Here is a 72,089-nt window from a genome sequence, read left to right on the forward strand (position 1 = left end):
GCAATTTACATACTTATCAGTTAAGTAAGCAAATTCATCTAAAATATCCCCCTTTTGTCAGGGCAAAGCATTAGTTCTTAAAAGAATACAGATGGTGTTCCTTTACTCATCATCATGGGCTTTAATAGAGGTGGTCATTTCTTTTATAAGTGTATTAATAATATCCATATCAAAGAATCCAGTGGATGTCTTTCAGCCCTTATTCTATTTTGTTTTTTCATTTTTGGTTTCAGTTTTAGCCCTTATTCTTGCTAGACTTCACTGCAGCAAGATTGAACAGCCCCTCCTTCTCAAAACTTTGTTCTTCTGGCTTTAATGATAATACATTTTCTCGGCTGTGCCCTTGCCCCTCTGCCTGTTTTTCTGCCTGATATTGAATTACTTTCTTATTAAATGTCAGATTTCCTCAGGACTTTGTTCTGGACCTTCCTATCTCATTCTCTTCACTCTCTCCTGAGGTTATGTCATCTGGCCTCACGTATTTAAATACTATAGCCTGAGAACTTCCTGAATCATGAATGTAAGTGTTAACTTGGTAACCTTCCCTACAAGCCTCAGAAACACCTCAAACTTAAAAGTGCCCAAACTAATTATCTTGTTATTCTCCCCTAAATATTTTCTTCTCAATCTTCCCCATCTTAATGATGACCCTCACCTCCATTTAGTTGCTTAATCCAGAAGTCTGAGGCTGATGCTTGACATCTCCCTCTCACATCTTCATAGGTTTACATGTGCAAGTGTACAGTTTATTTCTGCATTTTCTAATTAGATTAAATAATTAGGATGATATAAATACAGTGGTACATCTAAACCAGAGAGTGCTTGAATAGAAGAAACTATGATTAAATGAATGGAGACCGTTTCAAACTAGAAGCACACACAAATGGAGAGATCAAACAGAGGTCCGAAGGATGTTGAAAACACACAGATTAAGAGAGAATCTTGAGTGGAGACAGATCCAGGGACAGGCCCTTCCGGACTATTGGCACTCAGGAGTTTTATAAGGGCAGGAATACATAGATGCAGAGCTGAAAAAAAGATGCATCACAGTAAAAAATGGGAAGAGTGGTGGGTGGGAAAAAGTGGAGTGGTGGGAAAAGAGGTTTCCTTCTGTTGGGTAGGAGCCAGTTTCTGCTGCTCCAGGGAGTGGAGTCCAATCCATGGTGTATTGTTGTCTCACTAAGAAAGGCAAGGCCTGCCTGGGCACAGTGGCTCATGCTTGTAATCCTAGCTATTTGGGAGGCTGAGGTAGATGGATCACTTGAGCTCAGGAGTTTGAGACAAGCCTGGGAAACATAGAGAAACCCCATATCTACAAAAAATAAAAATTAAATTAAATTCAAATAGCAGGGTATGGTGGTACATGCCTGTAGTCCCAGCTACTAGCGGGGCTGAGGTGGGAAGATTGTTTGAGCCCAGGAGGTCGAGGCTGCAGTGAGCCGAGATTGCACCAGTGCACTTCAGCCTGGGTGACAAAAGTGAGAACCTGTCTCAAAACAAACAAACAAACAAAAAATAAGGTGGGTCCTCATTTAGGAATAAATTGTAAATTGAGAGTGATTCTTATAGGTGCAAGGAATGGGAAATAATTCTTATTGGATGAGTCTGCATCTGATAATGTCTTGACTTGTGATTCAGTGCCCTCAGCAGAATAGACACCAGATGCCCAAGTCCAAATGGTAGTCCAGCGGAATAAGCAGATGGGTGAATGAATGAATCATTTACCACATAACTTCTAGAAGGAGCAATGGGTCATAAAACATGGCAGTGAAACCTTGATGTCTCTATTACTTTGCTTATGTTTATCAGAGGTTTGGGTTTATTTTCACCAGTAAGTGGACCCCTATAAATGGCTATTTAAGAGACTTATATTTGTTGTGCAGTGATTCTCTTTTTACACATTGTTGGACAGAAAATGAGGACAGGGTAATGATTAACTTTTATCCCTATAATTTACAAAACCCAAAAGTGTTGAATGTTGTTACCTTTCTTGATTTCTTCAATGGTGTGTTTTAATTTTTTCTAATTATTTTGTGTCCATTAGACAAGTGTCTTTGAAGAGCTGAAAAAGGTTGACACGCATTCTTTTACAGAATATCATAAACACATTTAGTGAGGTGCCATTAGATACATATAATGTCTCTAACTTGATAAGCTGGGACAAGTAATATAAGCAACCCATATTTTCTACAGATAACTGAAGTGGTTTCTTTCTTCATTTGTTCTTCAGGAATCTCTCACAAGTCCTTAAAGAGAATCCTGTTTTTGTGTTTTAGACATTTAATAGTAATTTATTTTGGCTAAAGGATTTTGATGGCTAATGATTGACAGGCCTTTTTATAAAAGTGAATGGAGCAAACTAATTATTGACTTTGTAAGTCAATGTCTTGAACATACATGAAGTGCATAACACTTATTTGCTTTACCAGTGTCCCTATTTCCAAATGGATTCACTAGAAATTAAAAAAAATTAAATTATTAAACTTCTTTACTGTGTTGAAATTATAAACTAATTTGAAAATTAAGATAATGTTTAGATTTTTGGAGTCGGTCACTAATTCTTCAAAAATTCCAGTCAAATATAATAGTACATGCAATCACACATGTGTTTTCAATCCTAGTGACTTACTTGCATCTGAAAAAAAGGTAGCATCTTTCTAGAACTTATAATATCAACTTCTGCGTATATAAAAAACAAATCTAATTGATTAACAATATTTATTTCTTTCCATAATTATTTTATTTCCTCTCATACTTAGCAAAGAGAATAGCTGGTAACATCTGCATTTACTAGGAATTAAGATTTGGTGTCCTTAACTAACTTGGACCCGAAAGCAAGAGTCCATGCACTGAAAAGTGTAAGCAATTAAAGCACTACCAAGGAAAGTGTTTTTCTACCACCAGAGAGAAGGCATTTACTCTCAGACCTTGAAAGTTATCATCATTTATGGTCATCAGGGGAAGCAGAGTTTTTCACACCCCAGGCACAAAATTGAAAGTGTCTGTTTCATTCTCTTCTCACATACTGAGCTCTGGGTGATTTTGTTAAAGGAAGCATTAAACAACCTGTCAGCACATACACATTGGATTAGGGACTCTTATCATGTGGAGGGGCTCTGGCCAGTTCAGAAAGACATTATTGGAAACTTAGGGGTGAGAGCATAAATGTAACTTAACACTTTTTGGCTCGAGGAATCAACTATAGTTCTTTTCCTTAGTGTTTTATATTACAAACCTGTTGTTTTTAATTTTCTGAGCACTAACAGCCTACTGTGCTTAAACAGCTTTTAATCAGAACACAATGATTAGATAGAGCCTGCATGATACTTAGATATTCAGAGGAGTTGCATTGCCCAGAAACACATTCAGAAGGCTGAATTTCCTATCTTTCTTTTTCTGATTCATCATACGAGTTCTCTTTAAGAATTATCATCTAGATACATTTTACAGTTTGTATCAGTCATCTGGTATATAGCAATATAAGTGTATGTCTCACATACATATTCTAGCACACACACATACACACATAGTTACTGTGACACTGTAACAGTATAAAAAAAATAAAAAATCAATGAGGGGCTGACATAAAATCTTTCAACTACAGCATATTTAACAAGGAGGGAAAACCTGCTTAGCTGGCTGCCTTTTTAATTTCAAGGTAACTTTATTGGTCCCAATACTGAATGTTCCTCCAAATTTGATTATAACAAATGTCCAGTTCCCTTACATCACAGGATGAATGTCGAGTTTTTTAGTGAGATAATCCTTTAGTAAAGGCCAATGTTTCAGACAAGGTTTTAGGAGAAAAAGTCTTTCGAAATATAGTCAATTATTATCATCATCTTTCTGCAATTTCAAAACTCTGTCTTCCCCTACATAACAACCTCTCTGACTTATTAACAAGCTTCTAGAAAAATAACCTAAAACCACTCTGTTGCTTCTTCCAGTTCATTTATTCTTCCTCAGAATATTACAATTTGATTTTTGTTAACATTTTTCTCCAGAAACTGGTGGGTGAACTTTTGTAACACTGGTGCTCAACAGATGCTTCTTTTTCCATCTTTGGTTCTTGTGACATTTTTTTCCTTTGTCTACGGCCAGCCTCTCTATTCCTTAACTAATTTGGCATGTACCTCTTTCTTAGCCTAGTTCTTGATTGCTGATTCCCAATTCTCAGCCTTCTTTTATTTTAATCCTCAAAATCAATTCAATCAGTTATTATGGCTTCCACCATCTCCTGTGCAGACTCCCACAACCATATGTTAATGATCTTTTGTGAACCGAAGGCCCGTATTTCAAATGACTTGTGCCTCACAACATTCCACTAATAGGAATGATATTCAGCAAGAACACACACAAAGGACTGATGGATTAGTGGTGATGGCAAGCCAGTTGTTAAATATTTGAAAATCATTTCTGCCCAAAAGCAACTGTATTAGTCTGTTCTCACATTGCTAATAAAGACATACTTGAGACTGGGTAATTGATAAAGGAAAGAGGTTTAATTGACTCACAGTTCCACACAGCTGGTGAGGCCTCACAATCACAGTGGAAGGCAAATGTGGAGCAAAGTCACGTCTTATATGGCATCAGGCAAGAGCTTGTGCAGGGGAGCCCCCATTTACAAAACCATCACATCTCCTGAGACTTATTCACTACCAGGAGAACAGTATGGGGAACAGAACTACCCTCATGATTCAATTATCTCCACCTGGCCCCACCCTTGACACATGGAGATTATTACAACTCAAGGTGAGATTTAGGTAGGGACACAGCCAAACCATATCAGCAACTCAAATGCAATGATAAACCTGCCGTTTTCCCTATAAATAATCCTAGATTCATCCCCCATTTTGAGAATGGGACTATAAATTCTATGGTTACATAAGCCAACCTGGTCATTAAAATTCCAAATTTTCTATATATTTTTGCCAATAATTATTTTTAAGTTCAATAGCATTCATAATTATTCTCCCACCCTTACTGCCAAAATACCTTTTTTGTTTAATTATTCTGAATAAACCTGACTTTGCCATTTCTTACGATGTAGTCCTAACCCCTCCAGTTGTACACTTTGGTTGCTATCAGAGAGAACATAGCATGATGACAATTCCTACTCAAACTTTTTAAATGGCTCCCCCATTTAAGAAGTATGTAATGTATAGTATATATATATGGCAGCAATATGTAAATATATACTATTTTGCATTTTACATAGGATTAATTATTCTCTGGCTCCCACTCACCTATCCAAAATCAAGTCTTCTTTCTGCTCACTTCATATCAAACCCCATGTCTCCATAATAATAAATTATGTCTACTCCACCTCCCCATCCCTCAGACCTTTCCATTACCTAAGCCTGTGTATATGTAATATTGTCTCTGTCTACAATGACAGCCTACATATTATTTACAAGGAAGACACTTGATCTTTCTTCAAATTTCTAATTACAACTCCTCTACTTCTTCAGAGAGGTCAGAAGACATCTTTTTCTATTTTTCCATATTGCTTCTGCATGTTTATATTTATAATAAAGTAAATGCTCAGCTATATTTATATTCAGGGGTAGCTAATTGAGTTGAGAAATTACACTCAATTAATGTATACTCAATTAAATTTAGTTTTATATTAAAATTTATATTTTATTTGGGAAAAATATAGTTATGAAATAAGAGGACAAATGTAAATTATGAAAGGTTTTATTTATGTTTCATCCTTTCTTTAACTGAGGCCTCTATTTAAAAGCTGTTCATTGAGCTCCAACAATGTGACAGGAACTGTCCTTGCCTTGTTGTATAAAAAAATAAACAAAACATATTTTTTACTATCATGGAACTTTTAGAATGGTTTCATTTACGAAAAAGTCAATGAAGCACATTAATGTTATAGAAAAAGTCACAAATATCTGTTTAATGATCAATAAACATACTGCTAATGGAGTAAATCTGAATCTAAATCTCTGCATGCTTACAGATACAGAATTATCTTATTTCCTTAAAGGCATATGTATCACATCAAATATGCTCGTCAATTTTGTTTTTATGTCTATTTTTGTTTTATTTTATCTTGTATACTATGGAGTCATGATATTTACAGTATGTAGATGTATGTATATCAATTTGCATTATTTGTGGGACTGTGAAACAATAGCATTTTATATTTCCAATAATATAAAAATAGTATGTTCAAATAGGTAAAATGCAATGGTAAATATAATAAGGGAAAAGATTAATAAATGTAATAAGCTACTGGTATACTTAACAACCTTCAATTTTTAAAGCAATTTGCTGCAACAACATAAAATGGAACCAAATAATAGCATTTAAGTCAGCTTTCAAACTATTTTCCTTAAATATAGCTTAATAATGAAGACAATAAGCTAATTATCTAAATAGAAATTTAGAGAGTGGGCTGGCATGTGGGCAAAACTCTGTAATAAATGTTCTCACATTTTGGTAATCTCATACAAAACAGAGACTGGGGATGGTCTTCCAATTCCTTTTCTCAAACTATATTTTTGGTGTGTTATTAAGTGAATCCTTTGAAATATCCAGTGAAAATCACTATCTTAGTGGACAAATCACACATGCTAAATAGTATTGAGAAATGTAATACACATACTATAGCCATAAGATGGAAAAACAGACTGACATTGGAGCAATTTTTTAACGAGAACAGTAAACTTCTATTATACTTTGGTATGATAGATAAAAATATATATGTTAGTAGAGTCACTCAAAAACTTTTTTGAAACCATGCAGATGGCCCCACTAGCCAGAAAATATTTCTAAAGTTTTTCTTTTTCATTTATCAATATGATGATTTTCAATAATTATTTTCAATAATTAATATTTCAAAACATCTATAGAAATACCTGGATTTTCCCATGAAGGTCTGGAAATCCACCAATGAAGACAGATCCTGATTTTGGCAGGGGTTTTCCGAGTACCTGATTGATAGATTCGCATATTTGTGTATTCCTCCCTAAAATAGTCAGCTCAGCTTTACATGGATCCAATTCTTGCCTGTAACCATTTAAGAAAGAAATGAATGGTTTTAGTATGAGTCATATAAACATTTATCTGACAAATTAATTAAACTATTATCAAAAGAATAATTTAAGTAAATAGATTATTTCACAATAAAACAAAGCCAGAAGCAGATTAATCTGTTATAAATTAGAATCCTTAATGCTTTAAGTACATAAACACAAAGTTACAGTTTGACAAAACAACAAATTATAGCAATCAACCAATGAAATAAATAAATCCTGATAAACAGATCTTTCTCAATTGTAACTGAAACAATGATGGATTACAGTATTCCATTTTAGCTTTTTACATTATTAAATTTTCTGTATGAGTGAAAAATATTAAAAAGAATCAAATTTCAATGCAGTCATACAGTGTACAATATATACTTAGGTGGAAAACAGATATTTGCAGACAGTAATTAGTTGTAGAAATATAAATTATACCAATAAGCAAAGCACAGAAAAATGAACAAATGAATAAATCAAATATAACTTAATTAGGAAGATCAGAGTAATAATTTCCATATGCCCATTCTTTTAGAAAGATGAAAAAGACAAAATACTTTGTCAATACTTTAACATGTAGATATGCATGTGTCATTTACTCTAGCCATATGTTTAACTAACTGTTTAATCCAGAGATTGGCAAACTATACCCTAGGCCAAATCTTGCCTGCCATCTCTAAGTAAATATAGTTTAATTGGCACACAGCCATATGTTTCTTTACATATAGTCTATGGGTTTTTTCATAACAGAATTGAATAATTGAAACAAGACTTTAAGTCCCAAAAGCCCAAAAATATTTACTATCTAACCCTTATAGAAAAAGTTGGTAGATGCACTATTCAATTTATCTATTAACCAAGCAAGTAAGCTTTATCATAATCCTTTTCAAAATAATAGTACACATTCTTGGGAGGAGCCAAGATGGCTGAATAGGAACAGCTCCGGTCTACAGCTCCCAGCGTGAGCGACGCAGAAGACGGGTGATTTCTGCCATTTCCATCTGAGGTACCGGGTTCATCTCACTAGGGAGTGCCAGACAGTGGGCGCAGGTCAGTGGGTGCGCACACCGTGCGCCAGCCGAAGCAGGGCGAGGCATTGCCTCACTTGGGAAGCGCAAGGGGTCAGGGAGTTCCCTTTCCGAGTCAAAGAAAGGGGTGATGGATGGCACCTGGAAAATCGGGTCACTCCCACCCGAATACTGCGCTTTTCCGACGGGCTTAAAAAACGGCACATCACGAGATTATATCCCGCACCTGGCTCGGAGGGTCCTATGCCCACGGAGTCTCGCTGATTGCTAGCACAGCAGTCTGAGATCAAACTGCAAGGCGGCAGCGAGACTGGGGGAGGGGCGCCCGCCATTGCCCAGGCTTGATTAGGTAAACAAAGCAGCCAGGAAGCTCCAACTGGGTGGAGCCCACCACAGCTCAAGGAGGCCGGTCTGCCTCTGTAGGCTCCACCTCTGGGGGCAGGGCACGGACAAACAAAAAGACAGCAGTAACCTCTGCAGACTTAAATGTCCCTGTCTGACAGCTTTGAAGAGAGCAGTGGTTCTCCCAGCACGCAGCTGGAGATCTCAGAACGGGCAGACTGCCTCCTCAAGTGGGTCCCTGACCCCTGACCCCCGAGCAGCCTAACTGGGAGGCACCCCCCAGCAGGGGCACACTGACACCTCACAGGGCAGGGTATTCCAACAGACCTGCAGCTGAGGGTCCTGTCTGTTAGAAGGAAAACTAACAAACAGAAAGGACATCCATACCAAAAACCCATCTGTACATCACCATCATCAAAGACCAAAAGTAGATAAAACCACAAAGATGGGGAAAAAACAGAACAGAAAAACTGGAAACTCTAAAAAGCAGAGCGCCTCTCCTCCTCCAAAGGAACGCAGTTCCTCACCAGCAACAGAACAAAGCTGGATGGAGAATGACTTTGACGAGCTGAGAGAAGAAGGCTTCAGACGATCAAATTACACTGAGCTACGGGAGGACATTCAAACCAAAGGCAAAGAAGGTGAAAACTTTGAAAAAAATTTAGAAGAATGTGTAACTAGAATAACCAATACAGAGAAGTGCTTAAAGGAGCTGATGGAGCTGAAAACCAAGGCTCGAGAACTACGTGAAGAATGCAGAAGCCTCAGGAGCCGATGCGATCAACTGAAAGAAAGGGTATCAGTGATGGAAGATAAAATGAATGAAATGAAGCGAGAAGGGAAGTTTAGAGAAAAAAGAATAAAAAGAAAGGAGCAAAGCCTCCAAGAAATATGCGACTATGTGAAAAGACCAAATCTACTTCTGATTGGTGTACCTGAAAGTGATGCGGAGAATGGAACCAAGTTGGAAAACACTCTGCAGGATATTATCCAGGAGAACTTCCCCAATCTAGCAAGGCAGGCCAACGTTAAGATTCAGGAAATACAGAGAACGCCACAAAGATACTCCTCGAGAAGAGCAACTCCAAGACACATAATTGTCAGATTCACCAAAGTTGAAATGAAGGAAAAAATGTTAAGGGCAGCCAGAGAGAAAGGTCGGTTTACCCTCCAAGGGAAGCCCATCAGACTAACAGCAGATCTCTCGGCAGAAACCCTACAAGCCAGAAGAGAGTGGGGGCCAATATTCAACATTCTTAAAGAAAAGAATTTTCAACCCAGAATTTCATATCCAGCCAAACTAAGCTTCATAAGCGAAGGAGAAATAAAATACTTTACAAACAAGCAAATGCTGAGAGATTTTGTCACCACCAGGCCTGCCCTAAAAGAGCTCCTGAAGGAAGCGCTAAACATGGAAAGGAACAACCGGTACCAGCTGCTGCAAAATCATGCCAAAATGTAAAGACCATCAAGACTAGGAAGAAACTGCATCAACTATTGAGCAAAATAACCAGCTAACATCATAATGACAGGATCAAATTCACACATAACAATATTAACTTTAAATGTAAATGAACTAAATGCTCCAATTAAAAGACAAAGACTGGCAAATTGGATAAAGAGTCAAGTCCCATCAGTGTGCTGTATTCAGGAAACCCATCTCATGTGCAGAGACACATATAGGCTCAAAATAAAAGGATGGAGGAAGATCTACCAAGCAAATGGAAAACAAAAAAAGGCAGGGGTTGCAATCCTAGTCTATGATAAAACAGACTTTAAACCAACAAAGATCAAAAGAGACAAAGAAGGCCATTACATAATGGTAAAGGGATCAACTCAACAAGAAGAGCTAACTATCCTAAATATATATGCACCCAATACAGGAGCACCAAGATCCATAAAGCAAGTCCTGAGTGACCTACAAAGAGACTTAGACTCCCACACATTAATAATGGGAGACTTTAACACCCCACTGTCAACATTAGACAGATCAACGAGACAGAAAGTCAACAAGGATACCCAGGAATTGAACTTAGCTCTGCACCAAGTGGACCTAATAGACATCTACAGAACTCTCCACCCCAAATCAACAGAATATAGATTTTTTTCAGCACCACACCACACCTATTCCAAAATTGACCACATACTTAGAAGTAAAGCTCTCCTCAGCAAATGTAAAAGAACAGAAATTATAACAAACTATCTCTCAGACCACAGTGCAATCAAACTAGAACTCAGGACTAAGAAACTCACTCAAAACCGCTCAACTACATGGAAACTGAACAACCTGCTCCTGAATGACTACTGGGTACATAACGAAATGAAGACAGAAATAAAGATGTTCTTTGAAACCAATGAGAACAAAGACACAACATACCGGAATCTCTGGGACGCATTCAAAGCAGTGTGTAGAGGGAAATTTATACCACTAAATGCCCACAAGAGAAAGCAGGAAAGATGCAAAATTGACACCCTAACATCACAATTAAAAGAACTAGAAAAGCAAGAGCAAACACATTCAAAAGCTAGCAGAAGGCAAGAAATAACTAAAATCAGAGCAGAACTGAAGGAAATACAGACACAAAAAACCCTTCAAAAAATTAATGAATCCAGGAGCTGGATTTTTGAAAGGATCAACAAAATTGATAGACCGCTAGCAAGACTAATAAAGAAAAAATGAGAAAAGAATCAAATAGACGCAATAAAAAATGATAAAGGGGATATCACCACCAATCCCACAGAAAAACAAGCTACCATCAGAGAATACTACAAACACCTCTACACAAATAGTAAAGTAGAAAATCTAGAAGAAATGGATAAATTCCTCGACACATACACTCTCCCAAGACTAAACCAGGAAGAAGTTGAATCTCTGAATAGACCAATAACAGGATCTGAAATTGTGGCAATAATCAATAGCTTACCAACCAAAAAGAGTCCAGGACCAGATGGATTCATAGCCGAATTCTACCAGAGGTACAAGGAGGAGATGGTACCATTCCTTCTGAAACTATTCCAATCAACAGAAAAAGAGGGAATCCTCCCTAACTCATTTTATAAGGCCAGCATCATTCTGATACCAAAGCCAGGAAGAGACACAACAAAAAAAGAGAATTTTAGACCAATATCCTTGATGAACATTGATGCAAAAATCCTCAATAAAATACTGGCAAAACGAATCCAGCAACACATCAAAAAGCTTATCCACCATGATCAAGTGGGCTTCATCCCTGGGATGCAAGGCTGGTTCCACATATGCAAATCAATAAATGTAATCCAGCATATAAACAGAGCCAAAGACAAAAACCACATGATTATCTCAATAGATGCAGAAAAGGCCTTTGACAAAATTCAACAACCCTTCATGCTAAAAACTCTCAATAAATTAGGTATTGATGGGACGTATTTCAAAATAATAAGAGCTATCTATGACAAACCCACAGCCAATATCATACTGAATGGACAAAAACTGGAAGCATTCCCTTTGAAAACTGGCACAAGACAGGCATGCCCTCTCTCACCACTCCTATTCAACATAGTGTTGGAAGTTCTGGCCAGGGCAATTAGGCAGGAGAAGGAAATAAATGGTATTCATTTAGGAAAAGAGGAAGTCAAATTGTCCCTGTTTGCAGACGACATGATTATATATCTAGAAAACCCCATTGTCTCAGCCCAAAATCTCCTTAAGCTGATAAGCAACTTCAGCAAAGTCTCAGGATACAAAATCAATGTACAAAAATCACAAGCATTCTTATACACCAATAACAGACAAACAGAGAGCCAAATCATGAGTGAACTCCCATTCACAATTGCTTCAAAGAGAATAAAATACCTAGGAATCCAACTTACAAGGGATGTGAAGGACCTCTTCAAGGAGAACTACAAACCACTGCTCAATTAAATAAAAGAGGACAGAAACAAATGGAAGAACATTCCATGCTCATGGGTAGGAAGAATCAATATTGTGAAAATGGCCATACTGCCCAAGGTAATTTACAGATTCATTGCCATCCCCATCAAGCTACCAATGCCTTTCTTCACAGAATTGGAAAAAACTACTTTAAAATTCATATGGAACCAAAAAAGAGCCCGCATCGCCAAGTCAATCCTAAGCCGAAAGAACAAAGCTGGAGGCATCACGCTACCTGACTTCAAACTATACTACAAGGCTACAGTAACCAAAACAGCATGGCACTGGTACCAAAACAGAGATATAGATCAATGGAACAGAATAGAGCCCTCTGAAATAACGTCGCATATCTACAACTATCTGATCTTTGACAAACCTGACAAAAACAAGAAATAGGGAAATGATTCCCTATTTAATAAATGGTGCTGGGAAAACTGGCTAGCCATATGTAGAAAGCTGAAACTGGATCCCTTCCTTACACCTTATACAAAAATCAATTCAAGATGGATTAAAGACTTAAACGTTAGACCTAAAACCAGAAAAACCCTAGAAGAAAACCTGGGCATTACCATTCAGGACATAGGCATGGGCAAGGACTTCATGTCTAAAATACCAAAAGCAATGGCAACAAAAGCCAAAATTGACAAATGGGATCTAATTAAACTAAAGAGCTTCTGCACAGCAAAAGAAACTACCATCAGAGTGAACAGGCAGCTGACAAAATGGGAGAAAATTTTTGCAACCTACTCATCTGACAAAGGGCTAATATCCAGAATCTACAATGAACTCAAACAAATTTACAAGAAAAAAACAAACAACCCCATCAAAAAGTGGGCGAAGGATATGAACAGACACTTCTCGAAAGAAGACATTTATGCAGCCAACAGACACATGAAAAAATGCTCATCATCACTGGCCATCAGAGAAATGCAAATCAAAACCATGTTGAGATACCATCTCACACCAGTTAGAATGGCAATCATTAAAAAGTCAGGAAACAGGTGCTGGAGAGGATGTAGAGAAATAGGAACACTTTTACACTGTTGGTGGGACTGTAAACTAGTTCAACCATTGTGGAAGTCAGTGTGGCGATTCCTCAGGGATCTAGAACTGGAAATACCATTTGACCCAGCCATCCCATTACTGGGTATATACCCAAAGGACTCTAAATCATACTGCTATAAAGACACATGCACACGTATGTTTATTGCAGCATTATTCACAATAGCAAAGACTTGGAACCAACCCAAATGTCCAACAATGATAGACTGGATTAAGAAAATGTGTCACATATACACCATGGAATACTATGCAGCCATCAAAAATGATGAGTTCGTGTCCTTTGTAGGGACATGGATGAAATTGGAAATCATCATTCTCAGTAAACTATCGCAAGAACAAAAAACCAAACACCGCATATTCTCACTCATAGGTGGGAATTGAACAATGAGATCACATGGACACAGGAAGGGGAATATCACACTCTGGGGACTGTGGTGGGGTGGGGGGAGGGGGGAGGGATGGCATTGGGAAATATACGTAATGCTAGATGACGAGTTAGTGGGTGAAGCGCACCAGCATGGCACATGTATACATATGTAACTAACCTGCACAATGTGCACATGTACCCTAAAACTTAAAGTATAATTAAAAAAAGAAAAAAAAAACAAAAAAACAAAATAATAGTACACATATTATAAAAGACACCTACATAGCATCCAACAATCAATGCCATTCTGTTCCATGAATATGTGACATTCTGGTTTTCATATATTTATATTGAATTATGGCATACATAATAAAGAGGGTAAAGGATAAAGCTCTATGAAATATTATATTGTGAACATAGTCAAGTAACCACTACCCAGGACAAAAGGCACAAAATTACTACCTAGACTACTCCACCACAATATACACAAGCATGCACACACATGCACTGACACACACGCACACGCATACTCTCTCTCACAACTCTTCTATCCTCATTCAACATTATGTTTTTGAGATATATATTTTTGAATTGAATAGTTTATTTATTTTCAAGATATATAGTCAGATACTTCACAAATTATTCTAATGTTGGTATACTGTGAAATTTTAAATTGTTGAGCTATGAATAATGCTGCTATAGACATGCTTGTATGTATTGTTTGATGTACAGAAATGTGCATTTCTGTTGAGCATTTAACAAAAAAGTACTTAGAGTTCTATGTTCAGTATATGTGCTCTACTGATTTTATATTTTGCAAGGATTTTCTTTTTACTTTGGGTATCTTACTGTTTTAGTTTTTTAATGGTGTTGTTTAATAATCAGAAGTTTTTCATCTTAATTTATACCAATTGATCAATCTTTTCCTTAATAATTAGTATTTTGTTGTTGTTCCTGACTTACTCCATTTTTGAAACTATATTTTAGTATTGACATTTAGATCTACAATCCACCTGAGATTGGTTTTTATATAGTCCCAAGTATGTATCAGTTTTTATTTTTTCTCTATGGAAATCCAATCGACTCAGTAACATGAGTGGAAGAAAACTATCCATTCTCCACTGTTCTGTATATCGCTTCTGTCATAAATCATGTCCATATATATGTAGGTCTGTTTCTAGACTCTCTTTTCTGTTCTACTGGTCAATTTTTCTATATTTGTACCAATATATCAATGTCTTAAGACTTACTCTAAAAGTACAGTATTTAATACACAGTATAGTAAGTCCTCCTACTTCATTTTTTCCCCCTTAACATTGTTTTGGCTGTGTGTGTGCACGCATGTGTGTGCACACAAGGGTGTGCGTGTGTGTGTGTTCCTGGGCTCTCTCTCTTTTATTGGTTCATATTTCTACCTTTGTGTCAATATTACACTGCCTGATACTGATACTGCCTAACGCCTTATAAGTATTGATATTTTATATAGTAAATTACCTTACTTTGCTCAGTTTTTTTAATTGAGATAATTAAATATCCCTTTCTTTCTCTCTTATGTGTAATGAATTATGTTTGCTGGTTTTCAAAAGTTTGGGTGTATTCTTGGAGTAAGTTTAACTTGGTTATGATATATGGCTTTCTTATATAACAGTGGATTTACTTTTCCATATATTAAGGAATTTTTACATACAGTTAATAAGGGATAGACCTTTCAATTTCAATCCGTGTACTGCTCTGGTAAAATTTTAGTATCAAGCCTATGCTGTCCTCACATTCAGAAAGATTGTGTTACACTGATGTTATATCTACCTTTTATGTATGATAGAATTCACTAGTATAGCCTACTGGGACTGAAATTTTCTTTGTGTTTTCTTTGTGGAGATGATAAATATGGATTACATGTATTTAGTTGATATAAATTATCTATGATCATGTCTGTTTTGTCACATTGTATTTTTATAGGATTTTTTAATCTAAAATTTCAAAGTTATTGGCAAAAATGTTTCATAATTTCCTTTTGTTATTGGTATTGGTTTTGGAACTCCCACATCTGCCATTTTTTGGTATGGTATTTGGCTAATTGTGTCCTTTCTAATTTTGTTTTGTAAATCAATGTTGGTAGAAAGCAGAAAATTTCAAAGAACACACTTTTGGCACTGTTGATAGTCTCCATTCTCTGTTTTCTACTTCATTGACTTCTACTCTTTATGATTTCCTTCCTTTAACTTTCTCTGTGCTTTATTTACTCTTTTGTTTCTAAGGTTTTTAATCTAACATGTGCTTTCAGGATAGAAAATTTTTTCTAAACATAAATTTAACCATATTCAACAAGTTCTATTTTTCATTATTATCTGTTCAAAATATTTTCTAATTTCCTTTGTGATTGTTTTCTTTGGCCTCAGTGGTATTTAGAATTGCATTGTCAAATTCACAAATACACAGGTATTTTTCTGGTCATTTTTTAATATTCCAATTTTAGCTCAAATTGAGATTGTCCAGAAAATATTATCTTTAAACTTTTAATAATTTTATAGGTATTTAATAATAGGTATTGAAGGTAGATGCCAGGAAAGGCCAAGTAACTGCTGAACACCATAAAGTTGTGGCTGACCTACATTGATATTATTTACATGCTTACCACATTATTACACAGCAAGTTTTAAACTTGAACACGTGTTAGGAGACAGAAGGAGAGGGATTAAATAGGTCAATCCTGTAAATGATTCTCTTTCAGTAAGAAACTTGAACACGCATTAGGAGATGGAAGGAGATGGATTAAATAGGTCAATCCTGTAAATTATTCTCTTTTAATTCTTTGAAATATGTTGACTCAGGCTGCATTGCCCAGCATATGGTCAATTTTAATGATATTTTCATGACACTGGAAAGTCTGTTGTTTGGTGAAGTGTTCTTGATATGTGAATATTGTCAGGTTTTACACACACACACACACAAATATACACACGTTCAAACACATTTATCCACATATACACACATACCACAAATATACAGACATTCAAACACATTTATCCAGGTTTATAATACATTTAGAATAAACATAATAAAACAGTGAAATCATGTCTATGATGTATGCACCTTTTTTCTTCTTGAGAAAATATTTACACATATTCTTCAAATCCTCCTATCTGTATAATGATATAAACCTCATAGACCTAAGACCAGGTATGGTCATGCAGCCAACTTTGGGGCTTTGATAAAGAAAGCTTTGACAATTTTTTGAAAATATCAGTGATATTCCCTATGTTAAGACTATGGGAGAAAAATGGTTCAACATTTTTAGAAACCACTGGATATTCTTGGATTCTGTATTTAGAAGCAAACTAGAAGCTTTCTGGGTTAATTACTTCTTACAATTAAACTGTTAAAAATATCTGAGGGAGAATATAGCTTCCAGGAAGCTATTCATTAAATGATAAAAATAAAAAAGCACAACTGCTTTAATAATTCTCTAAAATTTAATGTTTGGAAAAAGTTTGTACTGTTTTATGATATTAAAATAGCAACAATAATTATTCACTAACACTTTGCTAATGAACTCATTTCTTATAAATGAAACACATTAAGATATCAAATATATTTATTTGATCTTTGATTATGACAACTGAAAGACTAACATAAAACAATATATATGAACTCTATGTTTTCTTTCCTTACTATACAAGCAATATAAGCTCATTATAAAATTTTATAAAAATAAACAAATTTACCCAACATCCACACTTGGCTTTTATAATTATATCAATTGACCTAAAATATAGGTCAATAACTATATATCTGGATTTATTTTCTGGTTTTCACCATTTTCTCTTATATGACTATATCACTATTTAAGTGAATCCCATTATTGTCTGTTTAGTTTATTTTTTGAAATTATAGAATCACACCACAATTATATAGTAATTAATACTTGGGAAGTCATCTCACCCTTGTTTAGTTATTTTCTCATAAGGAAAATTTATTCACTAGAGATGAATTATTGAATCAAATTATAAGCAATTTTAATGATTTGTCATCAAATTGCTGGCCTGCTCTGCAAACTTTGTACCTGTTCATCTAAAACCTACAATTACATAAGCCAATTCCTTGAAATAATTTTTTTAATATAAGTTTTCTGTTAGTTCTGTTTCCCTGGTACGACCCTGACTGAAATTTTGGTACCTGATGTATGGAGAGTATCAAGATGACTGAATTTTTGACTCATTGTACAAAAATATCTCTTATATTTTCTTATTTGGAGCTGTATTAGTGCTGATGGAGTATAAAATTTGACTTTTTAATTGGAGCTGGTCCTGATAATAGTTTCTGTTAAAATCTCAATTCATGTCTCTCTCAAATAGTATTAGCTGCATGGAATTCAGTTCCTTAAGATTTTCTCCCATTTTGTAGGTTGCCTGTTCACTCTGATGGTAGTTTCTTTGGCTGTACAGAAGCTCTTTAGTTTAATTAGATCCCATTTGTCAATTTTGTCTTTTGTTGCCATTGCTTTTGGTGTTTTAGACATGAAGTCCTTGCCCATGCCTATGTCCTGAATGGTATTGCCTAGGTTTTCTTCTAGGGTTTTTATGGTTTTAGGTCTAACGTTTAAGTCTTTAATCCATCTTGAATTGATTTTTGTATAAGGTGTAAGGAAGGGATCCAGTTTCAGCTTTCTACATATGGCTAGCCAGTTTTCCCAGCACCATTTATTAAATAGGGAATCCTTTCCCCATTGCTTGTTTTTGTCAGGTTTGTCAAAGATCAGATAGTTGTAGATATGTGGCGTTATTTCTGAGGGCTCTGTTCTGTTCCATTGATCTATATCTCTGTTTTTGGTACCAGTACCATGCTGTTTTGGTTACTGTAGCCTTGTAGTATAGTCTGACAAAGGGCTAATATCCAGAATCTACAATGAACTCAAACAAATTGACAAGAAAAAAACAAACAACCGCATCAAAAAGTGGGTGAAGGACATGAACAGACACTTCTCAAAAGAAGACATTTATGCAGCCAAAAAACACATGAAAAAATGCTGATCATCACTGGCCATCAGAGAAATGCAAATCAAAACCACAATGAGATATCATCTCACACCAGTTAGAATGGCAATCATTAAAAAGTCAGGAAACAACAGGTGCTGGAGAGGATGTGGGGAAATAGGAACACTTTTACACTGTTGGTGGGACTGTAAACTAGTTCAACCATTGTGGAAGTCAGTGTGGCGATTCCTCATGGATCTAGAACTAGAAATACCATTTGACCCAGCCATCCCATTACTGGGTATATACCCAAAGGACTATAAATCATGCTGCTATAAAGACACATGCACACGTATGTTTATTGCGGCATTATTCACAATAGCAAAGACTTGGAACCAACCCAAATGTCCAACAATGATAGACTGGATTAAGAAAATGTGTCACATATACACCATGGAATACTATGCAGCCATGAAAAATGATGAGTTCATGTCCTTTGTAGGGACATGGATGAAATTGGAAATCATCATTCTCAGTAAACTATCGCAAGAACAAAAAACCAAACACCGCATATTCTCACTCATAGGTGGGAATTGAACAATGAGAACACATGGACACAGGAAGGGGAACATCACACTCTGGGGACTGTTGTGGGGTGGGGGGAGGGGGGAGGGATAGCATTGAGAGATACACCTAATGCTAGATGATGAGTTAGTGGGTGCAGCGCACCAGCGTGGCACATGTATATATATGCAACTAACCTGCACAATGTGCACATGTACCCTAAAACTTAAAGTATAATAATAAAAGAAAAAAAAGATTTTCTGCAGAACAGCAATGGATCAGGTGATTAGCCTTTGACTATCAACTCTAAGCTAGAGAATTGCTATGATTTTTGAAATAAATAAATGAACAGAGAAAAAGGATTTTGGGGAAAAGTGAATATATCATGGGGGAAATTATTTATAGATATATTGCATTTGAGGTTTTTCCTTGAAAGTTAGGATTTTTATTATTTTAGAGAATAATCTATTCATTGTCACAGAAGGTAGTCAGCTTCACCATCGGGAATACTATTATCTATATAATAATTGTGCAGGTTTTCACCTTTGGATAAGTATGGGAATTTTTCTTTCATACTTAAAATTCTTCATGGTTATTCTTGTTTTCAAAGATATTATCTTATCTGAAATAAATTACCCATTGTAAATGAATACAAGGATGGCACATCATCTTTTCTCATACATATATTCAGAGAGCTGGCAGCTATGTTGCAGGAAGATGAAAGATAAGCACGCCTCCATTATAGCTACCTAGGCCATCAGGTTTTCTTTGCCATAGATGCAATTCTAATATTTCATCTAGCAGGTTGTTATTTTATTCAAAAGGCACACTTTTTAACAGCAGTCGTATCTTTCCTCTTAGGCTTATTAGAGCAGAGGCAATCTTGTGCTGATTGTGCTCAATTGAATCTAACATGAATTGACTGAACGTAGAAAAACAGTCCTACAACATTATTGTTTAGCATTTGCTGATGAACAGTTTGCTTAGCTCACCATGCAGTGTAAATTTTTTCCATCAAGGCTTTTTAAATGCTTTCTCTAAAATCAGCACCGAGGGTGCTTTAAAGGTCAAATGAGCAGAATAGTTTTTCTTTTTTGCATACTTGTATGTAAAACTCTCTTGAGGACCACTGGTGTTTGAACTACCTTTAATTGTTCTTCCAAACTTACAGTGATTGCTCAGGTTTGTCATTTGGACTGACATAATAGTAATCACTAACTACTCTCCACTAAATAGAGTATGGAAGAAAAATTTAGTGAGCCATAAATTCTATCCATTAAGTTTATGTATTCAGAGTAGATGCCTGGAAAGGTCAAGTAACTGCTCAACACCACAGAGATGAGGGTGACCTACTGTGATATTACTCACATAGCTACCGTATCATTACACAGCAAGTTCTAAACTTGCACAGGTGTTAGCAAAGACTAAGGAGATAGATGAAATAGGCAAATTCTGTAGGTAAATATTCAAAAAGGCAGAAAATAGCAAAATTCCATCGTGTTGGAAATCAACTCTCTCATCTGATCATTTTTGAGCATTACGATCGTCAACCTTCAGAAATTACTGACTCAAACCTTAAGCTTAACAAAATTGTTCTTAATTGAAAGCAATAAACCTTCCTATAAAACCTGAGTATGTGTGTATCTACTTTGTTGTTTATCATATTTGCATTAAAAAATTGATTCCATCAGTTGTAAAAATATAAAGGAATTAGTATGAAATAAAAGCAAATGTACACTTTTAAGAAAGATTCAGGCCTGTAAGTTGGCTATTCCCACAAATATAAATAAAAATTATAAGCATCAACTTAGATTTTTGATGAAGACACACTTTTTTTATTGATACATGATACTTGTACATATTTATGGGCTACATGTGATTTTTGGGGCAATATTTTTATCTTAACAAATTACCCCATATATCTACAGATATTTTATATTTAAGTAAATATAAAATATATTCATTAGCTTAAAAATGCTTATTAAACTGCAACTACAAATTGATTTTTAAAGGGATTTAAATAGATATAGTGGATATTTCTGTTAGGGAGACTTATTCAATTCTCATATTTATTCAAGTTCCACAGGTGACATGGAACTGTCCCCAGATTCCAGTATATCTTGTCATATCTCTGAAAAACTTAAAATGAATTTCCTCACTTAAAACTTTGAATGGTAGACTATTGCCAAAAGAATTAAGTCTAAACACGTTCATTTGGAATTCAAGCCCCCACGTTTCCTGTTTAGGCTTTTCTTATTTGGTTATCTATATCTATGACAGCTCAACAACAGAAATTTTATGCTGTACTTGTCAGTCTCTTAGTTATCTTACCATGTCCACTCGTCTATGAATTCTTCTGGCCCTTTGCTGAATCCTGTTTCCCCACTTGCCAAGGTTTTTATTTTGCCAACTGATATATTACTTATAATTAAGACTTTATCTAAGATCCACCTATTACCTAAAAAGTTTCTAATATTTTCAGTCTTAGTGATCTCTTTAATGTCTAACACCATTAAAGTGTGCCACTCATTTTTGCACTCAATTACATATTGCTTTCTCCTTTTATGTGATTGTATGATATTTATGTTTTGTTTCTCCAGTAAAAAAAATAACCTCTCAATTGGCAGAGTTGTGATTTATCCATCTTTGATTTCTTAATAAAACTTAGGCTTTTGATTAAAGACTTAGAAAATAAAATTTTGAGTTTTAGTTGATAGGAAAAACTGTGTTCCTAGAAATGTACCAAATATTCCCTTCTATCCTAAATAAATGTGTTTCTAAGGTAGTGACCTTTTCATTTGCAGGAAGCCATCAAGTTGCCAGGTGCTTAAATGGCACCTCCTTCTATCACAGATTGCTTCTGGTCTTTATGTTAGGATCAGATCATTCGTTTGCCCATGGGGCTTCCCACTGGCAAAGTAACTGTTTGCATTCATTGAGCACTAGTCAGATTTTCTAACATTGACGGGCAATTGAACAAAGATTAGCTAAAAATTTTGAATTCAATATTAAAAATACCATGCAATTCAATTGTTCTCTGGCAAATTCTAAAGTAAAGATTATTCTGGTTGATTTTTTTCTTTTAGGGTACATACTCTTAAGAACCATGTAAATAGACCTTCTTTTTCCTTTTGTGTTTGTATGTGGGACAAAAAATATTTCCATATCGTGTTATGATTCTTCTGAAAGGACTGCTAGAACTTCAGATCTTTCCACCGAATAGATTTTAAAATATGTTTTTGCATTTGTGATTGAGATTAATTATCAGTGATATGGTTAACACTCCACATTAATCATTGTGATTCTAATTATATTATATTTCAGGAGCTGTAAAACAATACTCAATAATAAAATAATTGACATTAGATTATTAAATACTAAGATCATTGAAAATTTAATCAAGAACAATATATCCAATTATCGTTATCATTATAAGCAATTAAGCCACATCTAGTAATATTCCCTTGAGATAAAATATAGACTTTATAAAAAGAAAACACCAAGAGAACTAGGTTAATTTAGCATACATTTATATTTTATATTATTTGGCAAAATTGTGTTAAAATATTTAAAAATATGGTACTTGACAATTTATGAATATTCACAAAATATGTCTTTGAAATTTTATTTTTCTTAATCATTAAAAGGATAAAAAGGATAAGATAAAAGTAATTCTTTTTTTCTGAGACGGCGTCTCGCTCTGTCACCCAGGGTGTAGTGCAGTGGTGCAATCTTGGCTCACTGCAACCTCCGCCTCCTGGGTTCAAGCAATTCTCCTGCCTCAGCCTCCCAAGCAGCTGGGATTACAGGCATGTGGCACCACGCCTGGCTAATTTTTTTGTATTTTTAATAGAGATGGGGTTTCACCATATTGGCCAGGCTGGCCTCGAACTCCTGACCTTGTGATCTGCCTGCCTCAGCTTCCCAAAGTGCTGGGATTACAGGCGTGAGCTACTGTGCCCACCCTGAAAGTAACTTTTAAATTTAATTTGCTAGATACTTTTCTTCCTATCATGGGCAATCCTGAAAAGAATATTGGGTCATGTTGTGAACACCTCCAAGCCTTCCTCAGATCAGCAAGAACAATTCAAGAAAACACCAGAAGTAGAGGTGATAAAGCAAGACTGCTTATGTAGAGAAATAAAGGGAAGATCAAAAGACACCTTCAAAATGACTTGTGTAATGCAATTTTCCTCTGAGAAACTGGATTTTTTCAGAGGAAAATCCAGTTTTTTGTTCGTGAATCCAAAAATCAGCCCGCTGGGTGGCTGAGATGTTGGGAGTTTGTGTAGGGCTTACCTTGAAAGTGTATTTCTTATATTCTGTGCTGGGGGTGGTTAGCCTATTACAGTTTCAAGAGTGATGGCTATTTAATTATGTAAAATTGGGGAGTAAATCCCTAGTCAGATTAGTCACATAATTAAGTTTGATAAAGCTCAATATTATAGTTGGGAGTTTTTAGCTCAATCTAGTTGCATATCCACAACAACTCATAAAATCTATTAGCCTTCAACAATGTCACTGGAGCTTTTAGGTTACTTTGCTTTAACACATGAGGGATAAAATAGACAATGAGGCATACTCACTTGAAACCATATATGCTGTTGATTCATCTGAATTTAATTTCAGAAACACACAAATTATTTTTGTTCCCTAGTCCTTTTTCTAAATTGTAATATAGAGTGTGAGTGTGTGTGTGTGTGTGTGCACGCGCGCGTGTGCGCTTTTAAGAGGAAATGGGGAAAGCCTGGTCTTTGGAGTAAGAAAGGCTCCATTTCAAATCCCAGCTTTACCATTTATTATCTAGCAGAATTTTACTTTTTATTTCTCAGATAGGTATTTTAAAATACTACCACATGTCAGGCAAGACAGTCCACGCTGGATGCAAGATTAACAAAACAGCATTAGGGTCCTTCTTTTGTAATTCAAATCTCAAGGGAGAGGACAATATGCATCAAACATCAAGATGCTTAATGGGGTTGGGGACTGATTTAATCTGAAATGTCAGGGAACACACTCCAAAGGAAGTGAGATTTGAGATGGAGTCTAAATAATAAATAAGCATCAGTGGACTGGCAGAATTAGGTAAGAGTGTGCCAGGCAGAGGGAACAGTATATACAAAAGTTCTTGGGGGCAGAACGTAAGAAGGCATGAGTTGAAATAAATCCTGAAGAATTGATGCAGAATCATACCATGTGTGGGAACATTGATGGGGAAAATGGGATTAGAGAAAAAGTCAAGGCCACTTAACTTTTTTTAACACTCTTATTTATTTTATTTTATTTATTTTAAAGTTCTCGGGTACCTGTGCAGGATGTGCAGATTTGTTACATACATAAACGTATGCCATGGTGGTTTGCTGCACCTATCAACACATCACCTAGGTATTAAGCCCAGCATGCATTAGCTATTTTTCCTGATGCTCTCCCCGACTATTCCCCCAACAGGCCCCAGTGTCACATTCAGTTTTCACATCCATGAAGTGACATGTCTAAAGTTATTGCTAAAAATGTATATCTTAATTAACCCATCCTTTCATTGCCAAATAGGAGACTTGGGAAATTAGAACAAAGTTAGGTGTTCAGTGGATGTTAGTTTTCTTCTTAAAGGGAGTTTGTTTTGTTCTGGTTTGGAGCTATTTATGACAAACCCACAGCCAATATCATACTGAATGGGCAAAAACTGGAAGTATTCCCTTTGAAAACCGGCACAGGACAAGGATGCCTTCTCTTACCACTCCTATTCAACATAGTATTAGAAGTTCTGGCCCAGCAATCAAGCAAGAGAAAGAAATAAAGTATATTCAATTAGCAAAAGCAGAAGTCAAATTGTCTCTGTTTGCAGATGACATGATTGTATATTTAGAAAATGCCATCATCTCAGCCCAAAATCTCCTTAAGCTGATAAGCAACTTCAGCAAAATATCAGGATACAAAATCAATGTGCAAAAATCACAAGCATTCCTATACACCAATAACAGACAAACAGAGAGCCAAATCATGGGTGAACTCCCTTTCACAATTGCTACAAAGAGAATAAAATACCTAGGATTCAAACTTACAAGGATGGGAAGGACCTCAAGGAGAACTACAAACCAATGCTGAAGGAAACGAGAGGAAACAAACAAATGGAAAAACATTCCATGCTCATGAATAGGAAGAAGCAATATCGTGAAAAGTAATTTATAATTTCAATGCTATTCCCCATCAAGCTACCATTGACTTTCTTCACAGAATTGGAAAATACTACTTTAAATTTCACATGGAACCAAAAAAAAAATCCCACATAGCCAAGACAATGTGAAGCCAAAAGAATAAAGCTGGAGGCATCACACTACCTGACTTCAAACTGTACTACAAGTTCACAGTAACCAAAACAGCATGGTACTGGTAGCAAAACAGATATGCATAGACCAGTGGAACATAACAGAGGCCTCAGAAATACCACCACACATCTACAACAATTTGATCTTTGACAAACCTGACAAAAACAAGCAATAAGGAAATGATTCCCTATTTAATAAATGGCATTGGGAAAATAGGCTATCCATATGCAGAAAGCTGAAACTGGATCCCTTCCTTACATCTTATACAAAAATTAACTCAAGATGGATTAAAGACTTAAATGTAAAACCTAAAACTATAAAAACCCTAGAGGAAAACCTAGGCAGTATCATTCAGGACATAGGCATGGGCAAAGACTTCATGACTAAAACACCAAAAGCAATGGCAACAAAAGCTAAAATTGACAAATGGGATCTAATTAAACTAAAGAGCTTCTGCACAGCAAAAGAAACTATCATCAGAGTAAACAGGCCTCCTACAGAATGGGAGAAAATTTTTGCAATCTATCCATCTGACAAAGGGCTAATATCCAGAATCTACAAAGAACTTACACACATTTACAAGAAAAAAACAACTCCACCAAAAAGTGAGCGAAGGATATGAACAGACACTTCTCAAAAAAAGACATTTATGCAGCCAACTAACATGAAAAAATGCTCATCACTGGTTATTAAAGAAATGCAAATCAAATCTGCAATGAGATACCATCTCATGCCAGTTAGAATGGCAATCATTAACAAGTCAGGAAACAACAGATGTTGGAGAGGATGTGGAGAAATAGGAATGCTTTTACACTGTTGGTAGGAGTATAAATTAGTTCAACCATTGTGGAAGACAGTGTGGCGATTCCTTAAGGATCTAGAACTAGAAAATTGACCCAGCAGTCCCATTACTGGGTATATACCCGAAGGATAATAAATCATTCTACTATAAAGACACATGCACACATATGTTCATTGCAGCACTGTTCACAGTGCAAACACTTGGAACCAACCCAAATGCCCATCAATGATGGAATGGATAAAGAAAATGTGGCCCATATACACCATGGAATACTATGCAGCCATAAAAAAGGATGAATTCATGTCCTTTGCAGGGACATGGATAGAGCAGGAAACCATCATTCTCAGCAAACTAACACATGAACAGAAAATCAAACACTGCATGTTCTCACTCATAAGTGGGAGTTTAAAAATGAGATCACATGGACACAGGGAGGGGATCATCACACACTGGGGCCTGTCATGGGGTGGGGGGCTGGGTGAGGGATAGCATTAGGAGAAATACCTAGTGTAGATGACGGGTTGATGGGTGCAACAAAGCACCATGGCACATGTATACCTATGTAACAAACCTGCACATTCTACACATGTACCCCAGAACTTAAAGTATAATTTAAAAAAGGAATAAAAAGGGTTCATCAATTAATATGGAAGATAACACCATTTATGGCAAAACAGAGGTGCTGGAATATCTTGGTATACTTGATGCTAATGAAAGAAGTGGGGCTTCTAATTCCTCACAGGCGATATTAAGCCAGATTCAGTACTATACAAATATAAATTGTTTTCAAGGAATGTTTTATATGCTATTTTAAGAATTAGATACATACAATTTAAAATATAACTATATGGTATTAGCATTTATATGTACATATATGTGTATGTATGCACACATTATTATCATTATTATTTTTGAGGTGGAGTTTTGCTCTTGTTGCCCAGGCTGGAGTGCAATGGTGTGATCTTGGCTCACTGCAACCTCCACCTCCTGGGTTCAAGTGATTCTCCTGCCTCAGCCTCCCGAGTAGCTGAGATTACAGATGCCCACCACCACGCCCAGCTAATTTTTTGTATTTTTAGTAGAGATGGGCTTTCACTATGTTGGCCAGGCTGGTCTCAAACTCCTGACCTCAGGTGATTGACCCGCCTCTTCAAGTCCTGGGATTACACGCGTGAGCCACGGCGTCCGGCCGCACACATTATTTTTTTTTTAAAAGGGAATACATAACAGAGGTTTACCATAAATTATCTTTGGAGTATTATTTCTCCTTATTCTGCTCTAAACCTTTGGAGAAGGAATGGTTTAATGGAAGAGCAAATGGAGAATAAATAATGAGTTAATAATAAATAAATAAATAAATAATAAATAATGAGTAATAAGAAATGTTTTCTCATTACTATGTGTTCGAAACATAATGCTTTATAGTTCAAGGCCTGTAAGACCTTTAGATATAAAATATAAATGTGATTGTGAGTGCTACATAAAAGAAAGAAAAACATTAAGTCACACTATGCAACTCAGCCTCCCTCCAATCACCTGAGGAGGGAGAGAGGATGCCTAAGAACAACATGAAGGACAATTCCGTGACCAAATATTTTTAAGTACACCGGTACATATATTTCCACAATTTTAAAAATCTGAATGCTTAAAGGAGATGTATATCTGGGAAAGTAGTGATTCCAAGACTTGAGCCCCAACTGGGGTACAGGGATAGTATGAATCCCAAGACAGGGTATTCTCCTAAAACTGAGTTTGTCTTTCCTAGAAAGCCCTGCATAACGTGTATTTCTGTGAGAAAAAAATACAATATAGAAGGTAGTCATTCTCCTGTGAAAAGAGATACAAAAAGCAAACTTCTGTAGTGTCTGTAGGGTACAGAGAATTGGTAAACTCTGAAATTATACCATAGTCAATATGACTCTTTTGTTTTTTCTTCCAACTTGTATTAGGTTGGTGCAAAAGTAAGTGTGATTTTTGCTATGTTCAGGGCATATATGTGCAGGCTTGTTACATGGGCAAATTGTATGTTGCTGGGGTTTGGTGTACAAATGACTTTGTCACCCAGGTAATAATCATACAAACCAATAGGAAGATTTTCATTCTTCACACCCTCTTCCCATTCTCAACCTTCAAGTAGGCCCTGTGCTTATTGTTCTTTTTGTTTCCAAGTGTACTCATTGTTTAGCTCTCACTTATAAGTGAGAACATGTTGTATTTGGTTTTCTGTTCTTTAATTTGCTTGGGATTATGGCCTCCAGCTGCATCTATGTTACTGAAAAGGATGTGATTTCATTCCCTTTTATGGCTGCATAGTATTCCATGGTGTATATGCACCGCACTTTCTTTATCCAGTCCACTATTAATGGGCATCTAGGTTGATTCCATATCTTTTCTATTGTAAAAAGTACTGCAATGCACATATGACTGCATGTGTTTTTATAGCAGAACAATTTATATTCCATTAGGTATATACCCAGCAATGGGATTGTTGGGTTGAATGGTAGTTCTGTTTTAAGTTCTTTGAGAAGTCACCAGGCATGCCAGACTCCAAAAGCAATTGTAACAAAAACAAAAATTGACAAGTGGGATCAAGTTAAACTAAAGAGCTTCTACATAGAAAAAGGTGATCCTTGAGAGCATAACACAGTTTTGTTTCTTTTTCTTTCCATTCAAAGAGCTAGAAGTTTAATCTAGCAAAATGCGAAGCAACTCTTACCAAGACATGGCCACAAATAGACCATGCCACTGGTCATGAGGCTTTGGTTGAACTAACTTCACCAATTTTATATGTTGATTATTAGAATCTGAAAAAATGCTCTTATTATTTTGGGCGCATTGGCTTGTTTCAGAAAGTAGAAAGCAAAATGAAACCTGAGTAAAGGTAAGAGATACATGGTTTTTGTTCAGGGAAGCTAGTAACACACACTATGGTAATTTGTTGATATATCAATTTATGTTGATAGGTCTATAGGGTCTCAAGTACATTTATGCACATTTTGATAAATCTAAATTTTTTTAAAGACATGTACTATGAAAGTGCTCTTAGTGAGGATTTATTTGGGAGACAAAAGGAGGGAAAACAAATTCATTTATTTAGGGGTAAGTTTATATTTTATATAGCCTGGGTTTAAAAAATCCAGCACTACCTTTAAAAGTAACTAGTGATTCTTATCAGTAGAGGGGAACACAGACGAGTTACTCCTGGGGCATTTATAATTGTAAAAATTAGGGCATTCATGGACTCTTAAGATTTAATAGGACTGTGTTAGTGCAGATAAAAAAAGAGATTCAGGGCATTTAACCAGGCAGGACCCATGAGTCTGTGAATTAACACAACATTTTGGGGTCCTGGCTAACATTTTATCTTTGCATCCAACAGTCAGATTCTGTTCTGCAGCATTCCCTGATGGCTGATGGAAACTCAAGTTAAAAATAAAATCTGATTTATTATATTTTCTTACCATGGAATGAGAGTGAATCCTCAAAATAGTATCTGAGACTGAATATGATTTTTATTATACCTAGTTTCAAGGCTTTACTAATTGAAAATGAGTCTCATTGCTATCTTGTCGCTATTGGGAATCTCCATGTCCAATGAGCCTTTTACTTCCACTGAAGCAAGAATTGAAACTGTCTCTAAGGGGAAAAGATGGCTAATAATCACTGCCATTGAAAGACAATCTTAGTTGGATTTAAATGAAAACTAAATATTTTTTATTATCTGGTTCCAAATGCCATTCTGTCTTTCTTTCACAGTCATATTTAAATCTAAGAAGCCCAATTCATTGTTGTGTGTATGTATTTGTGAGGAAAGCATGTTTATAATATTTTCATAAAACATGAAAAATTCTGTCTTTGTCTTTTAGAGTAATATGACAAATAAAACACATCGACTCTAGCCAGAACATTGGCTTGACTGAAATATTACATGGTCACCCTGATGTGTATATATTGGTTTTTACTGTGTGTCTATGTACTCTCACCTACTATGATGATAAAATTTCTGTGCACTGTTAAAAGACACTTTCTTTCCTCAGACAAAATCTGTAACATTTATGCTGAGTGAAAAACATTAGAATTTTGGATACTCAAAATTTTTAGTTGGGTAGTAATCTTTATTTTAATCTTGGTTTTAACTACCAGCATAAAGTTTAATCAGCTTTTAAGAAAATGTGGACTGTTTTAAGTCTTTAGAAGCTCAAGATGAATGATTTTACACATTACAAAGTGTATGTGTGGGGATAATCAGGAGAGAAACACTGAATCTTCCTTAAAGGGATGTTGAAAAGCCATAGTTCTATTTTTAAGTATGACAGCTATTTAATGATATATTGAAGATTTTATATAAAAATTAACCTGACCATTCACAAATTATAAAATAATGGTTTATATTAGAAGTTAGTGAGAAAATGACTACAATACAGCATCATATAACACCATATAGGAGAAAAATCTTGACAATCCATAAAACATAAAACAGTAACAAGCAGAACACAAATTATTGAAATTAGGTTAAAGTCTCTCAAATTTGAAGAATTAAATAAAAGACACATGTGAGAACCAATGACTCAGAAGTAAGCTGGCAAAGTTAGATCATACAAATGGAATCCAAAAAATCAGGTCAAGCATTAGCAGTCAGTAGCAATCAAAATTCAAAACAGAAAATAAGACAATTAGGCTCATACATTTATAAAAGTCACAAAGCAGTTTAAATATATAAAATAGGCTGAGTGGCATGGCTCAAACTTATAATATCCGCACTTTGTGAGGCTGAGGCAGGATGATCACTTGAGGCCAGGGGTTCCAGACTAGCCTGGACAACATAGTGAGATCCTACTAATATACAAAAGTTTATTTCAAAACTAGCCAGGTGTGGTGGCTTGCACTTGTAGTCCTAGCTATTTGAGAGGCTGATTTAGGAGGCCTCCTTGAGCCTAGGAGTTTGAGGCTGCAGTGAGCTATGATTATGATTGTATATGAATATACACATATATGAGAGACACATATATGTTTGCATATATGTATATTTGTATATATGTATGTAATATATACACATATATAGTATGTATGTTTATATATGCATGCATATATGTATATATGTTTATATATGCATGCATATATGTATATATACACAAGTATATATAAAATGATAAACGTGTATTAGTAAAATCTGTTATGAATTCAAGAGGAATGAATTGATATCCAAATATAGCCTAGAAATTTAATACATCATTACTAGATTATGAAATAAACTGAAAAAATAAATAATATAGAACATTTGAAAAATATGGCCAATAAAATGTAATTAAAATCTATACATCAAAATTTTGCCTATACACAGAATATACATAATTTTCTAATATCCACAGAATATTTTATATTTGTTTTATATTTTGCAATCAATAATATTTTGGTAAATTTTACTAAAAGCACACAAAAATTAATCATTCTTTGACAAACTAGTGTAAGAAGTTTTAAAGAAAAAATGTGAATAGCCTATTTAAAACAATTGTCCCCAAACAAATAATGAAGAATGAGGACTCAGGCAATTGAGACTGAGGAGATCTTGAAAGGTCTTTGTTAGTTTTTATTTATCTAATGCTGTGTCTACCTAATTATATCAGATGAATATTGGGGTTGGTAGAGATATATAGGAGGATGCATAAGTATAGAAGAAAAGGAGAAGGCATTTGAGATGCTGAGGATGTTAATAATGGCAAATTTGTTTTTCAAAAATAGTAAAAGTTGATGTCTAGTAATATACTCATTTAAAAATTTTTTTTTCTCTCTTTTCCTGAGGAACCTCAAGTGTGTCAGCTGTGAAGCATGTACTGTATTCTTCTGGTGGAAATTAGCATGGCCACTACATCACAAATGGATATTATCGCAAAAGTTAATTGGATTACTAGTTCTGTTTAAAGATAAAGAATCAGACATGTGCAATTATCTTCTATCACCTCTGCTTAGTGAGATTCAACTTTCTTTTTCTTTACTATGAATAAAACAAACTAAAAATTCACAAAGATATACAAAATGCACGTGTATAGAAGTGGATGGTAAAGTTAAAAAAAACAGAGACAAAATTTTGGATGGAGAAGTGCTAACTAATTTAGCAGAATTTATGATGCATGCCTGTGGAGGAGGATACTAGTAGAAGAGAGCCAGCTTATTCCACAAAACTGCTAAAAGGCCAAACTCCTATACAGGCTGCAAGGAGCAGGATTAAAACTGTGGATACTAGTTGAAGCTTATGTTCAGGGCAAGTAAATTCCCCTTCCTCACCTTGTGCAGCCATATATTCCCCACTCTCCCTTAAAAGAGATTAGATATTTATCCCCTCTACTCTGCCATAGTTTTGGCAGTGGTTCTTATTCTCCACCCTCCAAACTCCTGTCAGATTGTGCCTTCTACACAGCTCGAAGATCTAGGCTGCGGTCATACTTCCTCCTTCTCAGGCCTGCAGTTGGTAATGGCTTCTCAGCCATCATTAGTCTCCTGATGCTTCCCTTGCCAATGTCCAAACATCTATAAATTATCTTTTCATTAAACTCTGTTTAAGCCCTTTGATTATAAATGTATTTGTCTCCGTCTGGGACCACGATTGATACATCAGAGAACAGACAAAATCTTCAAAAAACTGTAATTGAATAATATCCTCAGGGAGAAAACAGAAGGTTATTCTTGTCCAAACAACAACAACAACAACAACAACAACAACCACCCAAAAAAAAACCTCCCCCCCCCAAAAAAAAAAACAGTATCAGGAAGAACACAAAGTACAGAAAATATTGTAAAGGTTAGGACAAAATATAAAAATATAGAAAATCAATGAAATAATTTAAGGGACTAAGATACTAGTACTGCTGTACCATGCCACAAAGGCTTATGGGAATCCAGCAGAGTGAAAGATAAAGGAAAAACACTAAGTGCATGCTATGGTCTAAATATTTTTGTCTTCCCAAATTCATATGTTGAAATTCTAACGCCCAAGTTGATGGTATTAGGATGTGACATGTTTGAGAGGTGGTTAGGTCACGGAGGCAGATTCCTCATGAATAAGATTAGTGCCTTTAGAGGAAAAGTCTGAGAGAGACCATTCACCTTCTCCACCACATAAGGACACTATGAGAAGGCGTCATCTATGAACCAGGAATTTTGCCCTTACCAATGACTGAATCAGCTGGTTCCTAGATGATGTACTTCCTAGCCTTCAGAACTGTGACAATTCATTTTCTGTTATTTATAAGTTACCCAGTTCATAGTATTTTGTTATAGCAGCCAAAATGAAGTAATATTGTACAACTTTGTGAAATTTCAGGAGCCTAAAAATAGAGAAGAAACCTTAAAAGTTTCCTGAGAAATGAAGAGAAATTAAAAGATATCATATACAAATAAATATCTGAAAGTTATTAGATATTTCATAGGAACACAGGATGCTAGAAATCAATGGAGCCATGCCTTCAAAATTCTGAGGGAAATGGTTCACGTTTTGTGTATAAATTTGTGTAAAATTAAGTTTGAGGGTAGAACAGATATACATAAAGATGTGGCAAGATTGTCACTTTCCAGGCAACCTTGATTCAAAAACCTAATATATACTATGTTCCAGCATTTTATATCAGACAAATGAAACAAAATAAGTAACAGAAAATAAGACATTCAATAACCATTTGGCCAAACATAGAAGAATAGCAAAGTGAAGTTTCATTGCTAGGAGCCATAAAGTAAATCTCATGAAGAGTTAAAAAAAGATAAGCATAATAAAATTATGCAAATAATAAACAAGGACATTATTTACTGGGCAGAAGGTGGTGAGGTTATAAGAAAAGGAAAGCTCACTGTAGTATAATACTTGGCTGTGCCAAACATCAGCATATGCCATTTATAATGGTTTATACTTTGCCCGTTGCTTTTCAAACAATGGACCTAATTTTGGGGATGATCAAGCAAAACAATCAGGGTTGATGTAAGATAGGTAAATCCTCATTCTTCGTAACAAAAAGTCAGTGATAATTTTGGAAATGAATACATAAAAACAGTAAAACACACTTTTTACTTGGAAGTATGAATATTGAAATATAGAAGAAACTCCTGAAAATATATAGGTAATTACCTTTGAAATAAAGTAGGATTTGGAGAGGATGAGTATGTCTCTCTCTAATTTTCTAATAAAATTACAGATGACTTTGATATAAAATCCAGTGCAAAAATGCAACAAACACAATAGTTGTATGAACACAAACACAAGAATAGGCAATATGTGACTAGAAGAACCACACTGGCGAAGAAAAAATTCTGGGTGTTGCCAACCAACAACTACACTAAATGGATTGTAGCACCTTTAGCATCTGGTGGCAACCTTGGTGGTGTTTGAAGTACACTGAGAGCCACACAGGTGTTTTTCATGTAACTATAAGTAAATTCATTTCAAACAACAACATAGGCCTTATGTCTTCGGACACACAAAGCACAAGTTCCACAAGGTCACATGGCACCCCTGTATTTTCAATTCTGCTTTTTCTGATGCTCTAAAAAACAATAAATGTTTTATTCAAACTGCATCTATGTAGCTTCTCAGTCATGGCATCACTGGCCATGTTTATCTGAGACTAAACGTCATCATGGTTTACGTTCTCTCTGTCCTAATAGAGAATTACTCTTGGTGAGAACATCAAGCATGCTCTGCCTGTATCACATTGCTCTTGGATGTGTTATGAATGAGTCTGAGGCCCATTCTGAGGGCACAATGTTCTGTCCATATGCATTAAGAGTAAATGCTTCAGTTACTGGGAGAAGTTCATATGTTCCATTATTTTAAGCTGCAAAGTGTGGGATTTTTTACTGACCTATTTTGAAAGTATGCTTACTCAATAAAAATTGCTAGTGATTTTGCAGTGTTCTTCAAATCATAAGGCATAAAGCTAGATGTTTTTAATTGCACTTTAGCATCTTGTAAGGAAATGCTCTCAAGCCTCAGGCAAATGGTAAGCTGTTGACATTCCCTTTGGAAAAACTTCATTTGATTATAGTAGTATTTCTCTTCTCCTAAATATTAAAATAAAGCAAGCTGAAGTTTCTAAGCTTTATAGAAACTATCACAGAGAGTTTTGTCTTTCCTTTTTAACATATTGGACAAAAACTGAGCTTAATGTATAAAAGGCTACTTTCAGCAAAGCTGCTCATGTGCTATTCCAAAAGAAGTTGGTCTCTCCTTGGAAAGGATCCTAGAAAACTGAATTGGAGGCAGATTTTTTGGCTACCTTCGCACATGAATTTCTTCAGAGTAGTGGCAGAAATCAATGGTTTCCTTAAATAAAGCACTCCAGGGACAGAAGAAATCATAGCCTGGCTCAGTTCCTGGAATTTGTGTTTTTGCTTGTATGATCATTCCTTAGCAAGTACTTTCAAAGTCAAATCCCTTTTTCTACATTTATAATCAAAAGGAATAAGAACCTAAACTCAGATATAAAATTCTGATGCTTAAAGTAATTCTCATCCTGGTGTTATCAAATCTTCATTTTCTAGTCTCTGATCTATGGCAGCTGAACTTATGCCAGATTAACAAAACCAGCAGTAAACCACTCAATTTCTGAGCTTATTAAAATTATTCCATATTTTAGTGTATGTGAATGCATCTCTGCATGAGTTTTATGAGTTCTTTATAAGCCGTTAGGTCTTCTTTTTTTTTTTTTCTTTTCCTCTGGTTTGTTTTGTCTTCCTTATTTTAACTCATTTATTCACACTTAATTCATTCATTTATTCATTAGGCAAAACTTTATAAATACTTAATATTTATCACTCACCATAGCTAAGTGCTAAGAAATTGGAGGTTTAACTTTATTTCTGCATCTTTATTTTGAACTTTTTTGAGACATTAGTGGTACATCTTAGTAAAATTTTCTAAGTTCCATCCAGGCACTTGGGTAAAGTTTCCAAATATTACTCAGCTTAATATGGCTGTCCTTAGGTAAAAGACAATGATACATAACAAAAAATAATCAATGTTGATAACCTAATAATAATCTTATTAGCTAACATTTATTAAGTGATACTAAATGGTTTCACCTATTTTAGCTTTTCTGATCCTCAGTAAACCCAGGAAAACTGAGAAGTTGTGGGACTTGACCCAAATTGCACAGCAAGTGATGGTGGTAGTAGAACTCTGGTTGTCCAACTCAAGAACTCATTCTTTTCAAGACAACATTGTATGGTACTGCAATAATAATGACATAATGTTGACTGAACCATTACTTCATGGTCCTGGACACAGTGGTATGATAATTAGAGCTTTTATACATTACAATGAAAAGCTATACACATATATTTGTAATTTTAAAATGCTCAAGAGTAAAAACAATTACAAACATTTATTGAGCACTTTCTGTATGCAAGGCATATGTAGTACCTTATACTATATGCACAATTACCCTCTGCAGCAGGTATTATTATTACCTGCATTTAACAAATGAGATATTTCAGGTTCTGAGTTCTTTGGTAACAGGTACAGGGGTTTACAATGGGTAGCAGTGCTAGAATTTGCTTTTAATTTGCTTGTTTCCAGAAACTTGTTTTAATTGGTATGCTTTACTTCCTCTCTTAAAAAAAAAAAGTGAAAACCATTTATACCTTATCAAAATAGGCCATTTAGATACATATTGTTGGTGGTGAATTAGATTGCATTGAATAAGGACAAGTTTCTGACAATTATAAAGCAGCGATATTCAGGAAGAATTTTTTTTATTTAGTTGCATACTAGTTATTATTTCAGGAATAATATTTTAAAAATCTAGTTTTTAAACTCTAGCAAATAATGCATATTTTTACCTGTAAGGGTTGGCTTTTTTTTTTTTTTTTTTTTGACAGCATCTCACTGTGTTGCCCAGGCTGGAGTGCAGTGGCACAATCTTGGCTCACTGCAACCTCGGCCTCCTGGGTTCAAGCGATTCTTCTGCCTCAGCCTCCCAAGTAGCTGGCACTACAGGTGTACACCACCAAGCCTGGCTAATTGTTTTGTATCTTTAGTGGAGATGGGTTTCACCATATAGGCCAGGCTAGTCTTGAACTCCAGACCTCAAGGGATCCACCTGCATTGGCCTCCCAAAATGCTGGGATTACAGGCATGAGCCACTGCGCCTGGCCTACGGTCTTGCTATTAATATTATTCAAATTAAAATATTTATAACACAACAATGTTTTTCAAAAATGTTTTCATATGATTGTTTAGATTCCAGAGTGGTGACATAGGAGAAATTTTAGGGGAGACAGGGAAACCACAGGGTGGGGCCAATAGTTCCCTACCCAACTCTTCCTATTATCTCCAATCCAGGTCTCAAACACAAGAGGCTATCCTTTAATTATTTCATACTGTAGCTATCTACATAACACCTTGTTTAAAAAAAAAAAACTCTCTGCAAATTTGTGGTATGGCTATTTAGTTCTTCATGATTGAGTACGCTTGATACATATTAAAGTATGTATCTTAAGAAGCTTCAGAGTAATACTTTGGAAAATCATAACCTTTTTATTTTCTAATAACCAGGTCTATGCTATTTCTTATAGGTCAGAAAGCACTAAAGTGAGTTTTTTCTTGCCTTTAAGTCTAAAGGAGTCTTTCCTGTGTTCTGCCCTCTGTGTGTTCGAATGAGAAAACCAGGCAAAATAGGTCTATTTCACCAGAGACCGGTGTGATCAGATCACATTAATATCTACGTGATTACCTGCACCATCTATGCCTTGGCACTGTGATAAAATCACAGGGAGAGAGAAGGAAACTCTCATTGACTGAAATTGATTTTCTGTTATCTCATCAGAATAGGGGCTAGAAATGTAAATTAAGTTGAGATATAGAAAATAAAATTATATGTCTTGCATACCTGAGTTATTGGCAGAGATTCCTGTATGCTGCAATTGGAATATATGACTATAATTGAGGGAAGGTTCTGTCCCATAGAAAAAAAAGAGTAAGTTTCACCAGAGTCATGCTCCTCCACTCTATTCCCGACTTTGGTTTCAAGTTAGATTTATATTGTGATTTGATCACACAGTCCCTGAGAAAAGGTGAGGTATGCTGTGGTATTAAGGATGCTTTGTGAACAGTGGTTAATGGTCACCAGGTTTCTGCTTCCAGAAATGTCTGGAGTAGTGTGGGGGTGCCAGGGTGTCAGCTGAACTGGAAAAATGCAAGATCAAATAGAACAGCCCTGACTCTGACTACAATTTAAATATTCGCTATGGCTCCCATCTGAGTTCCTCAAAATTTCATCCTGGCTAGTTCCCCACAAATCCTCTCTATAGACAATTATAAGTAGCTATATTAGTCCATTCTCATGCTGCTAATAAAGAGATACCCAAGACTGGGTAATTTATAAAGGAAAAAAGTTTAATTGACTCACAGTTTAGCATGGCTATCACGAGAATAGCATGAGGGAAACCACCTCCATGATTCAATTACCTCCCATGGGGTTCCCTCCACCAAATGAGAATTATGGGAACTACAATTTAAGATGAGATTTGGGTGAGGACACAGCCAAATCATATCATTCTATCCCGGGGCCCTCCCAAATCTCATGTCCTCACATTTCAAAACTCAATTATGCCTTTCCAACAGTCCCTCAAAGTCTTAGCTCATTCCAGCATTAACCTAAAAGTCCAAATCCAAAGTCTCATCTGAGACAAGGCAAGTTGCTTCTGCCTATAAGCCTATAAAATCAAAAGAAAGTTAGTTACTTCCTAGATAAAATGGCGGTAAAGGGACTGGGTAAATACACTTGCTCCAACTGGGAGAAATTGGTCAACCAGAACAAAGTCCAAAATCCAACAGGGCAGTCATTAAACCTTAAAGTTCTGAAATGATCTCCTTTGAAGCCATGTCTCACATCTGAGTCACACTGATGCAAGAGGTGAGCTCCCACAGCCTTGGGCAGCACTGCCCCTGTGGCTTTGCAGGGTACAGCAACCCCTCCTGGCTGCTTTCAGGGGCTGGTGTTGAATGTCTGTGGCTTTTCCAGGCACACAGTGCATGTTGTTGGTGGATCTACCATTCTGGGGTCTGGAGGACAGTGTCTTTCTTCTCACAGCTCCACTAGGCAGTGCACAAGTGGGGATTCTGTGTGGGGTCTTTGACCCCACATTTCCCTTCTGCACTGCCCTAGCAGAGGTTCTCCATGAGGGCTCTGCCCCTGAAGCAAACTTCTGCCTAGACATCCAGGCATTTCCATACCTGGCGGAGGTATGAAAGATTTCACACCTAGATTTCATACCTCTGAAATCTAGGCAGAGCTCCCCAAACCTCAGTTCTCGACTTCTGTGCATCCACAGGCTCAACACTATGTGGAAACTGCCAAGACCTGGGGCTTACACCCTCTGAAGCCACAGCCAGAACTGTACCTTGTGACTTTGAGCCACCGCTACAGTGGCTGGAATGCAAGGCACCAATTCCCTAGGCTGCACATAGCCAGGGGAGCCTGGGCCTGGCCTATGAACCATATTTTCCTCTTAGGTCTCTGGGCCTGTGTTGGGAGGACCTGCCGTGAAGGTCTTTGACATGCCCTGGAGATATTTTCCCCATTGTCTTGGTGATTAGCATTCAGCTCCTTGTTACTTATGCAAATTTCTGTAGCAGGCCTGAATTTCTCCCCAGAAAATGGGTTTTGGTTTTCCATTAACTTCTGTGCATCCACAGGCTCAACACCACATGGAAACTGCCAAGATTTGGAGCTTACACCCTCTGAAGCCACAGCTAGAGCTGTATTTTGTGACTTTGGGCATCAAAGGCTGCATCATCAGGCTGCAAATTTTTCAAACTTTTATGCCCTGCTTCCTCTTGAATGCCTTGCCACTTAGAAATTTCTTCTGCCAGATACCCTAAATCATCTCTCTCATGTTCAAAGTTCCACAGATCTCTTGGGTAGGGACAAAATGCTGCCAGTCTCCTTGATAAAGCATAGCAAGAATCACCTTTATTCCCGTTCCCAATAAGTTCTTCATCTCCATCTGAGACCACCTCAGCCTGGACTTCCTTGTCCATTTCACCATCAGCATTTTGGTCAAAGCTATTCAACAAGTCTCTAGGAAGTTCCAAACTTTCCCACATTTTTCTTTCTTCTTCTGAACCCTCCAAACTATTTCACCCTCTCCCTGTTACTCAGCTTCAAAGTCGCTTCCAAATTTTCAGGTATCTTTACAGCAGCACCTCACTCTCTGTGGTACCAACATACTGTATTAGTCCATTCTCACACTGCTAATAAAGACATACCTGAGACTGGGTATTTATAAATGAAAGAGGTTTAATTAACTCACAGTTCAGCATGGCTGGGGAGGCCACAAGAAACTTAAAATCATGGTGGGAGGGGAAGTAAACATGTCCTTCTTCACATGGCAGCAGGAAGGAGAAGAACGAAAGCAGTGCAAAAGGGGAAGCCCCTTAAAAAAACCCTCAGATCTCATGAGAACTTAATATCATAAAAATAGCTTGGAAGAAACTGTCCCTGTGATTCAATCACCTCCTACTGGCTCCCTCTCATGAACGTGGGGATTATGAGACCTACAATTCAAGATAAGATTTGGGTGGGGACAAAGCCAAATCATATCAGTGGCTATGGTTGAAGGGGAGGGCAATTTAGGATGATGTCATTTCTCATTAGTATAACTCTTAAATTCTCAAGCAGAAATAAATGTTAATTTTGTCTTTCATATCTAGGGAATTTTTTTTAATTAAATACATTCTTCTAGTAAGGTCAGGCTGACAAGTAACAATTTATCTTTGGCTCATGAATCATTTAAAGATAATCCACTTCCTAAATGCTAAACACAATCAGTATGCTATTTACTCTTCTAAAAAATCAAAATGCACAGATTAAGAGCTTGCTCTTTTTCTCTTTCTCAAAACTAGGATACAAAAATAAAAATAATTACCAATCTTTTGTAATAACTTGGAAACTGCTGATTAGTGTTTTCAAATATTTCAGGGAGGGAGGGAAGAAGAGAGAGAGCGCATTTTTTTGTTTGGGGTGTGTGTGTGTGTGTGTGTGTGTGTGTGTGTGTGTGTAGATCAGTGGTTCTCAAACAGGGATTGTGATTTTTGCCCTCTCCATCCTCCCCATCAAGAAACATTTCACAACAACTGGAACGATTTTGGCTCCTCCCAACTGAGGGAAGGGGTAGAATCCAGAGTTGCAGCTAAACATCCTACAATACAAAGGACAGCACCTTACAACAAATAATTATCTAGCCCCAATGTCAATAGTGCTGATCTAGATGATTGACAGATAGATAGATAGATAGATAGATAATAGATAGATAGATAGACAGATAGATAGATAGACGACAGACAGATAGACTTTTTTTTTTCCTAATAAAGACATTTAAAGGGTGCCCATTGAAGGGAAGACTTCATGTTACTCGAAACATATTACCTTCTTTGTTTTGAGAACAGTCACTCAATTGCCCCATTCCATTAGGCAAATAAGTGTGGGGCATCTGTGCAGTGCTGAAAGGGATACAGAAACGCCAAGGGCCTATCCCTCTTGGAATATGGATAAGCATGTATGTTCTACTTTGTAGCAAGAAATAAGGCAATGGTGGACAAGGGTTGTTAGGTCATATTGCTATTTTAAATCTGCTGAGGACCTTCGTACCTTACAACCTTATGGTATTTGGTCAATTGGAATGGCTGGGATGCCTCAGGGAGGAAACATGGAACTTTCTGTTGTGAAGCCTCAATAGGTTGAGTACAAAAATATTTTCTTAGTGTTATCTTTGAATCCTCTTTTGCTTTTTTTATTAGAAGAGTCTCAGAAGTAATCTTCACATGATTATTATTATCACATTAGTGTAATAGACCCTATTAATACATTTGGTCTTAATTGTTCTTAGAACGATGGAGTGAGAGGTTAATTATTATGAGCATAATGTCTATGTTAATCTTGTGCTACCACTTGGTTTAATATTCCTGTCACCTTACAAGTGTATCTGAGAGTATTCATTACTTTCATTTGTAGTGTAGATTTTTCCTTCAGAATAATAATGTGCATAATAAATAGTTCATTTTATGTAGATAACATTTTATAAGTGTCTTTTAAAATGTAATACATGTCTATTAGGACTATAGGCATATAAAATACTTTCTTTTTTATTTTTTGGTTTTTCTTTTAGATAATTTTGTTTTGAAAATGTTGAATGCCTGTTTTGTAAATATTTAATTCATTTATTCATTCATTCAATCAATCACTCAGTAAGGATTTACTGATTTTTCTGCAAAGCATTTTGTTAGATCTTGAGAATATAAAAAAGAATAAGCGAAGTTTTCACTCTCAAAGTACTCAGATTTTAATTTTAGAGTATTTTCTCTTCATGGATTAACAATTATTGATATGAAAACTGATTGCAAAGGAAGTCAATTCAATTGTATAACCACTTTCATTTCAAGTAAGATGTCACATGCTATACAGATTAATTTGAAACCATCAAACCTAGACCATTAAGCAATTTAATTTCCTAGTTGTAAAATCAATGTCCATTTCAAATTCAGCCAGCTAAACATTTTAACTATAAGTTTAGTATATTCAAATTGAAATATACACAATGTTTCTAATTAGTTCTAATTACTGACAGACATGTAGTAGGTAGTGTTTCCTAACATTATAGAATCGTCATGCCTCTTGAGGTGATATAATACCAACAGAGGAATCGCTTTCCTTTCACAGGTATGTTAAGAAACCAAATTCTTGGCCAAAGCAGGCGGATCACAAGGTCAAGAGTTCCAGACCAGCCTAGCTAACATGGTGAAACCCTGACTCTATTAAGAATACAAAAATTAGCCAGGCGTGGTGGCGTGTGCCTGTAATCCCAGCTACTCAGGAGGCGGAGGCAGGAGAATTGCTTGAACTCGGGGAAGGCAGAGGTTGCAGTGAGCCGAGATCATGCCACTGCACTCCAGCCTGGACGACAGAGCAAGACTCCATCATGAGGGAAAAAAAAATTCTTTAGAGTTGCCAATGAGATCACCAATGGCAAGCTTTATATAATTCTGAATGGGTCACGTTACTTAAGTTGCTTGTATATAAACTTAATATGAACACAATCACTTTTGATTATTTTAAATGCTAACATTTCTTGGAAGAAAATGTTTATTTTAGCACTTAACCTTTCATTTTGCATTCCCTTTTAAATGCTATCCTAAAATTTTCAACCATTTGAATAAAATTAAGTTTCCATTTTAGTGAGAAAGTTCTTCAATAATTAACATAACATATTCTTCAACTATAAAATATTATGATATAAAGTTTGACTCAAAAGTTGAGTTAATGATTTTATCTATTTAAAATAACCACAGTAGTGATAACTCAGCTAAATCAACCCCCGTTTTCATATTTTTGACAGTTTACGACCTACATAAAATATGCACACAAATATAAAACATCCAGTAAACTTCATAGGCATCTGTTTAAAAACAGAAAATATTTTAAGATATTTGAGAGAGGAGGACTCATTTAAAACACTGATATTTTATTATCAATATTTTATTCAATACCTATGATGTACCAGATTTTTACCCAGGTTATTGTGAGCATGCAAATAATTTCATGCAACTCTGGAGAAAAAAATATTTGTGACTAAGTCTAAGTAGTTAGACAGCCTAGCGACCCTACTGAAACAGAACTTCTGATTTTTATGGCTGCACCAAACTGCATCTGCTTTATTTCACTGCAAACCCTGCGTGTTTTTAAGACAACAGATGTGGCTCACTCTAAGATTGCATTTCTTCCCGTGCTAATTTTCTCTCCTCTCCAACACCTGCCCACCGTTGAATCTGAAATCAAGTTTCATCCCTGCCTTTCATTCATTATTTAATATTTATTTATTAATCAACAAGTTATGCCCCAGTTACACGCTAGGTGCCAGGTGTGTATTCAACCGGGAAGAAGACAGAGAAATCCCTGAACACATGAAGCTTACAGTCTGGTTAGGAATATAGAAAATCAATGAGTAAAACAAGTAAATATAAAATGAAAGTAGGTGCTATAACAGATAACTTGAGAGGAAAAATTTTAGACAGAACAGTTAAGGAGGATTTACCTCTAGAGATGACTTTTAACCTAAAATTTGAAGAAGGAGGAGGAGGCCACACGGAACCAATGTGGGAACAGAAGAGAAAACTACTGAAAACGACACATTATTCCAGTTGGAAGAAGCAGTGAGATTAAGGGCTCTGGGGTAAAAAGCATTTCAGAGAGTCCTAGAAGTAATGGAATGTCAAAGTGAATGCAGCGTGTGAGAGGGAGGAAGTCAGGTATTGGGTGAGGTCGAGGAACACAGGCAGGAACACAACCATGCAGGGTCTTGTTGGCAATGACAAGAAGTCTGGATTTTATTTTCAGAGTACAAGTAAGCCAATGAAGAACCTTCAAACAGGGAAGTGATTTGACGTAATATGTTTTTTTAAAAAACACCCTGGCCATAGTGGCTACAACGTTGAGAAGCAGGCAAGAGAGAACTGCCAGAGCCCAAATAAAAAAATGATGGAAGCAGCCAGGTGTGGTGGCTCACGCCTGTAATCCCAGCACTTTGGGAGGCCAAAACGGGAGGATCACCCAAGGTCGGGAGTTTGAGACCAGACTGGCCCACATGGCATAACCCCGTCTCTACTAAAAATCCAAAATTAGCCGGGTGTGGTGGTGTCTGCCTGTAATCCCAGCTACTTGAGAGGCTGAGGCAGGAGAATCGCTTGAACCTGGGAGTCGGAAGTTGCAGTTAGCTGAGATCACGCCATTGCACTCCAGCCTGGGCAACAAGAGTAAAACTCCATCCCAGAAAAAAAAAAAAAAAAAAAAAAAAGGAAGCTTTGACCAGAATGGTTTCAGAGGTGACAGAGAAAAAATAAGTAGATGTAAGACGAAATGTTGAAAAGGACTTTCTGAAAAGGCTTGAATATAAAGAGCGAACTGATGAGTAAAAAATGACTTTCATTATATAGGTAGACAATAGTGTTATTTGCTGAGACAGAAAAGGCCATGGAGGGATGTGTGAATGGGGAAGGAAGGAAGGAATGGAAAGTAGAGAAGCGATGTTAGGAGTAGGAGACCAGGAATTGTATTTTGGATATGTTAAATTTAAGATACAGATGAGGCATACAAGAGAAAATATTAGGTAGGTGTTTAGATAGATGAGTCTAGAATTCATAAGAAAGTTCCATGCTGGAACAGGCATAAAAAGAGAAAAAATAATTGGTCACCGAGATAGGAGAAACACCAACAACTTACTCTTTTTGAAGCAGACATAGAAAATTACTTCAAGATGATAGAGTGTATTCACTAAAATGCTTAGTACAATGGAGACAGAAAATTGGCTTTGTCAACATGAAGGTCGTATAGAGTGACCATTGTCTCACACTGCTTAGAATAGTTTCTGTTTGTACATGTTGTCCCAGAGTCATAACTAACAACACTTTTTTATTTTTAAATATTTATCAGTTTGAATGATAAAATTCTCTACTCACAGGTGACAGTAACAAAAGCTGTGTCAGTTGTGGGAACATGGATACCAGATTGGATAGGACTGAATAGTAAAGAACAAGTAACAAAATCAAAATCTCATGTGTGGCAAACTTTTGACATGTTGACTTTGAAGAGGAACAGAATCAAAGTAATATAAGATCTCGAGAGGTGCTGTGTTGCAGCTGAGAAATTTTAAAGCCTTTTTTTTCTTTTTTTTGGAAATGGTTCAGCAGAGAGAAAAAGATGGATAATACAAGAAAATAAAGGTGATCCTGAAGAAGAGAAGTCCTTGAAAATGTGAAAAAGGGTGGAGTCTAGCGGTTGGCAAAGGGGTTGGCTTTGGACAGAATTGGGTCAAGTCCTCCCAGTGGCAAGAGGGATAAACTATTTCTCTTAAACCCTGTCCTTCAGATATGTGACCATTCTGTTCTAAACTTCTTCTATAAGCAACTTATCATGCCATGATTATCCACAGTTTTCAAATGGAAGTCTCCAGCTATGCTGAACTCTGACTTTTTAAGAATTATTCTGTTTCTGGTAATTACAGAATCACTATTTCTAGTTATTTTTTAGTCAATTATATATGAGAACCATTTTGCATAATATTATTGCATTGTTTCAAATGATATGAAAATCTTGCAAAGCCTTTTCTAAAAAAAAACTAGATCATTGTTTCTCAGCTTTTTGTCTATCAAGTGAAAAATAACTAGATCAATTTTTCTTTTAGCTTAAATTTGGGCAAATTTCATTAGCACTGTGTTTTATTGCAGTTAGCATGATAATTAGTCATTAATGGTTAGTTCCCTTAAAAAATAAATACATCTGACAGGATTATCTAGGAATTTACATTTCAGTGGTTCCTAGAAGTATTCTGCTAGAGAATCTGTGGATATGGACTTAATGTATTCATTTTTATTGACATGCAGTGATCAATGAGGCTTTAACAATTAAAGCAACCTACAAGGTCATAACAGAGAGTACACCAAAGCAGCAGGTAACCAACAACTATAGAGAATGTCAACCTGGGGAGAGACTGATGTATATAAGCTAAATGATATACAGACTGCATTATTCCATGTAGGCTCTAGTCAATTAACTGTGAAGACCCTTTTGGAAGTGTTCCATACTTCCTAATTAGAATGCTTTGAAACTTAACTTTCCTATTGTTGTATTGATTTAACTTGAAGCTTGCTACCTTCAATATGCTCTCATTATATATTTAAAAAGGCCATATAACAAAAAGATATTTGAGTATCCTTTTTGAGAAGATTTGATGTAAACAAAAATATATTAGGTATTGTAACCCTGATAATATACAACTGAAGGAAGCAAATATAGGCTTGACTTTTGATTCTGAAGTCATCTAAATGAACATAGAATGAGAAAGCACATGAAAGCAACTATTATGTATACTTCAGAATTCCTTTTCACAAAATAACTTTTCATTAATAGAAAAAACTTAAGTAACACTTAATGAAGTAGGATATGTTCTTTTCAAACTGAAAGGAATTTGATAGTATTTGTAAAATGACTTGAATTAAGTATTAATTTTCTGAAATAATGATTATTCTAAATGTTTCTCAAAAGTGAGTTTACCTCCCATAACACAACTGACTTTCAACCTTTGAATTTTCTGACATCTATTGATTCAGTAAACTAATTACACTGTGGTGATCTACAAGAAACATTTTAAAGACTTAAATTCAAAGTATTATGTATCTAGCATTTCAAAATGCACTCAACTGGATCATAATACAAGTTAATGAGAATTAAAATTTATCATTCAACAATTGCCTTCAATATTGCAAGTTTCTCTTAATAAGATAACCATAATCTTTATTTTTATATTTACACTGAAATATCTCACAGGAAGGTTTTCTAAAAATGTGGTTAATATAACCTTGTTTTATTTTTTAGCAAGGATATTTTTTCATCTCTGTTTTCTTATATGAAATACTAAAATTATAAACTATCCACTTTCAGTTTGTTTTCAAAATGTTTGTATTAGCATAGGAGACAGTTGACCTCTTGGCAAAGATAAGAGAAAAATGAGGCAAGCTAGAATTACAGCTGAGTCAAGTGAATCATATGCAGCAGAAAGATTTAAGTAGAAATTTTAACTGTAGGTCATTTATACTAGAACCTCTCTTATCAGGTTAGAGTAAAAAATATCATCAAAAACAAGACGTATTTCAGGTAAAATTAAAGGACACGAGTAATCAGTGGATACCTGTTGAAGCCTATACTATGATATGCTAATCTTTGTTTCCATAAGTTGTTGAGCATCTAAGGGGCATACATTTGTATGGCTCAGTAAATGTCACTAAATTGCCATTATCCAGTTCTTACTAAAAGCATGCATTTGGCAGAAATAAGCCAATTATACTTTATGATATTGTCTATTTCTAGCCTATATTATTATCTTGTTTTAAAAAGTGCTTTCAAAATATATTTTGAAATTATTTTTGCTGAAAGAATAAGACTCAGGCCTTTGACTTGTGTATACTTTGAATTTTTATATCCCAGATATATGATAAAATGCCTGGGTAAAATAGCTTCCCAGTAATTCCACATAAATGCAGCTGCTATGTGCTTCTTTTGGTAACATCTGCCCTTTTTGATCAAAATCCAACCAAAAATATTCTCAAAACTCTTGAGGTCCAGACGACTTATAGACTGACATCAGCTACATAATTTCAGCTGAACTTCCATAGAATAATAACAAATATCTTTTTCAAGAGAAAAAAACCCCAAAACTCTGATGTTAAATGGATGTATCAAGTAAAACCAAAATTACTCTATGCTCCTCTGATTTGACTAACAGTATTAATAATAGCAGTATATTTTGTTAGATTAATTTCAGTAATTTTATAATAGGTAATATGTTTTCAAGTAAAATGATGGGAAATGTCCTACTTTTTAAATTATTTTGTGTTTAAAAATAGCCCCTAAAAGGTGATTGGTAACCAATTTATCAGAGCACTGGAATAAATTGAATTAAAAATTACAGGCCAGGTGCAGTGGCTCAGGCCTGTCTGTAATCCCAGAACTTTGGGAGGCCAAGGCAGGTGGATCAGTTGAGGTCAGGAGTTCGAGACCAGGCTGGCCAACATGGTGAAACTCTATCTCTACTAAAAATACAAAAATTAGCTGGGCATGGTGGCATGCACCTGTAATCCCAGCTACTCGGGAGGCTGAGGAAGGAGAATCGCTTAAATCACAGAGATGGATGTTGCAGTGAGCCGAGGTAGCATCACTGCACTCCAGCCTGGGTGATGGAGCAGGATTCTTTCTTGAGACACTGTCTCAAAGAAAAACTTAAACATGGTTAATTTCTATTCTAATTAACTGGCCTATGTAGGTTACATTTTAAGATCCTCTTTTCCCACGTTAAATGATGAAATTTCACTCCTACTCTATCTTTTGTGTTAAAGGAATATATACCACTTGGAAAGGAAGAGAAAAATAGGTTTATGATACAGGAACAATTCCTTGGATGAATAATTATCATTTAAAATGAAAATCAATTGTTCATTTTTTATTTTGTTCAAGTTAAAGTAAAATCAGTATTCCATGGTCATGTTTTTCTTGACACTACTGACAGGGGTTAATTAAAGGATTAATGGGATAATGTACACATTTCATTAGAAACAAATTTTTTATTTTTTGGAAAGTGGTTAAATAGCTAATTTTTGTTTGTTTGGTTCCACTTCACTGATTTTCCAGCACTCTGAGCCAAAGTGTTCCTGCTCTAATCGACACATGTCCTGTTCTTGGTTTCATTCTTAATGTCTTCCAAATGAAGTGCAAAACTTGGATGCTTACTCTAGTGATAATGTTTCCATTGTCTTTGTTCCAATTGTTACTAAAATTTGTGGTTTCTTTCAGACTGCTCTGTGTTTTGAATGCACAATTTGCTGCATTTTTATAATATTTTCTACCACTCAAACACATAAGAAGGTATATGATGTGATGATGAAACAGTTTTTCATTCCTAGGCATTATGCGCCAGTACACTGGGTGAATCCTGGAGTAGTTTAATAGATAGTAGAAAGAAGCAATTATTTAAAACATGTAATCTGACATGCTATGCATTTTGATGAAGTTATAATTATTTAATAGATAAATAGCATATATATCAGTTCATATTTTGTAAGCAATGCAATAAACCACTAAAAACCAAGATTAAAAGAAATATGAGCACTTTGGTTCAAATTCAACTACTAAGTGTTATAAATTGTGTTTACTGATTTTTTGTTTTTATCCTAAAGGTAGACAGTTATATTTTCCCTTATAGAAATAATTCTCATCTTGTTTATTCCACATTGTTTTAGCTGATGTACTCTTCCTCGTGGGTGCAAAGCTAGAAAACCTTTTCCAGCTTCCCTTGTCATGAAGTGTCTCCATGTGACTAATCTCTAGCCAACAGAATGCAGAAAGGGGTGGGATTTGCCACTTCTAGTCCTGCCCCATTAAACCTTTCACCAGTCCTTCACCATGCTGACTGGTGGAGAATTCATTTTCTCAGCAGAATATACATGGAACACTTCAACTATATAATTTGAGTAAGGTAAAATAAAGGAACTTTTCACAAAGATGTGGTCAGAGAGTAGAAAAGCCACAAAGGATTGTACAGAATGCCAGGACCACAACATAGTTACTCTGACACTATCTCTACATCTAAAGACTAGAGGAAAAGAGGAGTTATCAGAACAGAGTAGAAGGCCATTTGCCAGGAGCAAAGACTTTGACTTTAGGGAGAGAACCAACCCATGGGACACAACACAAGGTCAAAGGAATACACATTCAGGCTTTACCCTCCTGCCTCCCTATTTTTTTGATATGAAGAAAGAATCTGTTCTAGACCTTTCTCCTTGGCTTGAAGGTGGCTGTCTTCTGTTTTCGTGGTGTCTATCTTCTGTATGGGTCTCTCTCTATGCCCAAATTTTCTCTTTTTATAAAAACACCAATTATATTTTGTTAAGGCCCACCCTGATGAATTCATTTTAATGTGATTACCTCTGTAATGACTCTGTAGCTAAATAAGCACACATTCTGAGCTGCTGAGGGTTAACACTTCAATGCATAAATTTTGTGAAAACCCAATTTAATCCATAAAAGAGCCCACTAATTTAATCCACACAAGTAAATCTCAGAGGACCAGCGCAGAAAGAAACGGGAAATGAGCTGTAGAGCGGATCTGGGGAAGCCCAGACATTGAGAGTCTATTGGGTACTGTAGATTAGCCTACCCTATTAAGGACAGTGAGTAATCCTTTGATTATTTATCTGATCTCTTACTTAAATATCCTCCAGTAAGACTCTATTGCATACGATGTAGTTCACAGTTCTTACTGTGGCATTTGATGACCTATACAACCTGACTACCACTGCATTTTCATACCCGATTATCATTCCTTCCTACCTAAATGATCTCAAATTATTACCTTCCTCTCTTCTTTTGATACCAGTACTTAATTAAGGAACACCCTTCTCCTATTATCATCTAACAAATTAATATAATGACATTCAGGCTTTGTATCTGGTTCTATATCACTTGAGAAAATATCTGCCAGTGTGTGGATTTCATTGGTACATGTCAGTCTTCTAAAGTGTCATGTCATTTACTGTTTATATAAATCATATGCCCTTTTTCAAAATGCTTTGTAATTTATTGCATGTCTAATGCAATGATTTATTGTATCCAATGCATGTGGATGACTGTACATAAACATAGCTGGTAAATTATTGTCTCAAGGATAATTAAAGATGTTCTCATTTGTTCTAGGTTATTTGGCTTTGCAGAGTTTGTAGAATAGGAACCACCTGCTGCCAAAGGGCCAAACCAATAACTTCTCCAGGAGACAGTTTTAGAACTGACAGAGTGTTTGTGAATTACTTACAAATTAAGATATTGACTCAAATTAGGACATTGTTGTCTTAAATCTAAGACAAGAAATAAAGTAATTTTTTAAAATTAATGGCAGTATTTTTAATTGGTAGATACTTAGAAAAATCTAAAATCCCATAGTTTAGGAGGTCAGAAAAGCCTAACTTAACTCTCTTTTAATCCCAAATTCTACCCTTCTTCAAGGACAAGGTAGAATTTAAGCGGTGACTTTAAATGGAAAAAGGCCCATAATACACTTGTTATTAAAGGCAAACTCAATTATTATGTTAATATAATTATATTTTAGTATATAATTATAATGTAATATATATTATAGTGTAATATATGCAATGATTATAAGTAGTATATAGTATATTAATAACTTAATACAATACACATGCATAATTATAACTATACCAACAGACATGAATAAACTATAACATCAGACTCTCATATTTGTGCTTTACAGAAAATACATGTGCCACTATCTTCAGCTTCTCAGCAGCACCTTCTACCTTAATGTTCTACCTGGTGGTGTTCAACAGTGGAGTGACAAATGCTCACCCATTTGCATTTTGCTTCATGACATACTCTATGCTATTTTTCTGCCTTCTAACTTTACTGCTTTGTCCCATTTTGACTGTCCCTTTCATTAAAATATGAGCACCAGCTATAGTTAATTTGTCACTAAAATAATTTTTAGTATGTGTGATTTTAGTATCTTTATTATGCCAAACTGTATTTCACCTGATTTTAAGCACTCCATATTTTCCTTCCCGCTTTTGTTATTTTAAGCAATCACACATTTCTTTTTCACAACGGCCATCCTGCTCTGCAGAACAGCTTGTCTTTCCTTGTTCTCAAAAATAATGAGCCAGGTTACTTTTTCATAGAGCATATTTGTTTCGCTTTTTCTGAGATAGATCATCATGGGCCTAGCACAATTTTGCTGTCCTTTTTCTTCCCAGTTCTATAAGAGTACGTAAGGCAAGATCTTTCTCCTATATTCATATTCAAGAAGAAAGCCATATTTCAACAATAACAAAATAAAAGAGGGTAAAACTGGGGGTGAATTGTGTGCACACCATTTACTTTTACTTAGAAGAATATGTAAATGGTCAAAAAATTTTAGCTGCAACATTCATGAATTGTGTTCAACTCATAATTTGTGTTTTTGACTTTTTTTCCCCAGGACTATATTTTAAAGATACTGAAAAATAAAATTAATGGAGCTTCACTTTTGTACTTTATAGATGATAATCATGGACAAAATATATTTCTATAAATTTTTTATTACTTCAAACAAACCAAAAACCTGAGAAGAAATATTTCTGAGTTTAGATTATTTAGATCAGATATAGACAGGATATCAACTAATTTTTGATAAAAATAAGAAGCAATGGTGTATGTAAATTGAAACAAAATTATAGTCATATAACATAAAAGAAAGTGATTTTTTGGTTAAGTATTCTTAAAAGTGACATTTTGTAATAAGGATAGTGAAAAATATGTATTCTTGGGATTTAAAAAATCTTGAACATCTAATGTTTCTTTTAAAGAAGACTAGTGTTTTGTTACTTTAAAAATACAGACTGTCCATGTTTAGTAGAAACAATGATCAGGTCAAGGGGCAGGAGATCTGGGTTCTAATCTTGCTCCCTTACTGACTAGCAATGTGATAGAGAAAGTTGTCCAGCTTCTATGAGTCTCAGCTTTCAAATATGCAAAATGACTGCTATGGGCTGAATTGTGTTTCACTCAAAATTCATATGTTGATGCCCTAGCCATCAGTACCTGAGAATGTGACTATATTTGGAAACAGGGTCTTCAAAGAAGTAATAAGCTAAAATGAGGTCATTAGGGTAGGCTTTAATCCAATGTGTCTGGTGATCTTATTACAAGAGGAAATTAGGAGATAGACACATACAAAGGGGAGATGATATGAAGACACAGAGAGAATACAGCCATCTACAAGCAAAAGGAGACCTCAGAAGAAATCAAACCTGTTGTCATTTTGATCTCAGAATTGTGAGACTAAATTGCAATTGTGAGATTAAATTGCCTGTAGAATAGTGAGAAAATTAATTTCTGTTGTTTGAGCCACCTTGTCTGCCACTTTGTTATGGCAGCCCAGCATCCTAGTAAAATAGGCATTATAAGTTTTATGATGATTAGATGTAGTTATGTGTGTGTAAAGCATATGGCACATGTTAATTGTTTAGTGTGTGTTAATTAATATTGTTGTTTCTTCTGCTAGTATTTTTACTGGACACATCATTTATAACTCTTATCTTTACCTGATCTTGAACATACAGCAGTTCTTTCCTGGTGGGGGAAAACAGGAATTCAATTCATATTACATTTCTCTAGCATGGTTCATGGGGCCTGTAGCGTCACACTTACAGATTTTGGAGTGAAAGCAGCCTTGAGATTGTGTCATTTTCTAGTTATGTCATTATCTGTACTTAATCTCCCTGTCTCTCAGTTTTGCATCTGAAAAGTGTAGATAATTATAATTGTTTATAGGAATACATTCATATATGTAATACAATTAGTACTTGATATAAATTCCTGTTGAAGAAACTATAATTATGATTTTTTAAAAATGTATTTTTTTACTCTTTTTCAACCATGCCTGAGGCCGGAACAGCTTCTGTGGGTTTTCCCTCTGTCTCTTCATGATACCAATCTGTCATTTTGCTTTATTCAGGAGCCCATCTATGTCCTTCATGATTTGATTCTTACTGCCACCCAAGGCTCATGCACTTGCTTCCCTACAGATGATGGTCATCCCTGCCCAGGGAAATTATTACCTCGACTGAGATGGCATTTTCCAAAGTGTACTGCCCCCAGCATTTGTTATTTAGGAGATTTAAATGATGAAGAAAGATATTAAATGTGTGTCTGTGTCATGGCACTTTTAAGTATAGTGACACTAAGCATTAAGAAAAAAAAGAAAAAAATATGATTTATTAAATAGCATCTCAGAGTTCTTAAAATGTTCATGTTCATTTTGAGTATTCTGGGTGGGAAGTAGATGTGATGTAGGCTTTCCTCAATTTATTTGATGATACATTATTTTTTGGTCAATCATTTGTAAGAATCTGTATTCTAGATAACAGAATTTGGGTAGTTCTGGCCTAAGGAAGATAGAACTTCCTTAAAACCTCTCATTTAACTTTTTTCCCAGTCTCTGTTTAGGACTTCTTCTTCTTCTTCTTCTTCTTTTTCCCCTTTTTATTGGCTTTAAACAGACGTTTCCTTTTACTAAATAATCTATTGCCAGAAAATAATTTAATCTACATACCAGCTTATGGCTGTGGTATGTGTTTTCAGCATCACTCAAAGAAATAAAAAAGGTGGAGGGAGGTAAGGCAGATAACAGAAAAGCATTACATCTATATTAAAAATTAAAATTTACTAAAAATCAAATGAGAAAGAGGAAAAGTTTACTTAGATTGGCAAACTGATTTATTTCAGATGTTCATGAGCATTTGGGGATAGGGTCACCTTCAAACATAGCTTTTGAAAATATTAATAATATATCTTAATTACTCAATCTGGATTGTGGTGGGCCATTTTAATTTCCTTCTTTATGCTTTTCTGGAAGTGCCACATTTTCTACACTGAATATAATTTACTTTGTTCATCAAAAGAAATTACCAGTTTAGTTGATTTGTTACAACAGCCATATGAGAAAAATATGAGGCTTTTATGGATCTTTTGTAAATCTCCTTATGAGAGTTCATTGATAATGTAATCCCTATAATATTCTTTTCTCAGTACATTTTTTAGAATATATAGAAAAGCTTGACAAACATTAATTCATACACATGCACATGTTAATACTAATCAGTATAACCTCAATTTTGAAATGACAAGGACAATATTATGAAGAATAGCCCTTGCTACTTAATGAGATTAAGTGGAAAAGAAATAATTATCTTACCTGATAAGCAGTGTATACTTTTGCCCGTTGTCCACTCTAACAGTAGTATTAATGCTTTTAAATTTTGCTTCACCAGGACAGTAAAAGTGGTACTGTTTGGGGAAAAAAGTTTGTCCTCAGTTTTTCAGCATGAAATTAATACCGTATATTTGCACTGGACTTTATAATTTATCAATATATTTTACATCACTTTGGAGAGACATGAAGTTTGAAACTTAAAGAGAAGTGATAACTGAAGGTTTACAACTGATATGTCCTAGATTTAATACATACAAATATATGAGTATTATATAGATATAAATACACATGCATACATGTGTACACATACATGTCTAGATTCTTTTCCAGTATTCTGAGGAACATGGTTGAGAAAAGCAACATCCTCTACTAGCAGAAAGCAAGTATTTTAGGAATTTTCCTTACATAACAGCAATTGAGCAAGGCAAAGAATGGTTAATAAAATCTAGAGGGCAATATTAATGTCCCAGGAAGGCAAACTTCAAGATTGTGAAAACTGACCATTCATTCCAAGTTTTTTGAGATGTCAGGGTGTCTGGGTTCATTTGTAGAATTACTGCTAATGGCAACTAAGTTATGATCTAGAGAGGAAAAATCATGTCTATATCAGGTATGATTAACCAAGTATCCCCAGGAAATACATGGATGTGCTATAGTGGCTTATTAAGCTTCTTAGCAAGCATGTGCCTACATGTATATGGATTATATTGTGTCTATTCTTTCCCAGAGAGGGGCTTTAATATTTTTATTGTATCTAAAAGTGATCTATAACCCACATGTGTTAAGAAACTCACTTGCATTGTGTTTCATAACTTGTGCCCCTAGCTGTATTTAAGTTGATATACCCAAATCCTCTCACATATAGTCCAAAGATAAAGATAATGCTATATATTTTAACTTTTTATGATATTTGGCCATTGCAAAAGACTCCTTTCCTTTATAAGATTATTTATTGTCAGTTGACTTTAAAAACTCCAATAAGAAGCATTAGGAGGAATTATTGGAGACTTGTAGGATTGTAGGTGAAAATATTTTATGAAATAATGTATTATTAAGACTAATGGATAGCCACTACTTTCCCTATCAAATGGGAAAAAAATTAATTCACAATAGGTTAAACGAAGATATTTAGGAACCATAAAACTAACTAGTGAATAGAGGTATAGAATTTCTTTCCCTTTTGTTTTATGAAAAAGAAAGGATATATACTTACAAGTCTACAATAATTACTATTATTTACTTAATTGTAATAATTTGCCAATCTCCATCTTAAGAAAATTTAAGATCATTTACATTTCAGCTAGATGATCAGAGTTCAAATCCCAGCTCTGTTACTTGGAAGTTTTGAGACTTCACATGTGCTTTGTGCTAAAATCTACTCACTTGTAAAATGGGGTAATACAAATTTTTGTGTGATTTAAATTGGTAAATGAATGAATATTGTGAAGTAAATATTATAAATGGGCAAATAAGTCAATCAAAGTAGAACACACAGAATTATACCTGGGACATAATTATATATGAAGGCTATGAAGGCTAGCTTTTTTTTCCTTTTTTTTTTGGCTCTATCTCCCAGGCTGGAGTGCCATGGTGCTATATGTATACATATTATATTACTTCAGAAACATGAGCATTCAAAGAAAATCAAACTAAGGGAATTTGCCTATTTAAATAATAAGGTATAACTCATCCTTTCATGGAAATTCACAACATGTACACTTAAATCACATCATAAAAGAAATGGTAGCCCAAATGCTGTTATTATGTTTCATATATTAGAATTATATAAGTTAATTACCTTATTGTGCTGAGTTATTGCAATGATGATTGGGATGAGTTCCCTAAACCAGGTATTCAGAGCAGGGATATGAGAAAATTTGTTAAGGTAGAATGATGTTGGGAAAAGAGCATGCACTTTCAAATGAAGTTGGTTTCAAAATGTTATTAGCTGCATAACCTTGGACTTTTGAAAGGTTCTTCTTATAACACTTACCAAGTGCAAAGTCAGCAATCTCAAACTTTTTGATCTCACAGTCTCTTTGCATTCTTAACATTTATTGAGAACCCCAAGGAGTTTTTGTTAACTCAGTTGTGTCTATCAATATTTACATTGCTAAAAATTACAACACACATTTTTAAAATACAATAATACATAATAAAATGATACATTAGCGATTAGAGCAAGGATATAATTGCATGTCATGTAGCCTCTGGAAAACTCTACTATACACTTATGAGAGTAAAAGTGAATAAGGCAAATAACACCCCTTGCCTACAGAAAACTTACAAACAGGTTTTCTCTTGAGGATCCTCTAAAAATATCTTGGGATTCCCTAGGGTTTCCCAGACTCTACCTGCCCTTAAGGTTATAAAAATGGTAACAATTATTATCATTGAGAAAGTAAGAAATTGGGAAACTGGTCAATAAAGAAGTAGAAGAAAAGTTGAAAATAAGGAGAAAAAAAGACAATGAATGTTAATTCAAATCATGTACCATTTGAAATATTAATATCTAAATATATATAAACTGATCTATCAGTATGAATGTAAATTTTTCTCTGTATAGTATATGAGCTTCTTAACAACACTCTCTTGCCTTCTGAATGATATTCTAATTAGGTATATTTTCCAGAAAAAATAGAGACCTTTTGAGCAAAATACTCTGACAATTATATTTTTTAAATTTATAAATATGTGATTAATGAAATCCAGTTAGCTTATTTTTTGAATAAGTTGTTAACCACTTTATATTATTATTAAATCAGTTTTTTTGCTTAAAAATACTTGGTTGTTGTTGGTTCATATATACGTAGAAAGAAATTATAAAAGTAGAAGAAGAGACATCCTGGTGGTGAGTATAATATATAGAGTTAAGTTTAAATTTTATTTTGAAAATAACCAATGAAGCACATAATTAGAACAACTTTGTAATTTTTTAAAAATTAAATGAACTGAATAACTTACCTTTAAAGTACCATTTTCAATAAACAATTGAATAAAAAATCCATCTACTAAATTTGAGTCTTGCTTGACATACAGCAGAAGTCCATAGGAGCTGAAGGTCTGAAATTCTAGGGAGATGTTATTTTGTGGATTTAAAGCCACATTCTGAAATTCTAGATAAGAATCTCCATAATAACGAACACAACTGAAATCTGTGGAGTCAGAAAGAAAATACAATTTAGGTTGAAATAAATATTCAATACCTAGGTTTCACATTATTAACATAGCACATGTTTTCTCTAATGGCTCATACGTCTCTTTCCTGCCTCTTTCAAGCCCAGGCACTTCTTTCCTTTGGAATAGTCATAGCAGTTTTGTCATGATTTCTTTGTATTTGATGGCTTCATGATAAAATCTCATTGTAAGGCAAGGAAATCAAGATGATTACTCTTCAACACTGCTTTTACTTAGATTTTATGTTACAGGTTAACAGAAAAGGGCGCATTTTCTAAATATGTACTTATTTCTTCTTTATATAAGATATTGATACAAATTATGATTAATATTGTTAATAATTTAATTTGGGAGGTTTGTGAGGGAATGCTAGAGATTATTGAGAGGCATAGAAATTGTTAACCTTTTGTATTAACACTAAATTATATGAGTTTCTTAACAACTCTCACCTTCTGAATGATATTCTAATTAGCTGTAGATTTTCAGAAAAAAATGAAGACACTTTGAGCAAAATACTCCACAGTTAAATTTCTTAAATTTATAAATATGTGATTAATAAAACCAAGTTAGCTTATTTTTGAATAAGTTGTTAACTACTTTATATTATTATTAAATCATTTTTTTTGCTTGATAAATACTGGATTGATTGTTCTTGGCTAATGATTCCTGAAACAATGGATTTGAATATCGCCTTTCTTCCAGTTCCTTTCTTCTTTTGTTATTTTCATGACGTCCCCAACACAAGCTTTCTTTCTCTTTTAAAACTTTCGAATTATGTATTATTTATAACTACTAGAAAATATTATTTATAAAACCATGTGAGTTTTAGTTTGCTGTCTATCACAGGATAATATTCATTTTCGAATCTGTACTTTAAAACTTCAAGAAATTTTATATCCTATGTGTGCTGTCTTTATTTGGAATTTTTAATGATGCTTTAGAATTACTCATTTTGCTACATTTTCAAACTTGTAACAATTTCTAAAGAAATAACCAGCAAGCCCCAAATTAATTTTTTTCACTGGAAATAAGGAGGTTCAAAATAGTGCCAGGAAGCATTTGCACTTTATAGACATAAAAGCATGAGTATATGTGTGTGTGTTTGTGTGTGTGTTTAATCAAGGACTGACTTCATTAGTGAAGGAAAAGTTAATGACTGAAAAAATAACAATGTCCTTTCAATTTTGACATTCTAATTTTTTCAGTTGTTAAATGATAGGGACGTATTTTTTTTCCCCATGTAGCGTTTCAATGGTGATGTTAAAAGCATAATACAATAACATTTCAAACAACAAGAAATTGTTTTAAAGATTTCAGGCATTTATTTTAACAAATTGAGAATAAAGTCATGTATCAGTCTGATTTAAAATTCAAATTGTGAAAGAGCATAAAATGTTTCAAAAACAAACATTACAACAAGAATATACCCAATATTGATGAAATTAAAAAAAATTACATACGGGGGTCTTCAAAAAGTTCACATAAAATATGTATTATTTAAAAACTATGGATGAATTTCACTCATCATGACATGTCTGAACAGAATATATTTGAGTTACTAAGAAGGATAAGACATCTGTTTGAAAACAGCCCCTATCGGAACATGAATTCTGCTAAAATTGAAGCAAGAACAAATACCAAATTTACGATGACGCTTGGGTGAAAGAATGGTAAAATCATTGATGCTTTACAAAGAAATTATGTGGACAATGCCCCAAAGAAATTCACAGTTTACAAGTGAAAAACTTGTTTTAAGAAGGGACAAGACTACGTTGAAGATGAAGTCCTTAGTGACTGACCATCCATATCAATTTTCAAGGGAAAAATTAATCATATTCATGTCCTAACTGAAGAGGACCAATAATTAACAATAAAAACAATAGCCAACACTATTGACATCTCAACTGGTTCAGGTTACACAACTCTGAATGAAAAATTAAAGTTGAGCAAACTTTCCACTCAGGGGATGTCAAAACTGTTGTGTCCAGATCAGCTGTAGACAAAACAGAGCTTTCAATTGCAATTTTAAACAAACAAGAACAAGATCTTGAAGTATATCTTTGAAGAGTTGTAACAGGAGATGAAACATGGCTCCACTAGTATGATATTGAACACAAAGCACAATCAAAGGAATGGCTATCAAGAGGTGGAAGTGGTCCAGTCAGAGCAAAAGTGGAGCAGTTAAGATCAAACATCATTGATATGGTTTGGCTCTGTGTCCCCACCCAAATCTCATTTTGTAGCTCCCACAGTTCCCGTGTGTTGTGGGAGGGACCCAGTGGGATATGACTGAATGTTTTTCCCGTGCTGTTCTTGCAATAGTGAATGGGTCTCATGAGATCTGATGATTTTAAAAACAAGAGTTGCCCTGCACAAGCTATCTCTGCCTGCTGCCATCCATGTAAGAGGTGACTTGCTCCTCCTTGCCTTCCACCATGATTATGAGGCCTCTCCAGCCATGTGGAACTGTAAGTCCAATAAACCTCTTTCTTTTGCAAATCACCCAGTCTCAGGTATGTTTTTATCAGCAGCATGAAAACAGATTAATGAAGTAAATTGGTACCAGTAGAGTGGGCACTGCTGAAAAGATACCTGAAAATGTGGAATTGACTTTGGAACTGGGCAACAGGCAGAGGTTGGAAGAGTTTGGAGGGCTCAGAAGAAGACAGGAAAATGTGGGAAAGTTTGGAATTCCCTAGAGGCTTGTTGAATGGCTTTGACCAAAATGCTGATAATGATATGGACAATGAAATCCAGGCTAAGGTGGTCTAAGACAGAGATGAGGAACTTGTTGGGAAATGGAGCAAAGGTGACCCTTGTTATGTTTTAGAAAAGAGACTGGAGGTATTCTGCCCCTGCCCCAGAGAATTGTAGAACTTTGCACTTGAGGAACATGATTTAGGATATCTGGCAGAAAAAATTTCTAAGCAGCAAAACATTCAAGAGGTGACTTGGGTGCTGTTAAAGGCATTCAGTTTTATAAGTGAAGCAGAGCATAAAAGTTCAGAAAATTTGCACCCTGACAATGCGATAGAAAAGAAAATCCCATTTTCTGAGGAGAAATTAAAGCCTGCTGCTGATATTTGCATAAGTAATGAGAAGCCAAATGTTAATCCCCCAAGATAATGGGGAAAATATCTCCAAGGCATGTCAGAGGTCTTCATGGCAGCCCCTCTCATTACAGGCCTGGAGACCTAGAAGGAAAATGTGATTTTGTGGGCCAGGCTAAGGGTATTTCCGCTGTGTGCAGTCTAGGGATTTGATGTCCTATTTTCCAGCTGTTCCAGCCATGACTAAAAGGGGCCAAGGTATAGCTTGAGCCATTGCTTCAGAGGGTGGAAGCCCCAAGCCTTGGAAGCTTCCATGTGGTGTTGAGCCTGCGGGTGCACAGAAGTCAAGAATTGAGATTTGGGAACCTCTGCCTAGATTTCAGAAGATATATGGAAACATCTGGATGCCCAGGCAGGAGTTTGCTATAGGGGCAATGTCCTCATGGAGAACTTCTGTCAGGGCAGTGCAGAAGGGAAATGTTGGGTGGGAGCCCTGACACAGAGTCCCTACTGGGGCACTGCCTAGTGGAGTTGTGAGAAGAGGACCACCATTCTCCAGAACTCAGAATGGTAGATCCACTGACGGCTTGCACTGTGCACCTGGAAAAGCCACAGACACTCAACGCCAGCCCACGAAGGCAGCCAGGAGAGAAGCTGTACCCTGCAAAGCCACAGTTGTGGAGGTGCCCAAGACAATGGGAACCCACTTCTTGCATCAGTGTGACTTGGATGTAAGACATGGAGTCAAAGGAGATCATTCTGGAGCTTTAAAATTTGACTGCCCTGCTGGATTTTGGACTTGCATGGGACCTGTAGCTACTTGGTTTTGGCCAAGTTTTCCCATTTGGAATGGATGTATTTACCCAATGCCTGTAGCCCCTATTGTATCTAGGAAGCAATTAACTTGCTTTTGCTTTTACAGGCTCATAGTGGGGAGGGACTTGCCTTGTCTCAGATGAGTCTTTGGACTGTGGACTTTTGAGTTAATGCTCAAATGAGTTGAGACTTTGGGGAACTATTGGGAAGGCACAATTGGTTTTGAAATGTGAAGATATGAGTTTTGGGAGGGGCCAGGTGTGAAATGACAAGATTTGGCTCTGTGTCCTCACCCAAATCTCATCTTGTAGCTCCCATAATTCTCACATGTTGTAGGAGGAACCTGGTGAGAGATGATTGAATCATGGGGGCAGGTCTTTCCTGTGCTGTTCTTGTGATTATGAATGGTTCTTCCAAGATCTGATAGTTTTAAAAACAAGAGTTTCTCTCTTTGCCTGCTGCCATCTCTCTTTTTCTCAGCACAATCTCTCTCTTTGCCTGCTGCCATCTACGTAATATGTGACTTGCTCCTCGTCTTTGGCCATGATTGTGAGGCCTCCCCAGCCATGTGGAACTGTAAGTCCAATAAAACTCTTTCTTTTGTAAACTGCCCAGTCTCAGTTATGACCTTATCAGCAGCATGAAAATGGACTAATAGAGTCATTAAAAAGATTTCTGGGGGATGCTCAAGACATTTTTCTTTTTGACTTTCTGGAGGGCCAAAGAAGGATAACATGTCCCTATTATTACAGTGTTTTAAGAAAGTTAGTCAAAGCTTTAGCAGAAACATGCCCATGAAAGCTTCACCAGAGAGTACTACTCCACCATGACAATGCTCCTGCTTATTCTTCTCATGAAGTTAGGGGTAATTTCTGAGATTAACAATAGAAAATCATTAGGCATCCACCTTATAGTTCTGATTTGCCTCTTTCTGACTTCTTTTTGTTTTCTAATCTTTATTTTTCTTCAGTTAATAATGTAAAATGGCTGCATTGACATGGGTAAGGTCCCAGGACACTCATTTCCTTAGAGATGGACTAAATGGTTGGTATCATTGCTTGTAAAAGTGTGTTGACCTTGATGAGGTTTATGTTGAGAAATAAAGCTAATTTTTAAAATTTTTATCTAATACCATTTTTCACAACATTTCAAAGTCTTTTCATATTATTTTATAGCCTTTAGAAAGAAATATACCGCCTAACTGACAATAAAAAACTCAGAAACTCCTTAATATTATTAAGATATATATTTTATAGACCAGATTTTAAAAAATTCAGTGGCTTTTTCATTATGTGACTAATTATCTGTATAGAAACCCATATATGCATTCAATTGTAAAGTACTTGAGAGTATGCTGGATTTATCATTCTATTCCAATAACCTAGCACGATACATGATTCTGTCAAGCATCTGAAAGCACATACTATAGCTTGGATGTTTGTCCCCTCCAAATCCCATGTGGAAATGTAATCCCCAATGTTGAAGTTGGAGCCAAGTGGAAGGTGTTTGGATCACTGGGGCTGATCATTCATGAATGGCTTGGTGCCATCCTCACAGTAATGAGTGAGTTCTCACTCTGAGTTCACATGATATATGGCTGTTTAAAAGAGTGTGGTACTTCCTTTCTCTCTTGTTTCCTCTCTTGCCATATGACACCCTGCCTCCCACTTCACCTCCACCATGATTCCTGAGGGCCTCACCAGAAGCTGAGGAGATGTTGGTGCTATGCTGGTACAGCCTGCTGAACCATGAACCAATTAAACCTCTTTCTTTTATAAATTACCCAGCCTCAGGTATCTCTTGATAGCAATACAAAACAGACTAACACACTATCTAATAGAAAATATAATTGCTTTTGTTTAAATGTGCTTGGAAAATTATAGTTAAATATAGATTTTTAAAAGTCAGGAAGATATTTTGCACACAGTTTTCAATCATATTTGTGGTGTTTTCTATTTAAATATATAAGTACAGATTTTATTTTATGCTTCCCTCAGCAAAAATTTTAAACAGATGAGAATAATGATTATAGCAAGCACAGAATAGCTTTGTGAAGAAAACATAAATACTGAGATTATTTTCAGTAATAATGGGCTAAAGTAAAATAATAATTCTATACATTTTTATTGTCTAGAATTAAATAATAAACTTCTGCACTTAAGTTTTTACCTTCCTAAATAGAAGAAACTTTATCTGAATTGTATGGATTCATATTATGATTATACCTATAATTTTGTATGCTTTTGGTACAAATAACCAGAAATTCTAATTCCAAATAGTTTCAGCAATAAAGAAATGAAATAGGTTAAATAAAAGGAAGTTCAAGAACAGGGTGGGTTTTCAGATGGATGTATGTTTATGGAAAAGCTTAACTGACTTCTCATAAAATACCTAGATTACTCCTGTCTCTCCACTCTGATATTCACAGGCTGAGTTTTAATATGAGACTTGCTTTTCACATGATTCCAGTGTGATGGCTAGTCACTCCGTTTCCAAAACTGTTCTTCTGTAATAGGAGGAAGAAAAAACTTTCTCAAGTTAAGGAGAACCTTTCCTAGAAGTTAACTGGCTAGAACTGGGTGACCAATGAAGCCCTCTGTTGGAGATGAGGACGGACTCAGCTCCCACTGAGAGCTATGGACCAGGGTTCATAATGGGCAAAACTGGTATTCTGTTAGGAGGAAAACCTCAACATCTAATTCCAGTATTTCTCCACATTCATGAATTATGTCCTGAATTATATCTGATTGTCAGATTAAAGACTTAAGATACACAATCACATGTCCAAGCTAAAGATATTAACTTTCATCTTCAACTTCCTGCCTGTTTCTCTTTATATGCAGTAGCTCTTGCCTTTATTTCTAGAAACTCATATGGAGTTTAAGGATGAGTCTAGCCATTTAAAAATTTACTTGAAACATGGTTGTTGCTAGGTGGGTAGTTGCCAGTTGCCAGCTTTTATTTTTCACATGTAATTATTTAAGTTTTCAGTACATACTAATAGCCACTCCCCTTGCATGAGAATAACGAAAACTTAAAAGCTGTGTAAGAGAAAAATCAGGAATCAATGAACCTTCCCTCTCTACTGCAACAGAGTTTTTTTTAATAGACTAGAAATATAATAGAATACATGTATTTTAGAAGAAATGAATAATAGAAACTCTGAAGTATATATGTGTATATATAGAAAATACACCAAATGAGTATAATATTTCTCTCAGATTAATTATGAATATTTACTCCAACACCACATATTACTTTTAATAAAACAAATATATATTTTTGAAAGTGTAAAGGCATCTTAGCTTGGGGCATTTTTCATTTTTTTTTGTTTTGTTTTGGTTAGCAGATCATAAAATTCTATATCAATTTTTAAAAATCAAGTATTTTTTATAGGTAGTGTTTCTATATACAAGATTAAATGTGAAAGTTGGAATATTATGAGAGAATAATTGAATACTAGGATTTTCTATAAAATTGATAGTTTGATAATTACTCTGTAGTGATCAGGTAGCTTAAGTAAAGATATATATAATTTGGTCCCATATCTGGTAGTTATTACCAATATAGTATAATCCATGAATAACTGCCCAAAGAAATAATTATGTATTGCTCTCCGCAGTATATATCATTAGATAAATGTTAGGAAATATTTTGCAACCAAAATGTAAAATGATCCCTTTCTCCAGGTTTCTTGAAAGCAATATCTAAGAAACAATAATGGAAATTTATAATGTATGTGTGTGTGTGTGGGGGGGTGCTCATGTACATTTGCAACTTTTTCTGTTAAGTGAAGTATTAATTTGAGAAAAAATTTTATGTATGACACTTAAATATAATTAATATTGAAAGATTTACTATGCTGTTTATTAAGAAACCTGTATCACATCTTGATTCATGATTTTAACAGTAAGCAGATCAGCAACGGTGTATTACCCACAGATACTGTCTAAAACTTGTGTCTCTTTGTGTTATTTCTGTAAAGAAGAGCTTGAATTTTATCATTACAAAATCTCTGCATATTTAATACTTTAAATTTCTGTGTTCTACAAATTGTGTCTAATTCACCTTAAAATCCAAATTTACATAATCCATTTTAGCTCATCCCAATTAGCTTAATACCCACTAATAGAGCAGGATAAAGTAGGAAAATGAGCATTTATTTATTTACTATATGATAGGTTTTATTAGAAGCTTTACATATGCTTCTTGAAATTCTGATTTTTTTTCCTGACAATGTAAAGATTTATATTATATGAAAATGTTTCAAAATAAGTTAGGAAATACATTTGTTTCTTTAATAGGTTTCCACAAATTCATTAGTACATTGATCAAAAGTCACTAATTTATATAAAGCATATTTTAAAGCAAGTATTAATCATAAAATGCCAAAAAAAGTTTACAAAACAATCAATAATACTGAAATTAAAAGCTAGACTACAGAGTTTAAGATTTGCAGAGACTCCTCAATGTGGCTAAAGGAAATATATAAGTAGTGGCAGATTATATGAAAATAGATTATTGCAAGGGAATGTCCAGGTGGACTAGTCAAGTCGTTGAATAACTTTTTTTACTGAAAGCAATCAATGATCTTTTTGAAGGGAAGAAAAACATCTATAATCATAATATTTCTCTTCACCATGAAATGGAGATTGATTAGGGAAAAAATTATTTAATAGTAATCCGTAAGGATAGGAAGTAACTTTCTAAAATAAAAATCAAATCATGCCACTTCCCTGGTTAAAAACATAAGTGCCGGACAGTGGGTGCAGGACAGTGGGTGCAGTGCACCGTGCGTGAGCCTAAGCAGGGTGAGGCATTACCTCACCCGGGAAGTGCAAGGGGTCAGGGAATTCCCTTTCCTAGTCAAAGAAAGGGGTGACAGATGGCACCTGGAAAATCGGGTAATACTGTGCTTTTCCAATGGGCTTATCAAACGGCACACCAGGAGATTATATCCCGCAGGTGGCTCTGAAGGTCCTATGCCCACGGAGCCTTGCTGATTGCTAGCACAGCAGTCTGAGATCAAACTGCAAGGTGGCAGTGAGGCTGGGGGAGGGGTGCCAGCCATTGCTTGGGCTTGAGTAGGTAAACAAAGCGGCCTGGAAGCTGGAAATGGGTGGAGCCCACCACAGCTCAAGGAGGCCTTCCTGCCTCTGTAGGCTCCACCTCTGGGGGCAGGGCACAGACAAACAAAAGACAGCAATAACCTCTGCAGACTTAAATGTCCCTGTCTGACAGCTTTGAAGAGAGTAGTGGTTCTCCCAGTATGCGGCTTGAGATCTGAGAACCAGCAGACTGCCTCCTCAAGTGGGTCCCTGACCCCCGAGTAGCCTAACTGGGAGGCACCCCCCAGTAGGGGCGGACTGACATCTCACACAGCCGGGTACTCCTCTGAGACAAAACTTCCAGAGGAACGATCAGGCAGCAGCATTTGCGGTTCACCAATATCTGCTGTTCTGCAGCCTCCACTGCTGATACCCAGGCAAACAGGGTCTGGAGTGGACCTCCAGTAAACTCCAACAGACCTGCAGCTGAGGGTCCTGACTGTTAGAAGGAAAACTAACAAACAGAAAGGACATCCACACCAAAAACCCATCTGTATGTCACCATCATCAAAGATCAGAGGTAGATAAAACCACAAAGATGGGGAAAAAACAGAGCAGAAAAACGGGAAACTCTAAAAATCAGAGAGCCTCTCCTCCTCCAAAGGAACGCAGCTCCTCACCAGCAACGGAACAAAGCTGGACGGAGAATGACTTTGATGAGTTGAGAGAGGAAGGCTTCAGAAGATCAAACTACTCTGAGCTAAAGAAGGAAGTTCAAACCAATGGCAAAGAAGATAAAAACTTTAAAAAAATATTAGACAAATGGATAACTAGAATAACCAATGCAGAGAAGTCCTTAAAGGACTTCATGGAGCTGAAAACCATGGCAGGAGAACTACGTGACGAATGCACAAACCTCAGTAACCGACGCAATCAACTGGAAGAAAGGGTATCAGCGATGGAAGACGAAATGAATGAAATGAAGCGTGAAGAGAAGGTTAGAGAAAAAAAAATAAAAAGAAATGAACAAAGCCTCCAAGACATATGGGACTATGTGAAAAGACCAACTCTACTTCTCATTGGTGTACCTGAAAGTGACGAGGAGAATGGAACCAAGTTGGAAAACACTCTGCAGGATATTACCCAGGAGAACTTCCCCAATCTAGCAAGGCAGGCCAACATTCAAATTCAGGAAATACAGAGAATGCCACAAAGATACTCCTCGAGAAGAGCAACTCCAAGACACATAATTGTCAGATTCACCAAAGTTGAAATGAAGGAAAAAATGTTAAGGGTAGCCAGAGAGAAAGGTTGGGTTACCTACAAAGGGAAGCCCATCAGACTAACAGCTGATCTCTCCACAGAAACTCTACAAGCCAGAAGAGAGTGGGGGCCAATATTCAACATTCTTAAAGAAAAGAATTTTCAACCCAGAATTTCATATCCAGCCAAACTAAGCTTCATAAGTGAAGGAGAAATAAAATACGTTACAGACAAGCAAATGCTGAGAGATTTTGTCACCACCAGGCCTGCCCTAAAAGAGCTCCTGAAGGAAGCACTAAACATGAAAAGGAACAATCGGTACCAGCCACTGCAGAAACATGACAAATTGTAAAGACCATCAAGGCTAGGAAGAAACTGCATCAACTAACGAGCAAAATAACCAGCTAACATCATAATGACAAGATCAAATTCACACATAACAATACTAACCTTAAATGTAAATGGGATAAATGCTCCAATTAAAAGGCACAACCTGGCAAATTGGATAAAGAGTCAAGACCCATCAGTGTGCTGTATTCAGGAAACCCATCTCGCATACAGAGACACACATAGGCTCAAAATAAAGGGATGGAAGAAGATCTACCAAGCAAATGGAAGACAAAAAAAAGCAGGGGTTGCAATCCTAGTCTCTGATAAAACAGACTTTAAACCAACAAAGATCAAAAGAGACAAAGAAGGCCATTACATAATGGTAAAGGGATCAATTCAACAAGAAGAGCTAACTATCCTAAATATATATGCACCCAATACAGGAGCACCCAGATTCGTAAAGCAAGTCCTTAGTGACCTACAAAGAGACTTAGACTCCCACACAATAATAATGGGAGACTTTAACACCCCACTGTCAACATTAGACAGATCAACGAGACAGAAAGTTAACAAGGATATCCAGGAATTGAACTCAGCTCTGCACCAAGTAGACCTAATAGACATTTACAGAACTCTCCACCCCAAATCAACAGAATATACATTCTTTCAGCACCACACCACAACTATTCCAAAATTGACCACATACTTGGAAGTAAAGCACCCCTCAGCAAATGTAAAAGAACAGAAATGATAACAAACTGTCTCTCAGACCACAGTGCAATCAAACTAGAACTCAGGATTAAGAAACTCACTCAAAACCACTCAACTACATGGAAACTGAACAACCTGCTCCTGAATGACTACTGGGTACATAATGAAATGAAGGCAGAAATAAAGATGTTCTTTGAAACCAACGAGAACAAAGACACAACATATCAGAATCTCTGGGACACATTCAAAGCAGTGTATAGAGGGAAATTTATAGCACTCAACGCCCACAAGAGAAAGCAGGAAAGATCTAAAATTGAGACCCTAACATCACAATTAAAAGAACTGGAGAAGCAAGAGCAAACACATTCAAAAGCTAGCAGAAGGCAAGAAATAACTAAGATCGAGCAGAACTGAAGGAAATAGAGACACAAAAAACCCTTCAAAAAATCAATGAGTCCAGGAGCTGGTTTTTTTGAAAAGATCAACAAAATTGATAGACTGCTAGCAAGACTAATAAAGAAGAAAAGAGAGAAGAATCAAATAGATGCAATAAAAAATGACAAAGGGGATATCACCACTGATCCCACAGAAATACAAACTACCATCAGAGGATACTGTAAACGTCTCTACGCAAATAAACTAGAAAATCTAAAAGAAATGGATAAATTCCATGACACACACACTCTCCCAAGACTAAACCAGGAAGAAGTTGAATCTCTGAATAGACCAATAACAGGCTGTGAAATTCAGGCAATAATTAATAGCTTACCAACCAAAAAAAGTGCAGGACCAGATGGATTCACAGCCGAATTCTACCAGAGGTACAAGGAGGAGATGGTACCATTCCTTCTGAAACTATTCCAATCAATAGAAAAAGAGGGAATCCTCCCTAACTCATTTTATGAGGCCAGCATCATCCTGATACCAAAGCCTGGCAAAGACACAACAAAAAAAGAGAATTTTAGACCAATATCCTTGACGAACATTGATGCAAAAATCCTCAATAAACTACTGGCAAACCGAATCCAGCAACACATCAAAAAGCTTATCCACCATGATCAAGTGGGCTTCATCCCTGGGATGCAAGGCTGGTTCAACATATGCAAATCAATAAACGTAATCCAGCATATAAACAGAACCAAAGACAAAAACCACATGATTATCTCAATAGATGCAGAAAAAGCCTTTGACAAAATTGAACAACCTTCATGCTAAAAACTCTCAATAAATTAGGTATTGATGGGACGTATCTCAAAATAATAAGAGCTATCTATGACAAACCCACAGCCAATATCATACTGAATGGGCAAGAACTGGAAGCATTCCCTTTGAAAAGTGGCACAAGACAGGGATGCCCTCTCTCACCACTCCTATTCAACATAGTGTTGGAAGTTCTGGCCAGGGCAATCAGGCAGGAGAAGGAAATAAAGGGCATTCAATTAGGAAAAGAGGAAGTCAAATTGTCCCTGTTGGCAGACAACATCATTATATATCTAGAAAACCCCTCGTCTCAGCCCAAAATCTCCTTAAGCTGATAAGCAACTTCAGCAAAGTCTCAGGATACAAAATCAATGTGCAAAAATCACAAGCATTCTTATACACCAATAACAGACAAACAGAGAGCCAAATCATGAGTGAACTCCCATTCACAATTGCTTCAAAGAGAATAAAATACCTAGGAATCCAACTTACAAGGGATGTGAAGGACCTCTTCAAGGAGAACTACAAACCACTGCTCAATTAAATAAAAGAGGACAGAAACAAATGGAAGAACATTCCATGCTCATGGGTAGGAAGAATCAATGTCGTGAAAATGGCCATACTGCCCCAGGTAATTTACAGATTCAATGTCATCCCTATCAAGCTACCAATGGCTTTCTTCACAGAATTGGAAAAAACTACTTTAAAGTTCATATGGAACCAAAAAAGAG

The 72,089-nt window shown here is 35.6% G+C and overlaps 1 long non-coding RNA gene across 1 annotated transcript; it reads right to left on the reverse strand.

The window, feature by feature from the left end:
- Positions 1 to 6,820: 6,820 nt before the first annotated feature.
- LOC134810237 (uncharacterized) lies at positions 6,821 to 58,913 on the reverse strand. Its single transcript, XR_010157839.1, has 3 exons — positions 58,728 to 58,913; positions 55,746 to 55,837; positions 6,821 to 7,026 (listed from the first exon to the last, which is right to left on the reverse strand). It is a non-coding gene; the product is annotated as an uncharacterized LOC134810237 (long non-coding RNA).
- Positions 58,914 to 72,089: the final 13,176 nt, after the last annotated feature.

The sequence above is a fragment of the Pan troglodytes genome, chromosome 5 (genome assembly GCF_028858775.2).
Source record: "Pan troglodytes isolate AG18354 chromosome 5, NHGRI_mPanTro3-v2.0_pri, whole genome shotgun sequence".
NCBI lineage: Eukaryota > Metazoa > Chordata > Mammalia > Primates > Hominidae > Pan > Pan troglodytes.